The sequence below is a fragment of the Mercenaria mercenaria genome, chromosome 10 (assembly GCF_021730395.1).
Source record: "Mercenaria mercenaria strain notata chromosome 10, MADL_Memer_1, whole genome shotgun sequence".
NCBI lineage: Eukaryota > Metazoa > Mollusca > Bivalvia > Venerida > Veneridae > Mercenaria > Mercenaria mercenaria.
The window spans coordinates 46,231,647-46,303,735 of record NC_069370.1 but is presented as its reverse complement, the minus strand read 5'-3'; the positions used below and the strand labels follow the sequence as shown (position 1 = coordinate 46,303,735).

The 72,089-nt window shown below is 33.4% G+C and overlaps 1 protein-coding gene across 1 annotated transcript; it reads left to right on the top strand.

Annotated features, from left to right (window-relative positions):
- Window positions 1-11,634: 11,634 nt before the first annotated feature.
- On the top strand, window positions 11,635-50,766 carry LOC123560340 (uncharacterized). The gene is made up of 3 exons (XM_045352544.2): window positions 11,635-12,236; window positions 49,155-49,308; window positions 50,027-50,766. Exons 1-3 carry the CDS (start codon window positions 12,108-12,110, stop codon window positions 50,182-50,184), a joined length of 441 nt encoding a protein of 146 aa, XP_045208479.1. The 5' UTR covers window positions 11,635-12,107; the 3' UTR covers window positions 50,185-50,766.
- The last annotated feature ends 21,323 nt before the right edge of the window (window positions 50,767-72,089 follow it).

Genomic DNA, 72,089 nt, shown 5'->3' with positions numbered 1-72,089 from the left:
CTGCATGGATGTGCAGGCTAATCATGATCTACACTGGTCGCAAAAGCAGAATTAATCGGTTAACATGAATTTGGATCCAGAGTCCCACTTCTGTACTACACTTAAGGACTTCAAAGATATATAAAGTATATCGTTTCTACCAGGGTATTATATTACAGAACTCATAACTTTTATACTCGTCCGCTTAGCTTGATAGGGAAAGCGACGATCTTTTGACCGTGGGGTCGTGAGTTCGATCCCCGGGCGGGTCGTATGTTCTCTGTGAGTCTGACAATTTGATAAAAGACAATGTGTCTCATATAATTCGTCCAGTTAGCAGTTACTTGCGGAGTACAGCTTTATACTTGTACAGAATCCAGGAGCACTCCCGCCGTTACATAACTGAAATAGTGATGAAAAACGGCATTAAACCGAAAACTAACAAATAAATCATAACATTTATGCAAGAATTTATAAACAAACACTAATCTCAATTGGTAAACCAATTTCTTCAATCTTTGATGGAAGTATTAACAATTAGATAGTTTAATCATATTTTATTGTAATTATCACACAAGACATTATGGTAAATGTACATCAAGACAATAATATACAGATACATATGTAAATATATATACAACAGCAAACTATCATTACATCAAAACATATATAATACTACTGTACATTAAGAAATATTCGGTAACTTTGCAAATGTGCGATAATACAAAAGGGTTGGACCACAAGTTTTGCCAACATTAGAAATCGGTCCGTCCCTGGCTGTCAAATTAATGTTAGATTTAACTAAATAATTAGAAAGGGGATAGTTTTATAAAAAGTGAATAAAAGGACTGTTCATGAATAGAAAACAAATACCATGTTTCGTATTTGATCAACAATATCATCATTGAATAAATTGATAAAAACGAGTGTAACATTTTTTTTATGATTTGAAGCTTTACCCATCTTTTGTATATGCAACAAATGCATTATTTTAGCAAACTCATCTTCAGTCGAATGCCGTTATGATGTTTCAATGTAACACACCGGTATCATCTAAGCCGAACATGTATGGCATATAGCTTAAAATGATTAGGAGTAATCTCGCTAATAGGTATTATTATGTTTTTAAACTTTATTCCGATCATATTTGTAACTTGTTTATTGTTAAACTTGACAGTTTTTTTCTGTATTACGTTGACTTTCTCGCTTTGACATTGATTATGTTAACTTTAATAAAACATTAACATAATAATCATACAAGATATAATTATCATATCAAACCTGTTAACTCCTTGTATGTTTCATTAAACAATGCAGTAGGTTATGACTCAGTTAGAGGTATCACCCGCTCGCTAAGCTCAACAGGGAGAGCGCAGACGTATTGATCGCGGAGTCGTGAGTTCGTTCTCCGGACGAGGGGTATGTTCTCCTTGACGATTTGATAAAAGACCATATGTCTGAAATCGTTGTCCCCCACCTCTGATTCACGTCGGAAAATTGGCAGTTACTTGCGGAGAACAGGTTTGTACTGGTACAGAATCCAGGAACACTGGTTAGGTTAACTGCCCGCCGTTACATTACTGAAATACTGTCGAAAAACGACATAAAACACAAACAAACAAACAAAGATTATATGGCATGTTGTGGATATATAGTGTTAGTGGAAATACAAATATGATCATTGTCATATCATACAATAATGATACTGTACTTTGCATGTCCATGTGGCGATGTACAGCCGTTTTGTAAGTGTGTTAAAACATAGCCTTTCGTTTTCTACATCTATCATTCCATATTGTTTGCCGGATATTGATATCTGTCTTTACTTTAAAAAAAAAAACAAATTTCTGTTGGTCAATAGAGTGTGTCACACTGTGAGTGCTTGACCATTCGAAATTATTTAAATCTAATAAACGATATATCAGTTTTACACAAAACGTGGTTTGTATTTCATATCTGTCTAATGTCCAAGATTATTCGTTGATATGAGTTGTATTTGAAGGGCACGTATCTATAAAGGTGCATGGCAGTATAAAAATGCTATATGAATTGATCTCTCTTGAAACCCATCAAACTGATACATAAAATTGACTTTAGTCTTAACCTTTAGCCTGCTAAATTTCTAAGATGGTCTGGTCCATCATTCAGTTTGGGCAACACCATATGTTATTGAAAGGGGTGTTCAATGAAAATGTTCTGACTGAATAGCGAACTGTGCGCAAAGGCAGAATGACTTGCAGCCAGCAGGCTGCATGTTAAAGACATTAGAACTACCTAAATTTTTCTATTTGTCAGTGAATAGCATGCAAAATGTCTTAGTAGCTTCTACAGCTAAGCAGATTTTCAGTCCAGGTAAAGAAAAAAAAATGAGGTCCTTAGTGAAACTTTACAATATAAACAGAAGATTATAATATGAAATAAGGCAAAGCCTCAAAGCGAGCTCAAAGAAATCGGATTTAGCTAAAAATATAATTTATGCATCATTTATTTGTCACAAAGAAACTATTCACTAGTCACAAGAATTCAGGAGAACCTATTCACTTGAAAACGTCTACATTTAGTGTCACCATACCTGTAACAGTGAATATCATACGTTGCAAAATTTATGGAAAGCCGGTGTCACGGTGACGTCATTACCGCGTTCCCGTTTCTTTCTGCTAATTAATGGCATTTTTTCCATCTTCTGGCCGATGTTTGATCTTTTAAATGAAAATATATTTTTTTCAAACAACTGGAAATCATTCTTTCATTATTGTTGAGTGATGAATAATTTTTAGCAGTTGAATGAAGTTCTGTATTCACTCCGGAAAGAAGTATTTCCTGTGAGCACCTGTCCGCTAGGGTGTGCTTTTTAAGAACTTCCGACGAAACTTTTCAAATCCATCACCAAGTGTGAAAGTATACTTGCGTTAGTATACCGTAAAGCTCGATTCTCGAGCAGGCCCTTTGGGCCTGCTCTTCGAGCTCACTTGTAATTACAAACTGAATAGGTGGCCTTAGAAGTGTCATTGTTGTCAAATCTTGAAATTCTCATGCAAGTTACACATTTTACCATTTTACCTGTAGTCATTTACTAAGGCCTTTAAGCTTAAAATACCGATTGACAAGCTCCTAATGACATTTACCCTGTAACATGTGAATGCATCATGTCGTCTGATGCAATCCGTCTGACTGATCCAGGTACACGCAATGACAAAAGAAATCAACAATATCTGTTAAATTACAGTTGAATAAAAACGTACTACATTGGTAATAAAGCAATGCACATAAGTATCGAAGCTTTACGAATCTGTGTTGATGATCACAATTAACTTTATTAATTATTTTAGGTTGCAAACGTCATACTTCCTTTGTCGATAGCTGTATGCTGTTAAAACATTTCAGTTGAGTTCAACCTTGTCTGTTGTATATTACATGATTTTCGAAACTAAAATATGCAATTATGTGCAATTGCTTCAGTTGCATATCACAATATAAGATATATCAAGAGTTTATAAATGATTCAAACTGGTAATGGTTCCAGCGAGTGTAAAGAAAATTGATCACGAGCTTGTAAAAATTACAACGCCAAAAATAATTGTTTTCTTGAGTAATGCTTCTACCGTGAAATTCCTGTGTATTTCATGATAAACATATTCATAAATCTCGTAATGTCACATTTAAATGGATACTATACGTGACTACATGAATTTCAAACGCCATTGCCAAGCAGAGAGGAGATTATGCTTCCTGTCTAATGCTTTATGTGTTATGAAGCATTTATGTCTATTACTTTGTAACAATTTTTTAATCGGACCACGTGGGTAATATATGTTTACTGGAAGTCAGAATCAGTGATTTCGTTTAAAATGGGCAATTTTATGCATATAGGATGTTCATCGATATAATTCTTTTACGCAAAGGGACTGTTATGATAATACTTACTGAATTAACGGATAGACTGACCCCCGCCCCTATGTTCTGTCATATTTCTCTCATTAACAGAGGAAGTAACTCCAGCAGGTGGTTTCTATATTGACATCTTTGATTGCCCCATCTTGGTTTAGCCATCAAATAAAAATGTGCTATTTTAGAGGCTTAAACTTTACTTAAAATGTCTGCACTTTTTAAAAAATAACCATGCAGCCAGAGAACCAGACTAATTAAGATACCGCTAAATGTAATAATATGAAATAATATGACATCAAAACAGATGAATTTCATTAAAGCATATTGAGTGATACCTTAGTACCGCACGTTTGCTTGTGTTTTCTATACAAATGCGTCCGGCAATCTATTTATATGAAAACTGACCATGTCATCTGTTCAGTAACAGCTATTCTCGATACACAGTTTGGTGTTTGCAGAGAGAAATAGATTAAGAAGTACAGTATATATACCGGACATACCTTTGTTGCTATCTCGGCTGTCATGAAATTGTTTATCATATTGAAGGTCCAACATTAAGTAATGAACATCTGCAAACAAACATTAAATATATATGTCATTAACATAGAACAGAGCGGTCTACGTAGATTGTTTAGGTACAAAAAGACTTAAAATAGACGAATTTCTTTAAACATGATATTTAGCTTGTTGACTTAAAGTTCCATTAGGGAAACATATAATCTTGTTTAGTTCCTAGTCTTAACTTCCTTCCGCTCTTCATTACTTTAAATGATCAAAGTAGAAATCTACATCTTATACTATGGTCGGTACACGATTGAAACGACTCGTTTTCATTTTACCTCAAACAGACATAATAAATGAAAAGTTAATGTGCAACTGACTATAACGGGAATAATTAGATGCCTTTTCCTTGACTCTTTACTGAATTTCTTTTTTTTAACATAAAAAATGTCATGAATATTACTTACATCTTTCTTTAAAAGTGTAAGAATATTATTAGGAATCTTTTAATTTTTTGACATATCCTTTGACATATTGCGATGAACTTTAGTTTCTGGTATCAAAGGTCGTAAGGCAAATTAATATTTAATATCCTATAATTCTGACATTTTTTTTACCAAATTATTTCCCTTGTACACTTGGGGGATGGTCTAAAGGAGCCATTTCCTTCAATAAAATGTTACAATACCTGTCTATCAGACGAATATTTAGACATAATAACCATAACTCTGCTCTGAATAATAATAAAGCTATTCTCTTCTCGATTTTTTTCCCAGTTTTATAAATTCATTCATTCATTCATTTATTTCATATTTCAACATTTTATAACATGGTGCATAATTTACATATATAAAACAAAATAAAGCAGGTTTGGGAAAAGAAGAAAAATATGGAAGTTAAACTGCATTGAATGATAAATGATATTAACACAAATAAAACTAGCTATAAGTTCTGTAAATAAGTTATTATAAAGGGTTGCTTTAATAAGAGATTTACAATAAAATATATCATTCAAATAAATAGTTTTGATTAAAAATATTTGTATATAATTAGAAGGAAAAATAAGAAATATTAAACCATGTCACAACATTAAAATATACGGATGGCACAAAAAAAGGAAACTAATCCTTACTTCCATTGTGGTCCTTTAAATATCAAAATGTAACCGACACAAGAAACAACAACAGATACTGGTTTATTAAATGGAAGGAAAAATATAATGGAACTATTAAGCTTGGGATCATTATTATCACAGACAGAAAATGGACTATCACAAAATTATTATTATTGTCTACAGACTATCAAAGATGTAGAAAAATTGCAATTACCAAAAAAGAAAAACAAGACATTAAATCATATTGGACTATTTACAGTTCTACAGGAATAGAATTAAAACCTCAGACACTAGCGATCAAATGGGCTTTGACGGCGGACTTAAAATGAGGGATACTCCCAGCTTCTCTTAAATGCTGTGGCATTTCATTCCATAACGAGCAACCTTGATATGCAAATGACCTCTTACCAAAACCTTTAACCTTGGGCAGACAAAATCTACCGGTGTCTGCAAATGATTCATTGGAAGAATCAACCGACACTCTTAACCTAATCGGATAACTATGAATTGAACTTAGTGGAATGAAATGTTCTTTAATGTAACCTGGTGCTTTACCACTAAATATTTTAAGATACATGACACAACATGATTTGATCAACTCTTTTCGAAACGGGTAACCAATTCAGCTTGACAAAATGACCCTGATCTATATGAGCTCTTTCCACTAAACCTTACACAATGCTGATAATTTTATTTTGGGTGACCTGTAGCTTATTTCTAAGTTCCTGAGTCAAGCTGTTATACGCAACTGCATAATCAAAATGACACTGGATAAGAGATGTTGCTAATAATCTTTTAGAATGTGGATTGAGGAATTTACGTGTCCTGTAGAAAAACTTCAATCTAGCATTAACCTTCTTAATAGTTGACCTAACCATTGAATCAAAAGAAAGACTTTGATCAAGAGTGGCTCGAAGATACTTAACAAAATCCTTTGCTACAATAGGTTGACCATTACATGAAACATCTAAATTAGTTTTGGAGCCAAACAACACGGACTCTGTCTTCCCCAAAATGCAACGATAACTTATTACAAATCAACCACTGACTGAGAACATCCATTTCCGAGCTCAGCACTATTCAGTTTCTGTCCTATCCTTACCAGAGACCAAGATACCTGAATCATCTGCATAAAGGAGTAACTTATTCTTCACTGCACCAGACATATCGTTTATATAGATTAGAAATAACAAATGGCATAGAACAGAACCCTGGGGTACACCGCATGAAATAGTTGCACGAGAAGGGTGACTACCACTGACATCCACCAACTGATGTCTGTCAGACAAATATGAAGTAAACTATTGAACAGCAGCCTCTGAGAGACCTATTGCCTTCAGTTTTATCAACAGAATGCCATGATCCACTGTATCAAATGAAGGCGTATTTATACGACATTCTCTCCCTTTCTATATGTACAAAATTTTCTATTTAAGGGAATTACAATGATTCCACTGAAGGGATTTTAATACAACTTGGTACCACGATACATGTCAATAAAAACTATAAAAACAATTGAAAGTCATAATATCTGCCCGGAGTAATAATGACGTCATTTGTCTTTTAGTACTACTTTTCCATAATTTTAAGACAATAATTTTTCTAATTTAATTTTACACAATTTATTTCATGCAGGCTGCCATTTTTCATGAGTCTGCCCACTTTGATGAAACAAAACCACTACCATACAGTTAAACTTGTATTGACAGTAGCAAATATGGACGGTCGGCGGGTAAAATGACAATAAATGTATGATACTGAAAATGACTTTTATTTTTATTTCCTTTTGTCAAAAAATAGGGTCTGCGTTCCCGTAAACTAGAAAATTAAAAAATGCTGGCCTAAATTACAAGCTAGGTGCGTTTAAACTTCGGAATTTCCACTTTTTTTTTTCGTTCCTACTGATTTCGACCCAGCGCAAAAATACGCCAGGTGCGGGCGGTCAAAAAATAATTTAAAATATTTTTTTTTCGTTTCCCGTCAAATTGATGCGGGAAATACGACGAACAGGTAAACAATTTGGTGTGGCCTTATTCAAGATAGAAAGATCTTTGAATATAGGCTAACTAAAATTCGTGTTTTCTACGGTTACTTCAAAGAGTCTGTCGGTGCTTTCTCATAATTCTTGTACTATCTAATGGTTTGCTCAGATTTCAAGATGCTCTTTTAACGTCATTTTTGTCAGACCACGTACTGGTTGTTTTATACCCGAAAAACAGATAATCTTTAAATTTAAAGGAGACATCAATCAAAAGTTCTAAAATATAAACACAGGGTTGAGGAGGTTTTCTATCAAAGAAATCTGCAGTTATTGGTGATTTTACATCCAATACGTCAAAAGATTGATTGGACCGTTAGCGCGTTACAATGGCTGTTAAATAAACCCAAAGTTTGTATTATGTTTAATAAAAACAGTTACTATTGTGCATGTTACTGTGAATAACGGTACCCTAAAGTCTACGTATTTATTGAACACGTATTGATCATTTGCTTATTCGCATACGAATTCGAGTTATTGGGGTTTTTCTGTAGGGTTAAAGCATGTTTTTTCGTGTTATAACATCTGCAGAATTCTGAGGGATTGGTTGGTAACCGAGCCCGTTAGGGTGAGGGTACCAACGATTCCCGAGGGATTCTGCAGATGTTATAACACGAAAAGAACATGCGCTAACGCTATTCTAGCACAAAACGCGTAAAAACCAGGTAAATGAATATATTGTCTCTCAACGTCATTAACTTTCCATGAAATGCGCGGTAAGGTCTACGTTGTTTTTCACGTTGACGTCATTTCCATTTGAATTATCCGTTTACGCTTTGCCACGGAACTCGCATATGTAAAACGGTTTATAACAGCACGTGAGCGCGAGAATGTCTCTGTTAAAACACGTTTTCCCTCCTGTTAAAACACACCCGAAAAGTGACAATAACAGCAGTTTTATGCTAGAATGTACTGTTATAGAAGGGCGCAGCTTGGCTTTGTCCACCTAGAGTTGCGATTGTTAATTAAAACTGCATTAACGTCAGTCAAGACAAACTAATCGTAGGGTTGTACTTTTATTGCATACATTCATTTGGCTTCCCTTGACATTGTATTAATTCAGCTTCCGTCCGTAAAACCTATAAACAGATCATCGTATGCATGAGTTACAACCTAAGAACACTACTTTGCAGAGGTAGACATTCTATCGCCCAGCACAGAAGGTTTCATGTAGTTCAAATCATATACTTCACATCAGTATACTAATGTTCCTGCAGTCAAAATAGTTTAATAAAGACCAGTACATAAATGTTTCGTGTAGTCAACGTCATGTACTTCAGACTAGCATACTGATGTTTCCTGCAGTTTAAGTAGTGTTCTTCAGATCATTACACAAATGTTTCATTCGGTTCAAATTATGTTCTTCAGAGTAGCACATAATTGTGTTTTGCAGTTGAAATCATGTACATGTTCATCATTTTGGTAACAAAGGTATCATGTACTTCAGATTAGCATACAAACGAAGATTGTCATACAAACGTATCATGTACTTCAGATTAGCATACAAACGTAATGCATCATTTACTTCAAATCAGCATAAAACGTATCATGTACTTCATATAAGCATAAGGGTAAAAACGTATCATGTACTTCAGATAAGCATAAGCATAAAAAACGTATCATGTACCTCAGATAAGCATAAGCATAAAAAACGTATCATGTACCTCAGATAAGCATAAAAACGTATCATGTACTTCAGATAAGCATAAGCATAAAATATTATCATGTACTTCAGATAAGCATAATCATGAAAACGTATCAAGTACTTCAGATAAGCATAAAAACGTATCATGTACTTCAGATAAGCATACGCATAAAAAACGTATCATGTACCTCAGATAAGCATAAAAACGTATCATGTACTTCAGATAAGCATAAGCATAAAAAATTATCATGTACTTCAGATAAGCATAAGCATAAAAAACGTATCACGTACTTCAGATAAGCATAAGCATAAAAAACGTATCATGTACTTCAGATAAGCATAAAAACGTATCATGTACTTCAGATAAGCATAAGCATAAAAGTATCATGTACTTCAGATAAGCATTAGCATAACAACGCATCTTGTACTTCAGATTAGCATTCAAAAGTATCAGCATACAAACGTATTATGTACTTCATATCAACATACAAATGTATAACAAACTCCAGATCAGCGTACAAACGTTTCCTTGTGTCCAAATCAGACAACTGTGCTTGACTTCTTCGTCTGCAAATGCATTTACAAACTTCTGTACATAAAGATAGCTTTAGAAAAGGAAGCTGCCCTTTGTTCTGAGTTGCCGATGCATCAAGTGAACTTTATCTTTCACGCAAGATTGCTGAAACAAGACATTTTAAATAACTTACAAAGCGTCAAATACGTTTGCATTTGTTATCACGATGGTTTGACATGCTTCACATGACAATCATGTTATACAGGAAATCTTGTAATGTCTGTCAACAAGACAATCATATTAAACAGGAAATCTTGTAATGTCTTTCAACAAGACAATCATGTTAAACAGGAAATCTTGTAATGTCTTTCAACTTTAATTTTATTTGTCTTTTTTTTCCTGAAAAAAGTAGCATGAGTACTATATAGGCACTTGTTAATATTTATAAATTAGTTACATGTCCATACGTTCTGGGAGTATCACAAAATTTTAAGATTTACCTCCCGTAGACTGTATTTCTCTGATCTGTCTAATGCGACCGACAGCAGTATCTGAGAAAAGAACAACCGCTTTATTGCTTGTCGAAATAATTATTTTACTTTTGTTTCTTAAAGAAATGTTTCACCTAATTGAGAAATTGTTTGAGTCTCTGTTTGTATGTTCTGCATTAAGATCGTGTCATTTCTCAGTTTTCTTATATTTAGCTGTTAAGACAATATTGTAAATTGTCTTAAAAGCTGCAGGTTTTAGAGTAATATAAATTTCAGTCGAAAGGAAATCTTCAATCTTAAAACGGGTATGTGACAGGCGTTTGACAAAAATAAAATCTATAGGATTTAGACCCTTTGCGGAGCATGGAAAGCAACCAAGCAAAGTAATATGAGTCTAGGTTTATTTTTAGTCAGTTCTTGAATGGAAATGAGGACCCTAGATAATGTTATAACAACTTTGACCCAAAACTATTCATATTTATCCTGTCACTTGCAGTATTTTCGACCCGATATCAGGGTGTCGTATATCTTTCTTGATATACCGTCAGTTGATCATGTGACCAGTGATATACGGTCAGTTGATCATGTGACCTTATGATCGATATTGTTGTCATAAGAAATTTTGCAACGAAACCATCATCATTGTGTTGGAAATGTCCGAACTAAGAAAATGAATGGTCAAATAATGAGTTTTTATTCAAAAACGAAGAAGTTATTGCGGTTTTTCCGGTAATCACGTCATTATATAAGTGACGTCATTACGAATATGACGTCATTAAAGCGGTTGTCGCACACTTAATTTTGTAAAATAAATTGCCAAATATCGGAAAATGAAGTAATGATAAGATAAATAGAATAATAGGTTAGTGCCTAAGATGAAGAAAGTTTATCTGGCTCGGCTCCGGACGTTATCAGGTTCGCCTTCGGCTCACCCGATAACCTCCTCCACCTCGCCAGATAAACTTTCTCATCTACGGCACTAACCTATTATTCTCTATGTATTTGTCTGTGTGATGTATACATGTGTATACAATAAGATATGACTAAACGGAAAAAATAATGACACGTCCCCTACTACGGCTGAAATGGACTTCTTTTATACCGAATCATAGCTCGAAAGAACCAGAAAGTATTAAATACTGAGTTGACAAGCCGTGTCTCTTTCGGCATTGTAAGAGCTACTCGGCGACAAGTTAATCGTTTTTACGCTTGCGAAGTGCAGCAATCCTACGCTTTTATTGCTGTTGAAACTATCTAAGACGCTCGCGTGCATAAAATTCCTGTAGCAAGATGCTTTCAGAACTGACGTTTTAACAACGCAATCATGTCGTGACTAGAGCAAAAGAGCAATTTTGTTTGAAATGCCCGAAAAAGACAACATATTTACTGGTACCAAGAAGAAAATGGGCAAGGAATAAAATCTGCCACAGAACCCCTAATCTAATTCTTAGAAATAACAATACGCGAAGGAAAAGAGCAGCATCGTTGTCTTTTTTGGCTTGTGGCTACAATGTGAGACAGACTATCTTCCAATATATGACCAATTTCGTCGAGGAGCAATCGTTATATAGAAATTTTGATTGTCCGATTAATAGTTTCCGAAAAAACACATTTAGGGAAGAATCGGCGCGGAAATGCCTTCATTTATCGGAAATAACTGCCTTATTTAGCAGAAATCTCTACGCATTACAGAATATAGTGATTATTTAGGCAGTCAGGGGGCGCCATAAACGATCGCTTTGATAGCTGAAATTCAGACGATATTGGTAGGAACGTAATGTTTTCTTGATAAAAGATCACTCGTTGTACAGCAGAAGGAGCACGCAAATAATAAAAAAAAAATCTTTTTAAGGAGATTTAATTGGTTGTCATTAAGGGAAGTTAAGGCTATTTAAAGTAGTTTTGCGTTGCAAGGAGAAACAGTTTATTTGGAAACTATGCATCATATAATAAGTGTCCTCTTGTGCTTGATGGCCTCATGCGTTGCTTCGAAGGCCTGGTACAACCGTTATGACAATGCTGTTTACGGTGGTGGCTGGGCACCAGACCGACGAAGTTTTAAAAGGGTGAGTATATATTTTGAATAATAACTTTTGACTCTTACGAAAGCACGAATTTTCTCTACAATTATTTTTTTTTGCATTTAGATATATGTACTGTGTATATTAGGCCTTAAGAACATTCATAGACGAGGAAAATGATTATCGTTCAATGTATATCCTTAATATAATTAAAAGATAAACAAAAGTAACTGTATAAAATATCTTATTTCATTTTGTGATATTAAAATCACTTATCGGTTATTCCCTGATATGTTGCTTTAGCTAGTGTAAAAAGACAGACGACGTAAAAAGTAACCATAGTAGTCGTTCATGAATTTTGGCTACGGAACACGAAATATTTCGTATAAATTTTGTATCTTTCCTAAAACATCACGTTTCAAATGGTTAAGTATTTTATAAACTACTCTAATGGAAATACATTTTATTAAAAAAACAAACAGCACTTTTCAACCGTAGAATTGCCTATTGGATATATTTGTATGAATGACAAAATGAGTTTTATGACGAATTTGATGAAAGGCTTCATACAGATACTATCAAACCTTTCCGGTAATAATACAGAAAGTCCATTAATAATAACCAGCAGAACATGACAGTGATAATTATTTTCAAGTTTCTGACCGTTTATCCTTAATAATTTACGCACTGAAACTAAAAAGAAACATTTAAATCACTCAGTGGAAAAGCCTGAGGTAATAAACCGAATTAAAGTTCAGAGTTCCAAAATTACTGATTTTACCATTCTAAACAGCATATTTATGGTTGAATTTATGTTTGATTTAATGTCCCGGGGTGTAAATTGTTCATTTTGAAACTTTATGGCTTGTTTTATGTTGAATTTATGGTTCTATGCCTACCAACGTGTGCCGATGTAATAGAACTCAAAAGCTTTTAGGAGCTTTCCATAGCAAAAGAAAATTTACTTGTTTAATGTTGTACTGGCTTTTACAATTTAATAAACTCCTGGTGACATTTATGTCCCGAAACTGTGCGAAAACAATGTTTTATCATTTAACAAAATAGTACACATGTTTTTAAAGATTGCTTTTCCTGAAGAAAAACATTTACCATTGTAAAAGGAATGTTTACCTTTCACAATTTAATACTAGTAGTGAAACGTACTCCATACGTAATTTGTTTTAATTTGAACTTATATTTGTTATGAAAACACGTTGGTTTGTATTTTCATATTTAATGATGTCATTTAAATAATTTAAACTAGCTGAAACATTCATAATGTCATTTAATATATATTCAGAAAACGTATAAACGAAACAGCGTAAATCCGTACAGATCAATAATTAAAACCAGTCTTGAGCTTGAAAAGTAATATTTTAGTAGGTTAGTAGGGATAACGCATGTTTTATTTTTCGTATCATAATGTAGAATCCATAGGGATGGGTGGTTGTATGGTGCACTAGTTCGGTGTGTTAATAGCTCGTGAGCACGAGTATCTCACGCTTAACACACGTTTAATCTCGTGTTAAAATACTAGTTGAGAGTGATTTCAATGAACGTGCAGTAACATTTATGGCTTTTATAAATTGTACGTTTCTACGAAATCGGTTTATTCCTACCATAAGCAAAAATCGCAAATGAGTGTGAAATAAGATAAACTGAAAAATAAGCTGCATTTAAGATTTGATCCTAAACCGCATTAAATATTTAAATTGTGTCTTTCTTAGAAGACGTTCTAAGATTTATTCTATTCAAGTAAAATTTGATGAGGTTGCATGTTAATGGTTGGTGCATTTTGAATAAGATCTTAAATCGTATTAGGTATATAAACGTTAAATCTTCTTGGGATTGGTTTTAGAGTTATTCTAAACAGGATATGAAATAAAATAACGTTACGCTAATGGTTGGTTTCATTTCCACTTAGTTGCATAGACCCTGAACAATATATTTTGTAATGCTACTTTAATTTTCCATATGATATGCTGTCAGATAAACGAGGTTAGATTTCAATCTATCATTTGTTAAGAAAAAGATTTAAAGTATACCAGCAAATGAAATAGTTGGGATATATTGGAACAATGAAGACGTTTATTGCCTAGTTAATTTCTATTCATCTATTGAATACTGCGTAATATTTACCAAAAGAATGCAGTATTTACTGAGATCTTAATAGAGATCAATATCCCACCCTTCTGGTGATTGTCACATCATATCCATTATCAAATTCAACCTTTTAGAACTAAAATTCGACAGGTATGAACTACATGTAACAAGATAGAGAAAAATATGTTTAACGAAGAAAACCCCTTGTTCTAGTTTAAGACCTTATCTACAAATCAAGGAAATTAATACATATTTTCTATTTTGTCGTTTGCACTGTTGTTTTCCTTCAGATTTGTAAATTATTATTTTATATTGCTTCAAGAGCAAGAAGACTTTGCCTAGCAGAGAAAGACCCCCGGGAAAACCATTTCCACCAAGACTTGTATTGATAGCATATATATCTCATTTATTATGTGATAGAAATATTCAATGTTTATTATTAACTGTATCAGAAGTGTTACTAAATTAAGTTTCAACTTTTCGAGTAATAAGCTCTGATTTCTGCAAAATAAGAAAACATATGGGAAAAAACAAGTAACTCTTTTAACTAAGTACTATTGATTTCAGATTATAAGCATTTAATAGTTTGTCAATGATATCTGTTGCAGGAAAGAAGTGACTGATAATTGTAATTCCACGAGGGATAATTACTGTAATAAGTGTCTTTACTGTCTGCAGATAAACGACCACACTCTGTAAGGCATGACCTTTCCTCCGCCATTCTCTTTCCCATTGACATTACTTGAATTAATTAAGTTTGCTAAGAGCATAAGACGTTGTGCAAATGGCATAGTTCGTATACATTCACGGAGCAGGCTATTACGCCTCACTAACGAAGCGCATTTACTCTAGTGACGAGATGGAGTATATATAATTTGTCCTTAAGGTTGCCAGTTTTGTAAATTTGTCTTACACTTTCGAGAGTAAACGGTAACCGAGAGTAAAAGAGCAGCTATTCAAAGTTCTTGTCTCAGACTGCAACAGGATTATTTTTTCTTTGTCTTAAATCTGATTACCCAAATCACGATACAATATTTATGCATAACAAATTGAATAAATATATAACGAAGGAAACATGGTCGGTAACATTAAATTTTCCAGTTGTTTGCACAGACCCTGGACAATATATTTCGAACTGCTTATTATTTTTTTCAAATTATTTGCCAGTTTGCTTTCAAGCCATTTTTGTTATAGAAAACGATTCAAAATTATACTGGTTTATGAAACATTTGAGATAGTTTTGGACAATTAAGGACGCCGTTTATTACATACTTATGGGCAACTCACCCATTGAATTTTATGTAATCTTCACCAAAAGAACGCCAATATTTATCTAAATAATAGTCGAAGTCAATATTGCACTCTTCTGCTGAATAGCGAGATCGAATTCAACATTTTAGAACCAAGATTTGACAGACATGTAGTACTATATGTAAATAAGTTACATGTACACTGTCTCTTGTGAAGATAAACCTTAGATCTACTTTACGACCATATCTACAAACACTAGACAGTCGTGGGGTATTTGAAAACAAAGATTTCACTGCTTGGCAAAGTTCTCTCGTAGCAATATAAAATAATAATTCTCTATCTGTAGGAAAACAACAATCCAAACGATAAAATCAACAATATATATTACTTTTCTTTTACTCTTCAACGGTTCTTTTTTCGGAACTTTGCCTAGCAGTGAAATCTTTGTTTTCAAATACCCCACGACTGTCTAGTGTTTGTATCGGTAGCATGTATTTCTCATTTGTTTTGTAAAACAAGATATTCAAAGTTAATTCTTAATTGTATTTGAAATACTACAAACAATCAAATTCAAATTTTTCGAGTAATAAGCTCAAATTTCTGCAAAATAAGAAAAACAAAATATAAAAAAAAATCTAAATAAACACTAACTCCGTGAACTAAATTGATTTCAGATAAGCATTTATTATTTTGTCAATGGTATCTGTTGGAAGGAAAAAGAAACTGATAATTGTCATTCAATGAGGAATAATTGCTGTAATAGGTGTTGTTAGTGTCTGTAGCTAAATGGTCAAAATCTCTGTAAGGTATGACCTTTCCTCCGCCATCCTCTTTCCTATTGATTACTTGTATAATTATAAGTTTAGTAAGAGCATAAGACTTTGTTAAAATGGCATAGTTCGTCTACATTCACGGAGCAGGCTATTCCACCTCACTAACGAAGCGCATTTATTTCTCTATTGATGAGGTGGAATATATGTAATTTGTCCTAAAGTTTGTCAGTCAGATACTTGAAATTTTGTAGATTTTCGAGAGTATACGAGAGTAAAAAGTGCAGTTATTCAAATTTCTTGAGTTGCATTTCAACAGGGTTATTTTGCCTTTGTCCTAAATCTGATTACTCAAATTAAGATATTTATACATAAACATTTAGTAGAAATAAGTTTCGGTATTTTGAAAATACTGCATTACGTTTTTCAATGATTGATAAAAAGAACACATATTTGCAGAAATCTTAATGGAAATATAAGCCTGTCTTTTTAAATTAACTGCTTTTTGTTTAAGGTTTTTGGTAGCTTATCAGAGAACTATTCGGGAAATAGCAACCACTGAAATAAAGCTAAAACAAAGTAGTGTTCACTTCAAATCAAAACAGATTTGATTTTTGTATATATATTTCATGTTTACTTTTCAAATTTTCATTCCTATAATTCGACCATCTTAGAATATAATGATCGTTAGTTACATAGAAACAATTATTACACTGGCAACACATATTCAGCTTATTGGTGTCAACAGTTCCATACCAGGTTTTGTTTTGCGGTTAAAAAATGAAATTACTGATATTACAGAGCATATTACCAACATTGTTTTCTGCTAGTAAGAGTAATAGAGTAAAGTGGATGATATATTTTTAAACCAAGCTCTATTTCTTAGAAAGCATATGCTCGATTTACTTCCAAATGATCAGGATAATTACAAATAATTGAGCCGCGCCATGAGAAAACCAGCATAATGCGTTTGCGACCAGCATGGATCCAGACCAGCCTGCGCATCCGCGCAGTCTGGTCGGGATCCATGCTGTTTGCTAACTGTTTCTCTAATTGCTATAGGTTTTGAAAGCGAACAGCATGGATCCTGTCCAGACTGTGCCGATGCGCAGGCTGGTCTGGATCCATGCTGGTCGCAAACGCACTATGTTAGTTTTCTCATGGCGCGGCTCATATGTATTTTGTTTAAAGATAGTGACAATGACGAGACGTAAAATCGACGATGCATTTAATTTCTTGTAGAGTGGTGAGAAAAGTGTCATCTGTATAAACAAAAACAGAATTTCAGAAGTTATTAAGGATAATTATACTGTCAATTGAGGACAGTTTCAATGTTTGAATTCACTTCAATTCATCATAAATTTCGTAAATAAGTTTTCAATAAATCAATAATCATTTCAGAGTGGCTGAGTTTCTTGAATGTGGCTTTTCCTTTTTCTGAGCCCTTGTTCTGTGTTCTTAAAATCTAGGTTTCCAGAAATTATAGGAAAAATTACTATTTTAGATCAGCATTTTGTAATTTTCATAATTCAATGTTCCCATGTATGTTGATGAAAACAGCATTGTTTATTATCTTTATACCACGGTCTGCAACGTAAATGTTCATACTCTATACCATTTATTGAATTTATATTTTATGCATACATCAGACTATAATATATATATATATATATATATATATAGTGGACTTGCTGTGGCATGTGCGTGTTCGTTTGTACTGCTAGGCGCTTTGCCGTAATTGGTCTGGTATATTGTGGTGGTGATTTAGTTCGTATTAATTAATTCTCTCTACTATATATATATATATAAAAGAAAAACATCCAATGGGTTTCCTCTATCTGTATTTCTGTCCACCTACCGGTTTCATATCATAATCATCAGGGCAGACATATAAAAAATGTGTAGTTGCTACGCAACGTCACATGTGTACACATGTGTACGCAACGTTATTTTATGACGTCATCAATATTTGTTTAGTTTTGGCTGAAATATATCAAAAAAGTAACGTTCCTTAGACAACCTAGCTGAAACATTATTATTATGAAATTTATAAAAAGGAAAAATTAAATACTGTGGGTCAGTTTTAGAGCATAGATCTAAATGTTCACTAACAGGCAATTGTCCTGTTGATGGGTCTCTTATTTGCTGATCATGAACTGTCCTTCTGTTTCTTAATTTGTCACCTGTTTGACCAATATAAAACTCTTTGCATCCATTGCAAATCAAAACATACAGAACATTTTGAACAGTACAATTCATGTTTTCTTTTACATGAAAAATTGTATTTTTTAATTTTAAAGTAGAACCTTCTACAATGTGTTTACATAACCCACAACGTGGCTCATTACATTTTTTAACCGAAGGTGGGGTGACATTTTCATTAAATTCTGATTTAACAAGAATACGTTTAAGGCTGGGTAATTGTCTTTTGCACTTAATTAATTTGGTATTATCTATTATTTTTTTCATGGTGGAATCAGAATTTAAATTTTCTATGTTATTTTTTATTATTCCAAATAATTCTCTATTTTTAGGATTATATATATATATATACTTGAAGGTCAGAAAACGTGTACCAGCATGTTAGTCTACTAAGTAAAGTAGCGCAGTTTCTCCACTTATTGATAACATCTTTAATTTACCTTTAAAGAGTTACTTCATGTCTTAAGGTCTTAAGAGAGATATGCATAAAACCTATTTAAGTACATTTATACTGAAACATGCTTTACGTGAAAAGTTTCCATGTAATTGATATTTTTATTTGACATGTTTACTCGAATTAGACCAAAATAACGATAATTATTAGAAAGTTATTGTGTTCAAATATATTAGCGGCATTTTATCAATATCCTATAGAAAAGAAAATGATAATTTTATCGCTATCCTATTGAGAAAATCGACAATTAATTAGTTATCAGGTATAGTATCTTGAGAAGGACGTCATCTGTATAAACAGAAATAGGCCTTCGCAAACTATTATTACCAATGTTTGGTATTTATAATTGTTTGAAGTGTTCTATTGATCATTACGTTATAAGCGTTCAATAAATTAAAAAAGAACAAGTCGTTTTTGCCAATATCTATGTGTACAGCACTCAAATGAAATGTCAAACAGGGTATAGGTAAGATTAGAAATTTTGAAAATACTAGCAATATCTGGCTATCTATCTGCTTTTCCTCAGTTTTAATCAATTCTAGGCAGATATATACGTAATATTCATACTTCTGTAACAAGCGACCAAAGCCGGTGCTCTACTATCCATTCTTCTAGTCTTTTAAATATTATTGCAACAAGTTAAACTTCTAGTGTTCAGTATTTGTTCGGTTCTTTTTCGCTGTTATACTATCACATTTTTAATATTTTTGAGGACTTTGTAGGAGCAAATTTCTCATACATCAAATTGTGTCACAATATAAGAACCCTTGACTATATTCAAATCAAACCATTACCTTCCCATCGTTCGGGCTTTAGTTTATCCCGTGTTTACTTTAATTTGAAAAAAATCTCAACAAGTAACAAAATTTGTGGTGTTTTTTTTTTATTATCACAGAAGCGTTGTTTGTGTCATACGGCGGCCGTAAAATGTATCACCGTAGTGAACTATTTAATTTTTCTGCTTGAACAGTTCGGCTTGAATGGTTCCAATGCCCCGGCTTAAATAGCTTTGGATATTGTTTATGGTGCCTGCTTTTTTATTTTATCATCTGGCACTTTCTTTGATACACAGGCTATATAACCTCATACCCACTCTCTTAATTCCAATTTGTTTAATTTGTCCATTGTTTCTTCATCCTGGACAAGCCAATTATTGAAACTGGGGACCACACGTCGCTTTTTAAGGTTCCTTGTGCAATGCGGTATGAATGCATCTGCTGCTGTTTTTGTTTACAACAACATATCAAGCAGCGGCTGTTCAGTTGTGATGCCTCACGGATTAGCTAGTGTGTCTAACATTACATTCGATGATATCCGTACGGAATGGTACTTTCTCAGCCGCATTGATTTTACTTGACCAATTATATCTTTTGCCTGAACATTTATCTGCATTTGAAGAACACTCGTCTGCCTTCGAGGAATAAGTTCTGTAGCTTACTAATGAACTGTAGTTTCCATTCTGACTGATTAAATTTTCTGTAGACAAACACTTCATACAATGTAAAAGTCGGAATGTCGTTGCTTTTCGTTATTTCATTTGGTAGTTTAGGTGATATCCAGGCTTCATAAGCTTAGGTCTTCTTTTGTTTAGTGCTGCCCATGGTTTTCTCGTTTAGGGCAAGCCCATTAGCTTAAATGGGGACCGTACGCCATTGTACTATGCATATCATTGAAGGTTCCATATACACTCCCGTATGAACACGCCTGTGGATGTCTTAAAATTTTATTTTGGTACTTGTAACATCTGCAAATGTTGAGTTCTGCTCAACCCGGGCCTAAAGGGCATGGGTGGAAACTTTTCCACAACAGTTGATGAACAGGTTCCCACAATATTTTCATTCTTGCCGTGTGTGGGCTTCTGTGGATTTTCCACTTTTTTTCTGTTCTTTTTTTAATCTAACATTTTTAAAAAATAGGTTAGAGACCAAAAAACTCTAATGTTCTTATGTTCATAATTTGACCAAACTTCAAGTTTAAGGAAAGATTAATTATAGTCAAAGTCTGGAGTCCAGTCCCTTTAAGTGTAGCTACACATTTATTTCTTGTGATTAATGTATATATGTAAATATAAATGTATATCTGATATTTAAAGTGGTTGTTTATGTTCCGGAGTCCTTAATGTCCGACTGCTTGGCTTCATGCTTAACTGTTTATGGGTATATAATTCATTACGTTATTCACACGGCCATCTATGTGTTTTGTACATGCCTTTATCTGGCTGGGATTACTTGGATATATCAAGAGCCCTACATTGTTTACCCTTCTTCCTGTATCCACGAACCTTTATATAGCAATTTCCATGTCGTATGTTTCTATCCATATAAAAATACTTACTCCAAAAATTCTTCGAAATTTTTAAAATAAGATGGAGTTGTCCCATTCATAATGTAAATTCTTAGTAGAGAGGAAAGTAGTATATTCGTCGCCTTCTTTACAGAGCCATGACGGCGCTGTGCCCCCAGTACAGAGAAAACAGCAACTGATAAATTGTAATTCCATGCGGGAAAATGATGTAATAAGTCATTAGCGTCTGCTGTTAAACGGCCATTATCTCTGTAAAGCCTGATTTTTTTCTCCAGCCTCCGCTATCCCATTGATTTTATTTCAATAATTATAAGTTTGATACGAACATAAGACTTTGCTTGAAGGGCATAGTTTACGTCAACAGAGTAGGCTGTTCCTCTCACTAATGACGCGCGTGTTCAACTGATTTATCATATACCTTACTATAGATAGTAACTAAACTGTACAGGACATACTTATGTTATCCATGCCAATAACTGGAAGCGTGTAAACTAATTGGTTATTGACACGCTGCGTGACGTTCCATTTACCGGAAGTAACGTATAGGCATGTAATAAACAATTCAATGAACGGAAATGAATTTCCTTCAGTGATTATTGTCATTCCTAAACGTCCTCGTGCCAGTAAAGGTTTAGTCGAGCCAATAACCTCCTATGACACGCCATCCAACTTTCCTAACCCTAACGAATATTGGTACTTCTACACAGGTATCTGCTCTAGCCTGAAACAATAGACGTAGGGGCACATGTAGTCTTACAAAAACTTAAAAGCCGCCACATAAAATCATTCTGGTTGTGTGAACAAAACAATAAAAACCGAAAAAGTGTCATTGATAAATCGCCTTTTCTTTATTTCATAAAGCTTTATGTAATATTGCTTGCGTACCTACAGTGCTTATATACGACAGTGATCTGGAAAATCCAGTTCTAGAAGTGAGGCAACTGGACGTTAGGGATGTTACATATTCAATTTCTTAAATGAACAGACTTCGTCAGGCCCATTTTTAATTGCTTGACAAAGTTCTATTTCTCCAAAGTATCATTGGAGTTTAGTTATATTGAAGCAGATAGTATACAGTGTTTCGCTCATCTTTTAACGTAATGTACCAAAGCATTAATTAAGTTTCTCTGAAAAGTCAGAAAAGTATAACATATTGTTCTTTCTTAGCCTTCTAATTGTGACAAGGCATCATTCAATTGTTCCAAGTTTTTCTTTTACTTGACATCATTTAAATGATATCGGACATTTATATATATGTTTTTTAATGCAAAGGAAGGTCAAATGATATTTTTTGCCTCCAAAATGTACAAAGTAATGTTAATGATATCCACTTCCACATCCACATTGAATGCCCTAGAAGTATTTTCTTTTGGTCTTATAATTCAATTGAACGTATTAATGCTATCCCGTCAAGAAAATTTCTTTTAAGCAATATTTAAAATAATATTACTATCCACAACGAACACAACGTATTCAGATTTATAATTACACTGGACTGCGAGGAGATGATTCAAAATTATATCACATCAAATTATATATTTACAGTTTGTAAATTCTCAGATTTGTCCAGAAATGATCTGTTTTCTTTTTCATTTCTAGCAGTTAATCTAATTACATTTTATTGATTTTCACGAAAAGTTACATATATCAGATTGCGAAATCTTAATGAAATTCCCGGTGGAATAACGTGGCCTAGGACGATTTATTTGAAACTTATTTGAAAAGGTCGCTTTGACAGTGTATTTATATAAACTATTCAAAATATCAAAACCAAAGTGCTGATGAAACCAACCAGTTTGATGAAAAACGCCAGCAAAATTGTATTAGTACACTGTCTTGTACAGTGTGTTTGTTGTCTTGTACAGTGTGTTTATTTCTTTCACAAAAACACTTATCAACTCTGAGTAGATGCTGTACATTTTGTTTGTAGTTTTTGTCACGCCAGGTTATTTTAAGAGTCAAAATGTGAGTTACCTTTATACTTATAATCGGCATTATGCAATCTAATTATTATTTACCAGCGTATTTATTGTTCGTTACAGAAGTTGTCATGTTAGTATCTAACTCAGCAGTACTTTCTTTCTTAACAATTTGAATTCTCATAACCGTTTTGCTTTCTTATGTCTAGATTCGATAAATAACAATATACTCGGAACTTGATAAAATAGCAAATGCTGTATAACTTTAACAAATCGTTTCGGTCATTTTTGAACACAAATTAACATTAAGAAAGCCATATCCTGTGCCGTTTTATATGATTTTTAGATAGAAATTAATAATAGTTAATAAAGTCTGAATATAATAGGAGATCTCTTGGAAGCAATAGACCCCAAGCAAAATAATAGAAGATTCGGTTTGACTGTATGTGTCCAGGAGAGGTAATGAAAAGTGGTGCAACACCCTCATGCCCTCTAGCTCGAAGATAAAGATTTTTTTTCACATGTCTGATGTCGTTAAAGTGAAATTTAGCTAGCCATTGCACAAACTTGGTATAACTTGTGTAATTGCATTTTGACGTTTACGCCGTTTTAAGCATTGGAAGACTTTGTCTATAATAGATAAAGAAATATAATTTTCGAAGTTTAAGCAGGAAAAGCTAACATGTGATAACAATAATACTAGTATTACATGTGCATCTTTTCACATAATTATGACAGTTTGTATATGTTATAAAGCTCGAAGATATAATCACAACGAATCTATTTTGCTAGACTGGGACCTTTGAGCTAATTGAGTGATGACTTATTTGTCATACAACAAGGCGTATTTAATTGCGTATTATTCATGTACACTTTGCATTTTAGTTTACTAAAAAACAAAGACAAATATCAAACAGGGAATGCCACGCACCAAAAACGCAGCTTCCTCAAAACAAAACCCACAGCACACACACACATACACGTGCACACACACAAAGCCAACACACGAGGACAAAACGAACAAACAAAGGAACACACACACATACACGCGCACACACACAAAGCCTACACAAGAGGATAAAACGAACAAACAAAGGAACACAGTGGGGCACCGCCTTGGAACGGTCAGTGGCAAAAACACCACTGGGGAGTTTAAACCGGTTTATGGTGTGCACCCAACCTCACTCTTACCCCCACCATGTTCCAAAGACACGGGACAGTGTAAATAAAAGTAATCCCCTCCAGGTAAGACTTTTTATATACCTATGGACGCATACAAACTCTCATCCGTGGCGAAAAATTTTGCCAACGGTACATTTTCTTACAATATGTGGACGTGCTCTCTCATTCGCATTTACTCTAATTTCAGTATGCGTCTTGCACCAGTAAGTAATCCATAAATACTCAGTTAATCATACTCAGTAAGAAATGCATATGAATAATTCAGGACTTGTTATTCAGCGATGTCCGTAGTGCATTGTTGTCGACCTTTTCTCGATTTGAAAGCTATCGTCATTATATGTAATGAATGTCCTAGTAGGGCAGTGAACAAGAAACTTTGTTGACGGCCGCTAAATGTTAATGAATATAACGGTCAGAGGAAGATGAAGTTACTAGTTACCATCGTAATTGCAAAACGCCAGATACGTTTTCATGATTTTGCATTATAGGGACGTATGGAAATTGTGAAATCAAGCCAGCCATTGCATAAGTTTGGTATAACTTGTGTAAATGCATTTTGACGTTGATGCCGTTTTAAACATTGGATGACGCTATCTATGATAAACAAAGAAAGTATACAGTAAAGTTCGGTGTTTCAGCAAGAAAAGCTAACAAGCGTTAAACAAATATTACGTTTTTACCTTTCCGCATAATTATAATTTATGCGTGTTCCTAAGCTTGAAGATATCAAACGGTTTAATCCCAACCTATTCATTAAACGTTATTTAGATTAACCAACAGATGCTTGTTCATGACTTTGCATCAGAGATGCCCTGTGAAATATGCGTTCGAGTCTAAAAGAGGTAAAAGAAAAATTACATGGCAGGACAAATCAGTATGCATTTCAACTAAACTACATTTATCCTAATGCTAATTGTGACATTGTTAATAGAAATACAACTTAAACATTTACGATAAAAGTTTTACTGATAAAGATATAATCTTTGAAGTGGTTACTTAGACACTGATGTTTTAGTTGATAAAAGTGATCATGTTGATTTAGGTTTAGGTTTCACGATGCACCAACACAGTACATGTTTCTTCTGGCATCTGTCATGTCAAAAAATGGTTACATAGAGCGCTAGCTCATTTAGAAATAAAATAAGCGGTAGGACATCAAAACCTTTAAACCTGCTGAAATCAAAAAATACAGCAGACCCAGTAAGTAGCCTTTTATGATGATGAGTTCCAAATGTTTCATACAAAATTTGTACCAGAAACACGTAGGACGGTAGCAATGATTCAATCAAAGAAATCCGTAAGGATATATATGTAATTAATTCACCTTGTTGGTATTTTGTAATACACATCCTTTTATACATTTTATCGATTACATGAATTAAATGAATCCCATATTTGGAATAAAAAGTTTCTTAAAATGGTCTAAAATATATTTCCACACACATGCTATATTTTGATACTAGCTACGTCAAACGTAGTACAAAGTAGGCGCGACTGTTTCAGAAGTATTTAACCACGCTGTTTGAATTCGGGGCTTGGCTTCAGACGTATTATTGACACATTTGATTACACCGTAGGAAAACAATAAATAACAAAACTGAAATAACACCTGCAAGCAATACATATATAAGTCCAACATCTTACTTGCTAAGATCATGATGCATGCTATGAATCATTCTAAAACATTTTGCATTTCAAGTTCCCCAGGATATCATAAGTGTGAAATCTAAAGTGTGAAAGTAAAGTGACAATGGAGTGTATTTTAATATAATTACATTTAATAAGAGATAAAGAAATGAGCTAAGTTTATGAATTAATTATGACTTTACATTTATTGATGTTGTATTATATGTTTGACAGCGGTAACGTCCATTGGGGCCTTTTGTCAATGGAATAGCTATTAACAAGACAAAAAAAAAAAAAAAAAAAAAAAAAAAAAAAAAAAAAAAAAAAAGCTGAAGATCACTGAATGTTAATAAAGACTATACGCTATTATGAGATGTAACTAACATTTTCATACAGTATTTGACTATTCTCAAACCCCGCCTTCATTAGCCTTTCTAGTTGTTCAAACAGCATTTCACATCATGAAAATAATTTATTAAAATTAAAGAAATACGTCAATAGATACTGATATTAACAAAAGCAGTATTAGAATAGATCAGAGACTTGGCCAACAATAATCTGATTAAGTAAGACCGCCTGGTTATATGTTAAATGAGAGACATAGGTCTGATGATGCTATACTTGCCGGGACGTTATGGCTAAAAAAGCTTAACATGAATCGACTGGACCGCTAACAGTCAGTTTGTTTTATTTTTGTTGGGTTTAACGTCGCACCGACACAATTATAGGTCATATGGCGACTTTCCAGCTTTGATTGTGGAGGAAGACTCCATGTGCCCCTCCGTGCATTATTTCACCACGGGCGGATACCTCGGTAGAACCACCGACCTTCCGTAAGCCAGCTGGATGACATTCTCACATGAAGAATTCAACGCTCTGAGTGAGGCTTGAACCCACACATCAGTGAGGGACAAATGATTCAAATTCCTTAACCACTCGGCCACAGAGGCCCCCGCTAACTACTTTAAGCATGGCATTTACCGGTTAAAAATTCCCTTATAAAATATAGAAACATAGACCTAATTGTAACGTGTTTATTCAAACATACGTTGACCCCATGGAATGCCGATTCTTGGCGGGAAATCATGCGAATGTTGGACTTACGAAATAACTATGGGACTATATGGCTGTATTAGATGTAATTGTTCAAACGGTTTCCATTCTGTGAGTTTTGAACTGGATAAAATGAAACATTCACAAATTGTGCGATATAAAACAAAATGATTTTATTATCATATTATACTATACCCGAGAAGCCAATATTATGACAATTGAGTAGAGTAAGTATTTCAAATAATAGCAAAATGATGTTTTAAAAAGTTAATGTGTTCCAGCATATATAAATATATGTAAGATACAAATTATTGTTTTCAATTAACCTCTCTTGACAGTTATCCCAATTCGTGCTGAAAAATTTTGTGTATTGTGTATGTGTGTCCTACAAAGTATGAACATGAGCTGTCTGATGCTATACCGTTGGACTATTTTTGAATCTTTTACATAATACTAGCTTACACACAAAAACTTTGCCTGAAAAGGGACACTGTAAGTCGGATATACGGAACCTGGATCAGAATGTTCATGGCGAAGTCATTTGAAGATTTTGAAAGCATTCAGTTTAAAAGTTCAAAAAACCTGCTAACTTGCGAAATATTTCCCAAACATTCTAGATGACAAAGGGACATTACTTTTGTCAAAATGTAAGCCAGAGATATAAAACATGTCATAATTATATTGTCATCTCATAGTGAAATGGACTTGTGTTTGAAAACAGCTTGTGAGGTAGTTTTAAATATGGGCATGATGTTGAGAAAATGTAAGTCATTGTTCAGAAAGAACTTTCCGGAAACCTAGTTACAAATAATATAACACGTACACAAAATTTCTGTGTTAAAAAGGGCCATTATCGTGATAAAATATAAGACAGTGTTATTTGATTTGGCCTGTTAGGCTATTTTTGACACAGTAAACATGTCTGAAGTTTCAAAACATTCGATCTGTTAGTGTTTGAGAAACCTGTTTAAAAGCAAAACTGTAATCTAAGAGTCTAAGTTAAAAGTGGCAAAGTTTAAACCAAGAGTGCAAGATTGTCACAAAATACGCCCGTCTAAATATTCAGTAACGTATCATAAAGGTAATAATGTTGATGTTGTATGCCTTGTTAACCCCACAAAAGAGTAAGAAGGTATCAAGTTATATATGAGGTTCCATGTTGGATGAAATTGACAATCGGATCAAAACTGTTTGAATGGACAAGGCTAATTTCGCAGATTATGAGTAATTAAAGGGCCATAATCCGAGAGTGACAGGTGTGATTTGGCTTGTTATCAAACTTGGCCGGGATATTATGCCACAAACATTGTCACCAAGTTTGGTGAAGATCGGATGAAAACTGTTCGACTTAGGGAGCGGACAAGGCTAAATTCGCATTTTTTTCGAGTAATTCAAGAGCCATAATCCAAGAGCGCCTGGGGCGATTCGACTGGTTATCGAACTTGGTCAAGATATTATGCCCACAAACATTGTCAGCAAGTTTGGTGAAGATCGGATGAAAACTGTTCGACTTAGGGAGCGGACAAGGCTAAATTCGCATTTTTTTTCGAGTAATTCAAGAGCCATAATCCAACAGCGACTGGGGCGATTTGACTGGTTATCGAACTTGGTCAAGATATTATGCCCGCAACCATTGTCAGCAAGTTTGGTGAAGATCGGATGAAAACTGTTCGACTTAGGGAGCGGACAAGGCTAAATTCGCATTTTTTTTCGAGTAATTCAAGAGCCATAATCCAAGAGCGCCTGGGGCGATTTGACTGGTTATCGAACTTGGTCAAGATATTATGCTCACAAACATTGTCAGCAAGTTTGGTGAAGATCGGATGAAAACTGTTCGACTTAGAGAGCGGACATGCTTTTGGACGCCGACCGCCGCCCGCCTACCAAGGGTGTTCACATAATACGCCCGCTCTTTCAGAGACGGGCGTATAAAAATGAAAGCTAGAGTTGAATAATTTATCATTTGAGGTCATCTAATAAAAGTTTTTGGCATCGTAGCGATTTTATTTTGTGTTTCTTTTTACCTTGATAAAAAGCGTTTTTGGTTGTAACTGAGAAATAAACGAAATTGCTTTTATGGCTTGTCTTAGTTAAAACCATGATGAAACATCTGAGTATTAATAACTTTTACATCACTAACAGATGTATCTGTAAGCTTATTGCAGATATAATGGTTTTTAATTGTTCAATATTTATGAACTTAACAATACAGATATTGTAACATTGAAAAATGTCGCATTTAAAAACAAGTGTTATAGTACAAAACTATTTGACGGGGACTATCGTGACTTAAAGAAGAGAAATAAATAAAAACAAATAAGAGATAAGCCTTTTCAAAAAGAAAATTACTCGAGGCTAAGATACAAGACAGTGAAATGTAATATACAAAGAAATAGACTGTGCAAGATGAAGGTTACATTCAAGATACTGCACAGAAATAGAAATCATTAAAAAACGAAATATCGTATACGTAAAAGTTTCCTTTACATTATACATAACTACATATTTTATCCCGCTGCATGAGTTCCTGCGGAAAGCTAGTATATATTTTTTATTAAGGATTTATATTTGTATAAAGTATTAGTTGTTTACTAGGGGCACGAGGATATATTGAAATCTGTCTGTAATAAGAATCATGGAATACAAACTCACCCACAGCCGGAATATATTTTCAGACCATTTACGTCAGACTTGATACATTTTTAGCTTCAGTACATGTAATATGTTTCCATATAAAACTGACACACCCAAATTGATTGGTCAAAAATAGATGTCTATAAGAATACCTCAAGATATCCAGGATATAAATATACTTAAAGTAATGACAGTTATATTTATACATTACATACCTAATAGAGGAAAAGGATAGTTTAACATTTATCCGGTTTAGTCACAATGCATGAAATGCAGCACTTTTCAACATTTTGTTATGCAATTTTACCGGGATATTACTTTTCTTAAGTGTTAAAAGTTAAAGTTAATTAAGTGACAATGGGTTTTATTTTAATGAGTATTTTCATGGTGTTACATATGATTGTCTGCAATAATGATAACAGATGCACATTTCGAGGACGACCCGAGCAAAACTTGACAAACAGAAAACATATACGATGGAATAGAACAGTAAGTGATAGTTCAGGTCATAAACGAAAACAAATGTGTTATTGTTTTAGAAATGTTGTCTTGACCGATTTAACCATTACCCTGGTAAATTTCTGTAATGAACTTGTCCATCTGTACAAGCTGATCTTGGTCTGCACTGGACGCAAAGGCAGAATCACTTGTCGCCAGCAGGCTAAAGGTTAAGCAAAACAAACAAATAAATGCTAACGATGTAGCAACTTCAGAACCACATCGATCTGAATAATTTAATTATAATTGACGAACAGTCTTTAAAATTAAATGTGCCATGATAGTACAGGTCTTTATCTATTTGAACAAAGACACTGCATATGTATACAAAGTTTAGAATAATTTTCTATATTTTGTAAGCCCTTCTAAAATAACATTGTTTTTTTTGTCAATAATTTCAAAATTTTGTTACACGTTTTAGAACAATGTTAAAGAGAAGTGTTATCGTACCTTGTATCTAAATGGACCAGTTTTATCATAACATTATCAATTTTATTAGAATATGCTCTTGAAACACATAACATGACCAAGCTAAATCGTTGCAGTTTAGATTTGACTGGGTCTGTTCATCTTAGTCAAAGAAATGTGCAACCCCCCGCGATTTGATTATAAAAAAAAATCGTATATTTCATTATCATTAAAGTTAAAAAATACAGAATTATAAAGATAATACACACCATTCACGAAGCCGATATTGTGTGAATATGTCAGAACGCCGTGTGTCTACACGCAGTTTTTTGTTAATCAATAAATGTTTTAGTAGAAATTGACTTGTATAATAATTTTGAATATATGAACTATTCAAGACTTGATTGTAGCAAGTTAAGCATGATTATAAAAGATCCAATTTTCCACGATACAATTTATTTTACGGAAACGGACCAATATGCACTCGTTGTGATAATTTTGCAGTGTCGAATGAATATTTTTAGCAAAGTTTAAGAAAAATGGTCATTGGGCATAAAAAATACACAGTTCTTAATTTTCATTTTTAGCATAATCAATTTAGAGATTACATGACTTATCAATAATGTTACAAAATAGCTTTTGAAATGAGGGGGATGAAACATATCACTCGCTTCTATAAGCTGTTAGCACTGAAAAAGTGCTCGTTTCGTACAGAATAAGTTAAAAATTAAACAATTTCGGGTTTTGTGAGTGATCACTCCAAAATTATTTCTAAGACTGTCATTATCTCTAACATTACATGGAAGTAGAAAATGGTCTACTTCAAATGGTAAAGCCAAGCAAATACTTATACAACTGATTCCAACGTTTCTTAAGTAAGTTATCCATTTGTAATATGAAATAAGGCACTGCCTCAATCGGGAATCGATCCGACTTCAGCATGAAAAGAACTGTCTAATGACAGCACGGTACGCCACATTTTTTAATTCAATAGTAAGTATCTCATTCGGTATATCGATCCCGATTTTCGCGATTCCCTATCCATTTAAAGGTAGATTTTGGAATAAAAACAACACTGCCCCTATCATATTGTATTACAAGTAATTTCCGCCTAATAGGCGCACCCTCCGGAGTGATATATTTATTTATATGAACTGTGCTCTCTAGGTGCTTTTATTTACAAGCGTACACAATATCCATATATGTACTGATGTGCAAGATGTTGAGGTTCGGACAAGTTATGTAGACGCTTATCAGGCACAAGGAAAAAGCGTATTCTTACAAAATATCCGAAGTCAGACGCTCTGTGCACGTGCCTGAAATACCCAGCCATACAAGAAATTTATCGCCAGAGCTCTCCATTCTCTTAGAACGTGTTGAACTTTGGGAATTACGTTTCTCGTCAATAACGATAAATCAGACAAACTAATATCATTGGATAATGAACTTAGTCAAATATCTATTCCACAATTTGTCAAACGTTTTTATCAAGGATACTCAAGAATTGGTTGTTGATTCAATAACTTAGAGTGCTCAGGCGTAATATATAATAGCCTACCCTAAGTGCGTCGAGATTTCATCATTCGATGGCAGAAGGAAAAGAGGTCAACAATCAGCAGTTTGAAAGGGTACTGAATGTCTGTGAATTAAACACAGTACATGACTATTGTTAATAAAATCTGGAAAGTAGATCCCTCGGAAGCACCGAAAACAATGCAAACAGTGAAAATTGCAGACTCGGGGTAAGATCACCCTTTAATGTACAGCACACCAAATTACATTACTTTTCATTGCCTACAACACGAGCATTTTATGCTGTTTCTGTATACATCTAGGATTTCAACGTTCATTCATTCGCCACTTTAAAGGCCTAGATTTTGGCAGTGGGCAAAGGGATTTTTGTCTTCACCAGCACAGTTGGGGGCTAATGACCATCACAGTATGGCTCCAATAAACAAGGGTCATTGTTTACTGGGGAGTCAGTCTACCTTACAAGTGTATCTATTAGTGAGAAGAGGAAATGATGTAATTTGTTTTAAATTAATGAATAATTGATAACTTTTAAAGTTATACTAGTTTTTTTGGCATTTCTATGTAAAGAAAAATATTTCTTGATCAAACACAATAATAAAATAATCAGAAACTTATTTTCACAATAATGAAATAATGAGAAACTTTCTTAAAGAAACATGCAAGTTTTTATTTTTTCATATTCTGTCTGGAGAATTGTGATATTTCTGAAAAGTGACATTCATTCATCTAAAGCTTGCATAATACTGTTAATAACATTTGTCTAAATTGAAAACAGATTGTGAATTTCAAAGTTACAAAGCAAAGCATGAAAAAGTCCCTTTTGGCAACATACTGAAAATGAAAATTGAGTATAAATGGAACACAATATTTTTTTATTCAAATAATGTTGATTACATGAATACATGAAAATCAATTTCCAAATCGAAAAATATTGTTTGTTTGCACAAAGAATTCAGGAAGTTTTCACTATACTTGTGTTTTATTATCATTATTATTTTCAATATTATTATTATTTCAATTTTATTACTGTATCTTTTATCATCCTATATGTAATATAATAATAATAATAATGATAATAATATACTAATGATAATATAATAATAATAATGATAATGATGATAATAATAATAATAATTATGATTATGATCATTTCTATTATTATTATCATTATTATAACATTAAAGTAATAGTTATTATCATCTACATAATATCAAAATAATAATTATTATTATTATCATTCCACATTTACTGAAGAAAAATAATTTCTTTCAACTCCACTGCACTCATCTTCATGGTCTAATTGGGGTCCCTGCTGTGCTAATTGCCCTTTAATCAGTTGCTATTACATAATCGCTGATAAGCAGCAGATAAGATGGAAGTTGTATATTGGATTTGGGGGGGACACTTATATAGTAGTGAATCTAGGCCTTTAAGCACTTCATTGTTGTCTAATAACTCTTCATTTTTTTATTACGATATATTAAGTGATGACACGTTTCTTCCTGTTGCCACTTGACAAGAAGGGGGTAATGTATGACATTGAATATTGCATGACAAAGTCAAAATTTGAAGGGTATTTCTGTACGGCATGGCTATGTGCAATGTATTTAACTGCCAAATATTTGGATCATTATCGTTAAGAATTTTTCGTTAAAGTAGGTCTCCGCGATAATTAGATCTAATCCTTGATCTGGTAGCACCGTAAATTACAAAATCACGAAAAATTAACTATGAACAGCAAATTAGAGAATAAAGGTATGAAATCGGTTATATCACACTTTCTTTTATATATAATGTATGTTACGCATTATTTATCTCTTCTCTGCTTGGATTTCTTTAGCTCGCCGGTGGTTAAGATTGTTGACTAGATCACTTTCGATGTTGGTTTGAAACCTCGTTAGAATTATTCATGTGAGGAGCTCATGCAGCTGGCTTACGGAAGGTTTGTGGTTCTAGGCAGGTGCCCGCTTGTGATGATACAATGCCCGGAGAGGCACGTTGGGTCTTCTTCCACCATCAAAAGCAAGACAAAATGCCATATAACCTGAGTTGTGACGATTTGATTCTAAACTCAGCAAAACAAAAACAAAAAACTTAATGTGATCAATAAATTAAAAAAGCTATAGCTATGATAAAATGACCTAATCAAGCTAATCAAGTAATCGTGTTATGAAGTTGTATGGTGCATATACTCGCCTGAATGGTATTTCATTCCGTGACTAATTAGAAACTTTCTATGTTCTCGTTTTTCTTCTTTTTTCTCTCTAACGTCTTTTGTTCCGTTTAGTTTCCAATCAATAACAATAACTAGAGAATGCTTGGCCTCACAGTTGCCAAAGGACACTTTGCCCTACTGTCATTGAATTTTATAGAATGATTGCCTATGGTCAAAGGGTAAATTCTATTATCTTGGGGATCAATAGGTCAAAGGTCAAATCATCAGTGACCTTGAGAGTTTAAACGCTTTGTACTCAATAATCAAAGAAGGATTTGGTCTGTAGTCGTCAAACTACCTGGGATAATTGATGCTTGTCAGTAGATGACCCGTTTTTTTTATGGGCTAGTAGGTCAAAAGCCAAGGTCACATGAATTCCAAGAATGAAACAATTTCGCTGAATAACTACAGAACACTTGCCTCTAATACCATTTAATTTCATAGAATTATTGTTTGTGGTCAGTAGATGACCCAGTATGTATGGAGATAAATAGTTTGAATGTATTTGTAAAAGGTCACAGTAACCTGTAGCGTGAAAATAGTTTCTTTTCAGTTATTGAACAAAGAAAGGATCTATGAATGCTTGTCTTTGTGAGATGACATTTTGTATAGTCAGTAGATTAACCCTGCTCGTTTTGAGGGTAATAAGTCAACTGTCAAGGTTACAGCGTACAAACATACATACACAGTAGCCTCCGACTGGCCATCATTGGAGGCAAATGTATTTTCTTAAAATCAGTTTTTGGTAATAAGCCCTGTTTTCTTTATTACCATCGACACAAAGGTTTTGAATGTTCCAATGGTTTTGAATGAAATGCACATATCAGTTGATGTTTATGATAATGTTTTAAAATAAGTGTGTTGAAGTATTTTTGAAATCTATATCCGAAAGAAAGTTCCTATGTCAATTCTTGCAAAATCATTCAGGTATGCTGTTCTCAGAGGCAAGCAAGTTTTTATTCAGCACATTCAATGCAATATAGAATATAAGATATTTGGTAATTGGGTATATCAACTTGAATATACATAGGGACTAACTATAAATATCTTTCAAAAACGGAAATACAATTTAAGTAAGTGATTTGTTTTGCCCATTAAAATTTGCAGGAAATCCCCTAGTAAACATTAATATAGAGAATATTAGGTTAGTGTAATTTAATGCTTTTTTATCGGGCGAGTTGGAGAAAAGCGTTAGCCGAGCCATGTGACCTTTTCAGTGACAACACGGATGAATTTAAGTACAGAAAGGCACTAACGTAATATTCTTTTTTCCCAGCAACCTATATAATCTGACGAGAACAGTATATTTTAGTATCTTAATTAATAAAAGTTGTTTTTTGATGCAACGATGACGCATTCAAATTTGTTGTAAATGCCTTCACCCCTTGCCTGATACATTTGCATATGAATTTCTTTTAACAAGCTATATAGAATATAAATACATACGTTACAGTTCTGTGTAATATAAATCTAAGATGTAAACCTGAATTTCGTATACAAAAGAAACAGAGACGCTGGCCGAGATAAAAAAAAGCAACCTGACGCAGCGCTAGCGTCATAAAACAACCGCGCCGCACCCCTCCCTCTCTCTCTACCTTCAGTTAGATCATACTTAGTAGATAAAACTAGTTTTGATCTTGAAGTAAAATAATCTGCGTTTTTCGTAGATACTTAAATGTTGATCAGAAAATGGAACTTGCGCATAGAACGGGAATGTTTGATGAAAATGATTTTTAAAAACTTTTGACACATTTTAAGTATCCCTTTTTCAGTCAAACATAGTCTTTATGCCAAAATTTAGATTTAAACTATTTCGGAGTTTATCTCGTGTGTGAAACATTTTTCTTTGATGAGACGCTGACGGTTTTACTTTCATAAAAGGTAAATTGTGAGGAAACACAAAAAAACCCTAATAAGGTATTTTTTCGACAATAAAACATGTTCTAGCTACTGATTCAGAATAGAATATATGAGCCGCACCATGAGAAAACCAATATAGTGGGTTTGCGACCAGCATGGATCCAGACCAGCCTGCGCATCCGCGCAGCCTGGTCAGGATCCATGCTGTTCGCTATTAAAGCCTATTGGAATTGGATAAACTGTTAGCGAACAGCATGGATCCTGGCCAGACTGCGCGGATGCGCAGGCTGGTCTGGATCCATGCTGGTCGCAAACCCACTATGTTGGTTTTCCCATGGCACGGTTCATATTTCTCCGATCAACGGACTTAGCTTGGATCAGATCTGCATCAGTCACATGCAAAAAGGGTCATAGTATATTCCCTGTCATTCAATTTTTGATGTTTCAGATACCGGAATTAAGGATCAATAAATCATATAAAATATTGGCCATATTAATATGATGTACCTCTTAAACTCATCTAATACAATTGCTGAAGCAAGAGTTTTTTTTCTGCAAAAACTATATATGCGTTTCAGTGTGATCCTTATTTAGCCAACATAGGGGTATGCGTAAAGGTATGAGACAAATCGCTATGTAGTTAAATTTGGAGACGGATCTGTAGATATAATATACAGGCAAATACAATGAACTTTACTTTTAATAGATCTAAAGTTAATTGTGTCGGTGGTAAAAAATCCAAGTCTCTCGCAAAAGATGTATACGTATTGGTAAACGAACAAAAAAGTAATCCATTTATTTAAATAAGCATATAGTTTTTATGCTTGATATTCTACACTATAACTGAATGTTAAGAAACATATAGCTAATATAACACACAACACTGTTGTCGCTCTGTTGTTTATAATAATGACTGTGTTAAACAAAACTCATATGTTCTTTTACATAGGAAAGTATACTATCTTGGTCGCTTTAACAATAAAAGTTCTGTCAAAAAAACGAATACTAAAGTTTGATTCATAAGTTTTCATTATAGATCTCTAGCCTGTGTTAGTAGGTAGTATTTCTACGAATGTGGGTTATTGTTTGCATTCTTATGACACTACGCAATCGCAATCTTTAATTGATCTCCTTCCAAAGGATATTTCATCTATATTACGGTCGCCAAATTAGATTATGTCACTCATAATACTACCTTACAAAATTGCAATTTCCGATTACCTAAATATATGTCAGATGAGAAACTGGCAGTCAGCCAAAACTGTTAGTGTAACTGTTCTCTGAAAGAATTGATGCTTTCATTTGGATATAGACTTACTTATAAGAATTTTGACAAATTTTCATCCTTCTCTAATTGAACGCATTGAAATGAGGCTGACTATGGATACTTTCGGTAATAGTTGTGGCTTTATCTTAGAAAAATATAATCAATGGACCAGTCTAATCGAAAATGAAGAATCATATGAACTTGTAAAACAATCGAAAAAATATGTTAATTATATAAAAATCATATATAATATAATAAAATATTAAGAAATGAAATATAAGCGTAGTTCCACTATACTTGTTTTTCACTTTAACAATGGTCACTCTGGAAGTTCATGTTGCTGTTATAGAAAAATGTTTACAGGTTGTAATTTTACATACTTTTAACAATACTTATACTAATGTTACTATATATAGTAACGAAAATGGTACTATTTGGCGAGCAATTATGAAGTTTTTGCCGTCACAGGCCTAGAATTATTTTTTTCATAGCAGAATAGCCCCTGAACTTTTTAACGTGCCTTTAAGAACTATAAGTAATTTTAAAATTGCCGCCATATTAAATAACATCGGCATCGGTGATTTGGGGTTGTTGTCAAAAATTTTCTGAAAATATAATTACACTAATTAACAGGAAAACAATTTTCTACCGTAATTGCATCCCTCAGTCATGTAGAAGTAACGTGCGTGCTAAGTTTTGCAACAAATGATCTAAACTAAAGAATATTGTCAACAACTTGTTTCAGTGTTTATGCACAGAACATATCTATATCATGATGACGTAGTTTGCATTACGTCACTTATTAACAAACCGGTTCCATGACAAAATCAATCCGATAGAATACAGTCGGAGTTTGTTGCTTTCTAATATATCAAGGCATTGGTATTAAAGACATTAATACTACTGATATTAATTGCCCGGCGCGATTACGGAAAAAAGTTCTCAAAATGAATTTAATGTCCTTCGGGCCTGTTGTCCTCATGCCAATATGTATCTCTTCGGGTAATTATTCCGTATCAAATATTACTTTCTAAATAATCTACCTCAGACAGAGCGTAAACAAATTACTTGCACCAATACTTTATATATTTATACATAGCGCAAGATTTCCAACCACACATCTAAATGTTAAGATCAGGCGAGTTTTGGGAATTAAAATTACCAGGAAACAAACATATATCAGACTTACTTCTAATCCTAGTTTTAATTAATCAGAGATAGATCTATTTCATCATTTGTCAAAAACTCGCAGACTATCAAAATTGCATTCAAGAAATCTCTGGGTTTGGATAATACATCTAGGATAAAGTAATGCTGTAAGCCAAAAACTGTATGAATAGTCAAGTAAAGGTATAAAATGGAAACTTAAAAGAAACAATGCCATGAACAATGTATAGAATGTGATGTCACGCTTGAATGCATGCCTTTTTGTAAGTACTATATCTGTCCAACTGTCAGTATATACATTCTTTCTTCCTGATCCATAAATTGGCAAATTCCATCTCAGTTTTGTCTTAACGGAGCAGTTACTTTTCATAAGATTACTGAGTGACGTCTACATAGTTTATCTTCCGATCTTCAAGATTAAGGTCAAGCGTAATCACAAGACAACATTGCTCTTTATTACTAGGACGATATCTTTATTACTCTTACATGGATGTTAAAATTATTTATCTATCTGTTAACTGATATGTGCAGAGCGCAGATCCATTATTATCCTTCAAGGTTAAGATCACAAGGGGTCAAACATTCCATCTCTAATACCAGTATCAGCAGGGGTGAAACATGTATGAACTATCTTGCTTTGGCCATGTTTTGTTGCCTGATTTGTGATTTTGTTTTACCTTGACAGACACGTGTGTCACTGCATTGTAATACATGGAATGTAGTTTCCTCCTCCTGTGGTCAAAGTAAAGCAGAGCAGAAAAGCCTTAGATTCAATATAAAGCACTTTTCTAGCTGATAATCAATTTCTGTTGTTCGATGCATATTATTTCTATTTCTGACCAAGCTACTGTTTTCTACATTGTGACACATAGTTCCATATATTGCCTGAAGGGCATGGAAAGGCGAGGAATTCTAATAGTTATTTACTATATATGCTGGTTCTTAAACATATAAATATTTCGTAGACAATCATTCTAAATTTGATTCCATATAAACCTGTTCTAAAGACCACCTTTGAACAGTGATAACATGTCTCTCAAGACCAAATGTTTCATTTCCCATTAAATACATATAGAGTATTTTGACCTGTGAATTTTAAACCACCTGCAGATCTAGATCAGATTTTAGCTCTCCAAACTGTCGTCTTTTATTGACAGATTTGACTGTATCTAAATAATTGCGTTATCCCTTTTTTATGTATAACTCAACAATTGGCCAAGTATTTTCTGCTAACTAATATTTAGTTTCCTTGCTTAATCTATAAATGGATTATGTCCATTCGACCTTTGACTCTCTTCCAATATTTGACGTCTCAATATTGACCTAAAGGTCGCAGACGAAGCAATAAAACCTTTCTATTGAAAGTATCTGCAGTCTATATCCCACATGCAAACGCACAAGTAGTATTTAACATGTTTGTTCTTTGACATTTTTATTGTTTTTCGGCGACGCCGTCTAAATTCGTTTTCGTTACCTATGCCACGTGACTTCAGTTTGCAAATGAAACTACTTGATAACGCATTATAGATAATTTATCAAAATGGAAGATTTATGTTACACTCTGCCTGATTGGACGAGAGTGTCAATTTCTTTCACTCTGTTGATTGTGCTACGCTGAGTGAAATGTAGACAAAGCGTTTATCCTAAACGACGCTGTTCACAGTTTTAAAGCTAACTTTGGCTCAGTATATTTAGCAAGAATATTGATATATCACAAAATGATAAGTAAGCTTAATAAATTTATATGATAAAAACCTGTTCAAATACCAACATATATCAAGTTAAAGAAAGAGATGAATACAGTCTGCGTATCACATGAATAAGGGTGTGATAAGAGTCTTTTATGTAGAGAAGTGCTTTTTAAAATTTCCTTGTTACAATTGTCGTCTGTATATGAAAAGGTTTCTTGCTTTTGTGACTTATTCAGATTGCATATTAAAATGAGTACTTGTTTGCTTTGATACATTTGTTATAAATTATTTAACTGATTTATTATATATGAATATTTTTCTTTAGTATGGTATGCAAATATTGAACTCAGTTGAAATCTGTTTTATTATATATATGCTATATAATGACTGAATCTCATTACACTGAAATGAAGGTACGCTGCAAACAGTTTATCTATCATTCTATGTGATATGACTAGGGTCAAACTTTGCTTATGAAACAGAAATATTGAAATAATTACAATTGTATGTTTTGCTTGACCTTCACTTTTTTATAGGTGTGACGTCATTGTCCAAAGATTCATGAATAGCGAATATGCATTTGTTAAAGCTGATCAGTTGGCCTATTTTAGAAAGAAATAAAAATAATAAATAAAAAATCCTTTAATTGATTTTTTCTCATGTATTCTAATCAAACTTGATTTGTAGCATCTTTATTAGGTCCGCAGCCAACTTTGTTCAGCTGGGACATTTAACCCCTTTTAGGGGCTGCTAGAGCTAAAACTACAGAAATGCCTTTATACAGCGTCTCAAGAACAGCTTGGTGGATCTTTGTAATACTTGGTCTGGAGCATCATTATAAGGTCCTCTTCCAGATTTATTTATATAGGAACTTGGGCCCTATTAGGGACCACTATAGCTAAAAGTAGATATGCCTTTCTTCGCATTAACCACTAAAATGTAATGGATTTTTATCAAACTCGGTGTGTAACATTATCGTAAGATCTCCTGCTATTTTGTTACAAATGGGGATAGGGACCAATTTAGCTAAAATATAAACACGTTTAATGACCTCTTCTCATGAACCGCTTCATGAATCTTCATCAAACTACTGCTGTAATTATTCGTCTAAGAATAAACGAAACAAAACTGCAACCCTACGAAACCTTTGCGAAAAATTAAAAGAGAACCATTTAAATTGTTAAAGTGCGGTGTTTAGTTTTGCAATTTGAAAAATGTTAGATGAAAGATGAATGTTAGATGAAAAATTCGTAAACTTCTTTCCTTATTAGAATTCGCCGACCATCATTTTTAAAGATATTTCTTGTTAGTACATATAGCGGTTCATTATGTTAAATTAAGCAAACTACCAACATCATAATTGACTATTCTTTTATCTTAAACGATTTATTGTCCAATCATTATAAAACACTTCTGTAAATATACGCCACTTGACTAAAAATAAACAATTCGATTAATCAAAGACTTTTTCCCACTCTTTTTCAAGAAAAGGCATTTATTTCATCACTGATTGTTAGATTGTTGTTTCATAATCATTTTGCAGTAATGATAAGTTATAAGTGGAATGTAACAAGTAGAAAAGTCTACATTAGAAAATTAATTTGTAAAATAAATTGCAGGAGGATCAGAGCTTTTTAATGTAATAGTTTGTTTATAGTGTCAAAGTATACGTTCATTTAGCAGTGAAAATGTTTCTCTTTCAGTAAAAAATATCTCATAGGTAACGTGTTAAAACCAACTTTACGTGATGGTTTGTGAATAATTTTACAAATGTAACACATATATTAACCATGAAGTTCAACATCGTGCTACATTTCCTTCGTTAAGTGACTGTTCGTGATGTGGTGCACTTTCAGTACGTTAGACGGAATTATATTTCTGCTCACGACTGATTAGAAACTTTTTCGTGTCCTTTGATGTTATCCGTATAACGTTATTTTTTCACTATATTTTACACTTTTATACTATATTCGTAGCATTCATCACTAAAATGTGTTAACGTATTTAAGTATAACTGCTATTTAACAGGAAGTAAATATACTCTACGATATTTTATCTAATGCTAGCTGTTCCGAAAACTGTTGGTAATATATAAAACAGACTTACTATTTTGTGTTATCTTACTGACAATTCTTACTTAATATTAGACCTTTACCTTTCAATAAAAGAAATACATTTGTACGATAATATTTGTAAGAAGATCCTTTGGAAGCATAGCGCCCAATCAGGCAAAATAATAAAACAGACTCGTTTGGCCTACAGCAAGTTTGGAACATTCGACATTATAACTACCATGGCCCCATGTGGTTCTGGGACGATCTGTGTATGAAAAGAACTGGAACCACTGCCTTACCCGTGCATGATCGTAAGAGGCGACTAAAAGGGGCTTAACACTTGCTTTTGCCGTAACTCTGTGATTCCAGTAGGTATGCAAATTTTGATTCCATACCTCATGTTTTTATTTCGATGTAAATGAGATGTGAAACCAAAATTTGTAGTCCTGTTCGGCACCATATAACCTATACTGTGTCGGTGCGCCGTAAAACCCAAATAAATAAATAAATAAATAACATGATTCTTTTTGAACATATTATAATATTCCTTCAATAGGGAATAAATAAGTATAAGAACACGGCTACTAAACGCTAGCGCCACCACCAATTTGTGATGATAGGGAAAAGAGATATCGACATTTCCGTAGTGCAGCTATCGCCCGTTTCTACTTGTAAACACGCGAGTAAAATTTATATCTTATCTTATATTTTTGTTGATAGAACCTTTTCCGAAAATCGGAGAATGTAATTCCGTGTAACAACACTTTTACTACAGGTTGGCTGTAATTTCATTAAAATAGTATGCAAATTGTGGTGTCAGAAGCTTTTCTCCCGAATCTGACAGTGGCATATTTTCATATTGGCCAGTATTCGAACACAATATCGATGAATAGACACACTGTAAGAACATACCTGCGCATGCAAATGGTGTAGAAATGAATTACACGTATTCCCATACACCAAAGAATTACGAAAAACACAGTGAAACAGTTAAAACACGACTATTTTTGAAAGTGGTGGCGCTATCTCTCAAGTGGCGCAATACAGTAGTGGTGGCGCTGTTGTACATGATTAGTGGCTAATATTCAATTTTAATATATGAAATGTCTGTCTGCAAGCCACGGAAAATTCTACAATAATCGATGTTATCAACCTATCCCACACTATACCCAAATTACGTTACTCAACAAAATACATGTTGTAACCTTTACATGATCGCAAAATAATCTACATGTATATGGATTCAGATAAATATATATAAGCTCTATGGATAAATTAAGAAATAAAAAGTTCAAAAACGTGGCTTATCGTAGAATAACCTGTGTTTTGAGTAAGCATATATCTCTTTGAGTAAGCATATATCTGCTTATGCGTAAGCATATATCTCGAAGGCCGTAGGCCTGAGTGATATATTGTTTCGCGAAAAAACTTTGCAAGTCGCGTTAGAATCATATTTTATCGATTGGTATTGAAAATGTACTGTACTCACTTTTCAGAAAGAATTGTAAAAGTAAAGTCTTTTGTTTACAATGACATGCAAACGACTTATAAAAACAAAGGGAAGTAACTTTCAGAATCTTTATATAAAAATAAATTCTATCTTCAAATTATTTCCTGGACACAAATCTTTGTTTGAAGTAAAGGTATTTTTCTTGACCTGAATTTAAAGTATACTTACGTTTGTATTTAAGTACACTATTTTAAGATTAGAAATAATTCTACATTAACATTTTAAACAAACGAAAATATTTACTTTGACTACAAGAGTCCGAAGGGTCTGTGAGTATTTTTTTATTGGATAGAGAATGTTTCATAAAGGTAAATAAACTATGAACGTGTTTTTCTTTCTTTAATAACATAATTCCTTGCAGGAAAATTATCAATTAGAAAAAAATGGTGTTTATTTTGTTCCGGATGCATCAGCAGTTCGTATTATTGAATGCCATAACAGCGCCACCACTACTGTATAGCGCCATCACTAGAGTTATAGCGCCACCACTTTTAAAATCCTGGTATATTTCTTCTAACCCGAGATTCTATTATTCATTATGTGTGCGTATATAATTATTTATCATTTCTACACTATTTGCATGCGCAGATATGTTCTTACAGTGTGTCTTTTCATCGGAATGGTGTTCGAATACTGGCCGATATGAAAATGTGCCACTGTCGGATTCGGGAGAAAAGCTCCTGACACCACAATTCGCATATTATTTTAATGAAATTACAGCCAACCTGTAGTAAAAGTGTTTTTACACGGAACTACATTCTCCTATTCTCGAAAAAAGTTCTATCAATAAAAATATAAGATAAAATATAAATTTTACTCACGTGTTTACATGTAGAAACGGGCGATAGCTGTACCACGGAAATGTTGGTAGCTCTTTTCCTTATCACCACAATTTGGTGGTGGCGCTAGCGTTTAGTAGCCGTGAAGAAGGCTATTACCGACAAACAGGACCTGTGCACCAGAACACTATTTAAACTGCTTGCAAAATGCTGGATAAAATGCAGTGATTAAGCTTTCAGCTCATTTATACTACTTGCGTCTACTTCTCTGTTTTCAGACAAGATACAATGAGCTTTGGGAATTAAATTTACCTCATTAAACATAACACAGACACGATAATTTCCGTTATAATGAAGTAGGCATTGATTTCCGACGTTTGCCAAACTCTTCTATCAAAATTTAGTTTGAGATCTGATTAACAGAGACCTATCGTTGAACAAAATTCTTCTATTAAGTACTTTCACATTATGGTGACAAGTAGAAAGGCCTTAGTTTTTGTAAAAAAAATAAATACATTTAAACGAATAAATAAGAATAACGTAAAGTCACATGAGATGGAGAGCACTGAAAAATTCGTGACGTCTTAACAACAAAATCCTCTTTAACAGAGTACTAATGTTCAAAAATAGCATAATTAAAAATAGAAAGTGTGAATGTAAACTGTTAAATGTAATTCATAAAATACATGTAGTATGACTAAGTATTAAAGATCCACCACAACCTAGTGACCTACTTTTTTCTCCCAAAGGAAGTACGTGAAAATCATTCTGACAATACAGAAATATTGTAAGATGACAGGCGGACAATTTAGGCCCTCCCTTGATTAATGTGATTTCACAACTGCAAATGTATTCAGCATTTCTCTTTAGTAAAAGACCTCTAAAACAAATGTAATTCAACGCATACATTACGTCATTATATCATGTAAGTATCCATATAAACGTTGTTATTGTGTTTTCCATGTTTGGAAAATGGCCATTCCTACTCTACTGAATATTTGTCCTTGTTTTCATGATAAACAATAGATGAAAATGAAGTATTGACCGACACGGATGTGTTTTAAGTTTTTGATCTGTGGAAACAGTCATAGCATATAGTTGTGACAAACACTATCTCGTTATTCGATAGAATGCAGACTGTTTCTGTTTTAATCTACAAGATTAAAACAATCAAAAGCAATGAAACGAAGTTATTTTAGGTCCACTGTTTCATGACCAAATTTGTCCATCAGTTCTCGTTTTCCTATCAAACAAAGGGCTTTTTGAATGTTTGTAATATGCTAGATTTGCGCGTATATATTCGAAGCTTGTGAGACGATGTTACAAGATGCCAGAGAAATGTATAAATTACGTGTATAAATCTCTATCTTTGGTTTGGACAAAGTGAAACACTAAGACTAGTAGTAATACATTTTTATTTCATCGCACTTTCAACAACATTGAGAAAGTTGTGATACAGGAAAATATTTAGTGTTTATTTATTAAGTATGAGTATCAAATCCAGCTATAACAGTTAGTGAAAACATTTATTTAATTTTCAATGGCATAAGGGTTGAGCTCTGGAAATTAAATTTTATCTAGGGTTAGTTTTGCAGGCAATGTTACGACAAGCAGTTTTTTGATAATGACAAATGGGCGTAAGAAGTTTAAAATATTTACGAGAGAAGACAGAAACTATGGAACACCACGAAACAAAATCATAGAACAAATGTCATTTTAATAGGATAAATGGATCAAAATATTGGAGAATTTAGAAACATCATCTCGGATGCTTATTATAAAACAAAAATGATCTGCTGTCTGTTACACACACACACACACACACACACACACACACACACACACACACACACAAATTGTTGAATCGTAAGTTCAATACTTCTGCAATATCGTTCCGCATATTTTTGTTCTAAATCCAACTTATGGGCAAATTTGTCTTTACAAAGGGTGCTTTTAATGTCCAACTAGCCTATTTATGATTGGTTTAGTAAAACATAGTATAAATTTAGCCATGTCAGTTGAAGATTAAAAAATATATATTTTGATATTGTAGAGTTCCAAATGATACACTGTTTAGACAAATATGAAATTAAACCTGTGCCATTTGTCTTACTTTGTACTTTGCCTCTGTTTCTATTGCAGAAAAAGAATCTGAATTTCTAATTGAGACTTCTAACAGACGCCGTTTACATAAATTAATTTCTGATTTAAAGACCTTTGAAAATAGTCTTTAATTTGTCTAAGAATGTTTTTGCGTACATATTAAATATCAGTGTCAATATGTACACATTCTTGCATATACCGCTCTAGAGTTCCGTTTTGAGAGGCTGCATTTCTCGAAAAGTATTGTTACACATAGTCTTTGTACTTGTGATTTAGTTTTAAAGTTAATTCTTTTGAATGAATGATATACTTTACAAAATATTACTCAATGACATTGTCATGATTCAGGGCCTTTTGGATAAAAAATATTGAAAATGTGCAAGTTTTTGAGACACATTTCTATGTCATTATTAGAACCGCAGTTGTTTCAGTCGGTTTTTGTTTGAATATGTACTAATATGAACTGTTTGAATAAAAACATCCGTACACCAACACATTTTGGACAGTTAAGGTCTTAAAGTAGTAAATGATATACATATCTACACCAAATTTTAGTTTGTACTGTTAATCAGTACTAGTAACTTGTTATCAGTAAATCATTTAACATCATCTAATAAACAAACTCACTTTCTTTGTACGGCTCCACTCTACATCTAAAAATAAATAGATTAATCAGTAATGTGAAACACACGTCTTTGTATGGAACTGAACACATACCCCCACTGATATCTGTCTTGCAAATTTTGCGCTGTAAACTCGAATTCAATATCGCAATAAAGTGGCAACCCTATCACAGATGAGAAATAAAATAGTAAGGGAATAATTCTTTAATGCTACATTTGTCATTTCTTCATGCCTCTGTGACAATTTAATGGCTTGACAGAACGTAAAGACAGTCAGTTACTTACTGGTTTTAGAAGGCGATTTATCAAATTCTTATGGCAAACACATCTGAAGATACCATCCAATTAAGACAAGATAAACAATTCTTTGCAAGTCGCATTCAGTGTGTTACGTACCCAATGTGTTTGATGTTTAAAGGCACACAATGCCTTTGTTCATAATGTAGCTGCCGAAATTTGTTATGTTCATTAAATGTGTCCAGTTTTCTCCAAATGTTAGCTAAATAATTGAAATTTTATTAACTATAAAAAAAACTATTTAATCCTCTTTATATATCTTTTGATTACCTCCCTTTATGGGTCTAACAGTATAAGTTCATTTACAGTATTGACGTGCGTGCTTTTCTATCCATGTAATTATGCATAACGTCTAAATGGTCCCTTTGACATATATTAAAAGCTTCAAGCAAATATAGTTATAAAAGCAAATACAATGTATAGTTATAATTTATCTCCCGAGAATATGATTATTTAAAACGAAGACTGATACAGAAATTACATTTTTTGAATAGTGTAGATGTTGATTTATTATGGGTTTTAAATACATACCGACGAAGAAGCTTATCGGGCAAAAAGTGATGTGCTAATTGTCAAGAAAATGTTTTACATGTTTGCATTGTTATGCACATTACATGCATTTTCATATTCATTGACGTACATTACTCGTACACCTTTACTATCTAATATTTAACTTTGTCATCTCCTGACGAGTAAAATTTATTGCGATTAAATTATGTTTGCCCGACTTCATAAATGTTTAATATGACACCAAAAATAATTAAGTTGTTTGCCAGGGCAATATATTCGAACTACAGTAAGTATGTAGATTTTGCTTGTGTTATCTCGCTGGAAAGGGTCAAATGTTATATAATGTCTCTGTTTATGGTTTTGGACATACGGTAATAATACTAGCAGATGGCATAATATAATATCAAAACTTTATGTACTTGTCAATTCCAAATATTTCATTAAAAACACACACACAAAAACGTGGACAGTGTATGATGATTGCAGTGTTACAACAACACGTACTAAGTAAGGTAGTGTCTGACTTTCTGATTTTATAGCTACAAAAGTCTTTGAAAAATCAGTTTTTGTTCTTTAATTAAAGCAGTCATTAAAGTCCCATAAGGCTTTTAATTTCATGTTAAACAGGAAAAGCAATTCCAGACAGAGAATATTTATAATTAAATGCTTGCAAAAATTATTTTCAATTTCACACATGAAGCCATAAAGCGAGGTGATCAAAGCAATAGGTAAAATCGCACTTTCCCACAGTGTAATGAAATGTTCAAATCTATAATATAAGAAAACAACTATCAAAAATAGGATTTAAAATGAAAATAATATATTTTACTTTCACAACAAAAATGTCTTAGTCACACTTTCAAGCAAAGGCATTATAGGAATATATAACAGAAACTTGAAATAGAAAAAAGAATGGTGACATTATGTAATATTTTTTTCTTTCATTTCAGTGTACAGAGACTGGAGGAGGTTGTATAAAGAACCACCAATGTTGTAGCAACCTCTGTATCATAGATAACACATCCAAATTTGGGTTTGGCCTTTGCAAATCGAATATCTTAGATGCATACCTGCCTAACTCAGAGTTTGGCTACAAGAAAAAAAGTATGACATTGTTTAAGTGAATATTCTTGTAATATGTATACCTTATGTTTTTACTTATAAGAGGTTCTAAACATTTTTGCATTTTATGGCCTTTTAAAATTGGGACGAGGTCGTGAATACATAAAATGATATCATAGCATTACACAATAATGTTGATTTTTTTTTATAGGTTATGAATAACTTATCTTTCTAGATTGACAATTACTTTCGTAAGTGTACTCCATGTAAGATATTACTAAAAAAATAACAAAAGCAACAACAACAACAACAACAACAAAAACAGAGTCGAGGAGGTGTTAGAGGTTTCGGTTAGTAAGTAAGTACTTTTAACTGTCCATTGGGCAAGCTTTTGTCAGTTTAAATCTACTTTAGTTTGTTGCTAATAACGTTCACATGTGGTACCAATGGTTATTATTTTCGTGATTGTTTTCGTATTACCTGTTTTAAAATTTTATCTGTGTTTGGTCATGTTTACTGTTCTGTGTTGTTTTGTAGCAATTTGCGTCCAGCTTGTTTCTTTGGATTGTAGCTTTGATGGTCTGCTTGGGAAGAAAAAAATCTATTTATATAATAAATGTTCAACAGTTTAGTTTTACAGATGGATATTAATTAACTTTATCACGTCAGTTCTGCTTTTTTCAGAATCAAGTTTGGTATCAAATCTGTCGATGCATGTATGCTCAATGCCATATGTAACATTTAACTGTTTATTTTTCAGATCAAGAGTGTATTGACAGTATCGAATGTGCCGACCAATGCTGCAGACCCACACGTATGGGACGTTATGGGAAGAAACTGACTTGTGGAAAACCCGAGGAAAATACTGCTTGTATTGGTCGTGTATTTAGCAAAAACGATATCTTCAACGGATACTAAATAATCTTTTAAAATACATTTTAAAGTTTTCTCGTTGTGCGAATATTTCTACTACTAGTAATACTTTCCAGTTGTTTGATACGAAAGTTGGCAAGTCACCTAATTGCGAATCTGGTAAAAATGAAAAATGTCTTGACGTTTGTTTCTCGGGCAAACATTGTTTATTCTACTGTTCTACTTACTGTGTAAGTAAAATGTGTTTCGAACTTTCATTCAAACTTCAAACATTAACATTTTAATATTACGAGTGTATCAGAAAAATGGACTACATTGTTTTCTAAATGACAATTGAATGTTTTAAAACTTAATGCTCAGTTATTAAAAAACATGTACGGACTTACATGCATTGCATAGTTGAAAAATTTCATACTTCCTTGAAGAACATTACTGATATTTAGAAACAACGTTAATGCCAAATTACTTTTACAATACTTTAAATTATTTTCGACTTTTAATGAAAGGGATATCAATTTAAAAATAGATACATATATAATTCTTCAGTTGAATGTTTAATCTTCATTTTTGGTCATATGTATTCATAACTCAATGTATAAATTGATATGGAATAAATATAACACAGAACTACAGCTTTATAGTCTTACTCACATTAGCTATTCAGTCATATCTGTAATTCGTCGTTACAAAATGGTGTTCCGCGACTAAGTGACAGGTCATTTAGTATTGATCCAAGTGTAATTGTATTTCAGTTAACCTTACCACTGCACTTGGTGATGTGCAAGCGCTGTCTTGTCCTGACAACCTCTCTACATACATCAGCAAACAGGACAAATAACTCCAAACACATAGTCATTGTCATAGTTCGCCTTGCCCCCAATATTCATATAACAGTTTAATCAAAGCCACAGAACTTCCAATTATAAGAAACGGAAACCAAATGTTTTAGACGGCACGAACCCACAGTGAATTAGTATCTATTTAATCCATATATAATTATTATTAACGATTTCAAAAGTCATGTACTTATGTTTACAACAACAACATGAACAAAACAACAACAACAATAACAATAATAATAGAAATAATAAAAATAACAATAATAATAACAATACTAATAAATAATACAATCTCAGTCAAGATCTTTCAGAAATATCCTTTGAATTACAAAGATAATATATAAATATAAACGGAAAAATTAATAAGTTTATCTTGTTTTCAAAACATATCACACAGCTTAACTCAATTTTTGATATTTAAGATAATCATATCCGTACTGTGAATCACAACTGAAAAAGTCCATTTAAAACAGCTTGAAGCATTTGCTTTTCGACGGACATTATTTGTATTACAAGCAGCAGTTATACTTATTGAGATTTTGCCTTATTCAATATGATTTGCGCATACATTTTTACCTATAAAGACCTCTGCACATGGATGCTGGTGGTACTTCATCAGGCGATTGCAATATACATATTGTACTCAGGAAGGAAATGATGGAGTAGCAGCGATTGCGCATCATACTGTTAAAATTGAAGAAATTACAATTAATGCTGACGAAGCCTTAGTTGTTTTAATTTTTCCTTTATCAAAGAAATATTTGCCTGTATGTTTACATTTAATTTGAATTGATTCGCAAATGCTTCATCTGAAATCAACTGGCTTCGGGCGAATGGAAAGCATAACCAGAACGTTAGATCCGCTGTGTTTCGTTTATGTGTATTTGCTCTATTCTCATTTAAATTATTTCAAAAATATCAAAAACAATAAACCTCATACAATGTACATGATGCCTACTTATTTGAAGTAACTACAAGTATGTTTGATTATACAATATTCTTAGGAAAGAAAGCATTATAGTTTCCTTGTTGTTGATACATTGCAATTATTTCATTTCAAGGCAGAAAATCTAAATGATTGTTCCCGCCTGCTAAGATAATTAGAAAACGTTTTAAATGGCAGTGGGATATTCTTCGATAAATGGACCGTAAATCAAATGTACGTTCAGATAACACTGCGACGTCAAATTATCTGCTGCAATCTAGGAAAAACAATTATCTGATATAACCATTGATTTTTTGTTGGACATAATTCAGTTTTTCATTCGCTTAGACATATTCTTAAAAATCAAGACAGAATTTAATTAGCACCCTCCTAAATTTGTATCTACATATGTGATTTTTTTACGCGTATAGAAATGTGTTTTAATTTGTTGACGTTGCCGTCACACCGATAGAATTATAGGTCAAGCTTTTTATGGTAAAGGAAGACCAAAGGTGTTGCTCCTGGCATTTTTCAGGCTTTTGCCTTCTATGAGTCAGCTGTATGACTTCTTTAAATACAAGAATTTCAAGGCATCGAATTCACAACGGCAAGGGGCAAGTGATTCACAACCTGTCAGCGACACTAAGCCACAGAACCTTTCTTACTTGTAAAATATCTCTGGAAACAACAAGCAATATTGTCAAGACTGATGTAATGCGTAAGATTTACGTCCATTCTTTTGGATATCTAGAAAATGGCTTCGTTTGTCAGCAAAAGCAATATAAAGTAAAGAGTGACAGTGCATTTAATATGCCAGTGTAGTAACAAAGATAAAACGTAAGGGTAGATTTCCCGAAAGCACAGAGCACCCCAACACACAGCAAAACACGTATGTAGTCGGTAAAATAAACATGTAGAAAAGCTGTCAAAAGTGTTAGTAACGCAAAAGAAATTACATCAAGAAAATACAAAATAACTCTTTCTTTTACGATACACAATAACATTTCAACTTAATAGATATTTTGTCATTATCGTATGCATATCATTTACCATTTCACATTTGCATTTTTACTGTTAGGTATACGAAGAATATCAAAAAAAAAAAAAAAAACAAAAAAAAAAAAACACCATGAAATACAAGACTTACCTGTTCCAATGAATTAAACATACATGTAATTATTCACGTAGAAACTTCAAATGGGTGGTCTAGTGGATAAGGTGTTGGCCGCTCAATCCAGGGGTCGTGGGATCGAGCCTCATTGTGGCCACGACCATGACTTCTCATATGACACCAGTACTGGTTTTTCCAGGAAGCGGACTCGAGAGTCGTACCAATAAGCTTGAAGCTTTCATCACAATCGAGCTAAAACAAATTAGTATAAACTAAACTAAATGGGTTGAATATAACGCATACTTTTTCAATAAGAGACTTTAAATCTTCGGAAATATGTTATGAACAGTGACGGGTTAAATTGAAACAGCAACGTCTACCCTGACACCGGTTTCAATATACAGCTGACCGTTGATGATAGCAATATTGTAGAAACAAAACACGGAATAAAAATTTGAAAAAGGCTAGCAGGGCACTTTCATGTTTTTTTGTCAACATGAAAACAAAAAGTCGTACATGTACCAGAAAACATTCGTTTCGGATTCTATTGGGGATTTCCTAAGAGAAATAAAGCTTGAATGTGGCGGGACAGCGACAGTAAAAGTAATCCCGCTGCCCTAAAAAGTCCTTATATTTTGGACTACCGTGTTCCCAAAGGACCAGAAAATATAAAAATAAAATCTATGAGAAGATAGAATGCAACGAAGCAAAATAATAACAGATTCGGTTTCCGTCTTCATCCACGAAGATTATACATAGAAGCGGATGAGAAGTACAAACGGTAAAACTACCGTAGGAATTTCTGAATATGCTATAAATATTTTACGTCTATATAGTCATATAGCACGTTATACTTGGCAAAGGTTTTCGATAAAATTAACTCGCTTATACGAGATACTTGCCTCTGCTTCTCTTTTTATCGACAAGATGCGATGAGATTTAGGAATAAGATCGACTGCCGTAAAACATAAATCAGACAAGATAATTCCCGTTCAAATGAAGTATGCATTGATTTCCAGCGTTTGCCAAACTCTTCTATCAATCTTCTGTGGGAGAACAGTTTAGCAGGGAGTAATTATTGTAAACAAATTTCAAAACATATACTTGCATATTAAAATGCGTTAGCTCTGATAACAAAAAACCGATAGTGTGCATAGCCGAACAGGAACGCCGTAAAATCGCGAAAAAAAAATGTGAAACATCTTAAAAAGACCTAGTAACGATCGTTCACAAATTATTACTGTTTGAAATAATAAAAACAAATGAAAGAAAATGTTAGAATGTCAAGATTCTCTCTTTTACATCAAACATATTTATCATTTTACCAGTGCACTGATAACATAATAATTTCCATCATTCATCCATTGCAAAAAAAGTGTGATGATGAGAGGTTGGTACGTGAAGGTACGTACGTGAATGCCGTCATATAGAAAACACGCACACGCAGTATGAGATTGAATGGTTGAAAAACCTGTAAGCTTCAATGAAACTTTAGATGACTGGATAAAAATGTACTGTTTAAAATCATGGTATTCGTGGCAAAATCAAGCATTACAACTTTTTTCTGTGTCTACAAGTGCCTATTTTGAAATAGTTGGTATCAGTAAGCATTTTGCCTCCAAGTGTCGTTCAACTAAGGGGATGGGTGTTTGAAGAAAAAGTGTAAAACATTTGATCGGTTATACCTATACAAAACGTGAGGTATTTTTTATGTTTGAAAATCTAGTTATATGAAAAAATGCACCATGTGGGTCATCGATTTATTTAGGAAAACTTTAGGTAAGTCAAAGAAACTCTTCAAAATTACAAGGTCTTCAGCGGAATTGTCTGATATTACAGTATTTGAATAAAGCACGAACATATTCATGTAAAGATACTCGTACAAGTATAAAACTCAACTATTCTCATAACTCGACTTTAATCACATGTGCACAGATTAGCAATGGTTATTTCCATTGCCTAGGCAAAACAGTGGAGTTCATTACATGAGATGTGTTCAAATGAATATAATGCTTGATGTACACCATAGTATAACGCATACATAATAGTTTCAGTCCTTGTGGGTTATTCCTGTGAAATGCAGCGATATAGTTATAAAATATGCCATAAGAAACTACAAAGCGATCGTATTAGGAAGATGTCTCTTATTCGGCATTATTATGTACATGGAATATTAAACATAATGATCTCAGCAAAGGAAAGGTTATGCAAGTACTGTAACATCATCCGCATCTATATACAAAAGTGTGAATTACTTAATATTTGATCCTCACTAGTCAAAATTCATCTTATAGACTATAACTATACCTTTATCTCTTTAGGAATAGCCTTGACGTACAGTTCAAACATTGACAATACATTTTAGGGTTTGAGAAAACGAGATAGTTTTTCATTGCCATTTAAAGTTATCAAAACGTCCTCATTTAAACAACTCGTCGATTAATTATTTCGCCCTGTGTTATTTTCTAAGAAAATTTCACTTTATCTGTCATGTCAATAATTATCTAAGATAGCTGTAGCTGGTTCGAATTTATACACCAGTGTTCTGAATTTATAACCGCAAATAGCATGTTCCAAAACGGGAACTGACAACAGTCAATTAAAGATTCAGAGATATGCTGTCTGTCAAATATATTAAACAAGAGGGTCATATATCGCTCACCTGAGAAATGTTGCTTGCTTGAACAAATTTCTTTGCTAAAGCTTTAAAAAAAAATATGAGAGTGGGTCAAGGTAAAGATTATGCAAGATTACTTTTAAAATCTGTAAAAAAATATTACAGGTGGTCCAGATCTGTTTGCTGCAGCTTAAAAAACAAAAAAGTAGGTTAGTTGGTCACATTCATGGTCACTGAAAGTCAGTTTAAAGATCAGCATGCAAAACTATACATGTCATGTAAATTTCAAAGCTGTATCTTAAAAAGCAAGAACGTAGGTCAGTTTGTCATATTCAAGGTCACTGACAATTAGTTTTCAGATCAATATGCAAAAATGTACATGTCATCCAAATTTCAATGCTGTATCTTAAAAAAAACAAGAAAGTAGGTCAGTAGGTCAAATTCATGGTCACTGAAAGTCAGTATAAAAATCGGTGTGCAAAAATGTTCATGTCATCCAAATGTAAAACCTGCATCTTGAAAAACAAGAAAGTAGGTCAGTATATCACATTGATGGTCACTGAAAAGCAGTTTAAAGATCAGGGTACAAAACTGTACATGTCATCTAAATTTCAAAGCTGTATCTTAAACAAGAGGGCCAAGATGGCCCTAGGTCGCTCACCTGAGAAGCACACCATAACAGTGTAAACATGTTTGACCTAGTGATTTAATGGAGACAAACATTCTGACCAATTTTCATTAAGATTGGACCAAAAATGTGGCATTTTGAGTGTAAACAATCATTTTCTTTAATTTGACCTACTGACCTAGTTTTTAGCCCCACATGACCAAGATTCGTGTTTTCCAAGAATCCATAAAAACAAACATTCTGACAAAGTTTCGGGAAGATTGGACTAAAATGTGGCCTCTAGAATGTATACAAGCTTTTCCTTTGATTTGACCTAGTGACCTAGTTTTTGGCCCCATGTGATTCAGATTCTAGATCATCCAAGGCTTTGTGATAAAAACATTCTGACCAAGTTTTATGAAGATAGAATAAAACTATGGTCCTTAGAGTGTAAACAAGCTTTTTCTTTGATTTGACCTGGTGACTTGGTTTTTTACCCCACGAGATCCAAATAAAAATTCGTCCGAGATTTCATGCAGACAAACATTCTGACAAAGTTTCATGCACTTCAACTGAAAATGCAGTCCCTATTGCATCCACAAGGTTTTCCTTTAATTTTAACAGGTGACCTAGTTTTTGAACCCCTATGACCCAGATTTGATACTGAGCTAAAGATAAACAGTTTGACCAAATTTCATGAAGATATGGTCATAAACGTGGCCTCGAGAGAGAGTTATCAAGCTTCTCCTTTGATTTGACCGGATGACCTAGTTTTTGACCCCACAAGACCCAGAGGTCATCAAGACAAACATTCTGACCAATTTTCATGAGTTTCAAACTTAAACTGTGGACTCTAGAGTGTTGACAAGATTTTCGTTTGATCTGGCCTACTGACCTAGTTTTTGACCCCACATATATCTGTTTCAAACTTGACCTAGAGGTCATCAAGACAAACGTTCTGACAAAGTTTTGAAAAGATTGAGTCAAAACTACGGCATTGAGAGAGTTCACAAGCTTTTCCTTTGATTTGACCATGTGACCTAGTTCTTGACCCTTCATTACCCAGATTCGAACTTGACCTAGAAGTCATCAAGACAAATATTGTAATCAATTCTCATTAGTTTCAAAATTAAATTATGGTCTCTAGAGAGTTAACAATACTTTCCTTTGATCTGGCCTACTGACCTAGTTTTTGACTCCACATGACCCAGTTTCGAACGCCTGTTCTTTCTTCCATGGAAGTCTAACATCCATTTTTAAACAGTTCCTTGCTGATAAAAGGCATATCTTGCACAGTGCAAAGAGAAGAATAATGTGATGTTACACTGACCTGTTTACATTTATACATGCATCATATATCCGTCCGAAAATGAACCCCAAGGTTGTTGATCAAACTGGTAGTGATAATGAACACAAAACAACAGTGAAAACGACCCTAAATACGCATTTGAGGTATTGATGCGAATGAATGAAACTTTCAGGACGTTCGTCCAAACAGATGATTATCTCTAACAGAGTGAAGGATCATTTCAAGCATGAATTGCTTACATATCCCAAATAGTCTTAAAAGGAACATTTATACATGTCTTCACCAAATTAAGTGCAGATTGAAATACATGCAGATAAAGTTTGTTTATTTTTATTAGTGTGTAAATATAAAAGTGAGACGGTAGCCAAATCATTCAGTTATAAGTGTAACATAGATAGAATAGCTGTAGAAAAGTGCGGTTGACCGGGCAGCTATTTTGAAGTTGATGACGTCAGTAACACGTTCTCAAATATTCCTTTCAATTGTTGATGTACTATAGTACTCAAAAGTTTTTAATCACTGGATAAAATAGTGCATTTAGTAAATGTGCATAAAACGTGTGATAAGAAGTTAATTTCATCTGCCAATTTATTCCTTCCTATGAAAGCAACAAAGTCGTTAGCTGCCTTTTTGTAAATTTTCAATATATTCTTCATAATCCTGTTGTCTGGCCGCTTTTAAAATTTCTTTTGCAACACTGAACTAACTTCTCGGTTAGTATAAATATTGACGGCTTGTCCCGAATAGTATTGACTAATCTTTTTCGGTGTTTTGTTTCTTCTTCATTCCATCATTAGTTCAAAGGCATATACGGTTTCTTTAAAAATATTACAGGCACTATTAAACATATGTTCTACAAACACAATCACTGTTTCAACTATGTTGAACTGCCATATATGTCTTGTAGCAGATCCAAAAAGGGAAATAAGCTGGACCTCAAACTCTTACCATACTGATAAACGGTTCGGTTCAGGTAATGCTACCGAATTTTCCATAGAATTTCCTTATAAGAAATTACCTTTTCCCATGTATACACAAACTTGATAAATGACTATTGAAATGTAATTCTTTCAATAAGATAACATGTCAGAAACCAAAAAATAGTAACAATATATATCATTATAATAGGCTTAACTTTTTCATGTACTAAAAGTTTGTCTTCTAACACACCTACCCCTTGTGTCGAATGCCATATTGTGGTGAAATGCCGTTTGACATTGGGAAGTATAGTCATGCATCCAGCCAGATACTTGTAAAATATTCCATGTTTCACATGTTTCACAAAAGCATTATACTGCTTGATTTTGACCACAAATTGTATTATTGCAAACGTTACCTTTTCAATGAATCTTACGAGATAACTTAAACCTTTTTTTACCAAAAAAATACCGAGCTGCTATTCCGGCATAAGATAAGCGATATCAAATTCACAAATTCATGTTATAACAATACTAGTTAGCCAGCAGTGTCAACGTGTTCTAATATAAATATAATATAAAATAAGTGTTAACATACAGTTTTTTCATATTACTCTTACTTTTGGAACAAATATGGACAAATGTTTAACAAATCAGATACATGTATCATACTTACTCTTCAAAGATAGAATTCTTTTTCGTTATTTGTGTATTACAGAGTCATCATTTTCCTTTCATATCAAACTACTGCGATATACAATACATAATTGCAATGTCAGAATCTCATTTGTTCATTAATAAAATCTGTAAAAAGATCCCTTGGAAGCATAGAATGCAACCGAAAATGAATAAGGCTACTTTCTGCTCGTGATTGTATTTCTTGGTGTTTTGAATGTCCACCTGTTGTATTTCTTGGCGATATGAAAGTCAGCAAATACTTTTCTTTGAATTATGTGAATCCTTTCTATCTCTTCTTTAACTGTAATAGAATATTTTTCATCTTGCTAAATAATCAAAAAAGAAATGAACAGAATTAATGAAATGTGAAAATTTTGAAAAATATGAAAAATTGCAACTTTGAAAACTGTCAAACAATCCACACAGCCTTGTTTCCGAGAAAACACCTTATTTTTATATATCAATATTACTTAGTAATGACTGTCTAATATCTAATATATATTGTGCAAATATTTCAATTTCATATATATACTTGACGCCACAGCTAACTAAACACTGAAGAAATATTTTGATATCTCAAGAGGCATTGATATAGAACGTTGAAATTGTCTCTGATGATACCTATTGTCAATTTGTAACGCACTTATACCTGTGTAAAGTACACAAAACATATGGAAATGTATATAAAAAATACTGACACCGCCAATAAAATACTGCCGTTTTTACTCATCCCCAAGATCTCCTGTAAAATATACAAGTGTTTTTCAATAGTTCATACAAAAATAATAAGTTAGACATCGCGGTAAGCATTTTGCTGGTAACTGTGTTGTGGAATGAGACCGTTTCCGTGGAAGTGGAGTTTTGTTTGCTATGGCAGATGAATCAATCCACACACAGCATCCGGCAATCGTAATGAATAGTAATCTAAATGCTGCACTCTATCAGCAACCAGCGTTCATGCCTATACAATATGCGTCTTATGCACGATGGTGCCGCAAGGCATACAACCTGATGATTATAGCAACATAACATTCCTGTACAGCAATGGTTCGCTATGTTACAGACCCAAGAATACCAAGCAGGTGTGGGACAAATTTGATAGGCGGTGTTAGGTGTACGAAGGCTTCCCAATCCACCACAGTTTCAAAAGGTACTCCTGAACGAGCTAGATCAGATTTGGCTCCCCTATTTGAAGAATCGAACCAGTTATATGCGTATCCAGTGTCTCGGTGTCATTGGAGCCAACAGCGAGCATACCCGGCATTAACTGAATACATTTATTGCTACATCTAAGCATTGTCAAAAGAGGTTTGTGAAAAAAGAATAAAGGACGGGCAGATTTGGTGCGCTATAAGTGGTCAGTCTCATTTTGTATCTGTTGTGAAAAATCTGATGCACAACAGATTTATCGACTCCTGTTAGATAATCTAAACCAAATCAAAGAAGTAACCTGAACTATTTTCATATTCTTGTCATACTTACAAATGAATAACAGTCATTAGTTTAATTCAGAAAGTCTGATAATTAGCATTATTTTAGAGAAAGGAGGTATCGACTGCACGAAACTTACAAATTAGGTAGCTTATTCCACATATCTATTCCAAGTCATTTATATGACCTATCAAGTAAGTTCTGATTTAAAATTTGTAACATGTTGCACTATAAACAAATTATTAATATATGATGTTCTTGTTTTAAAAAAAAACAACAACAACAAACTTTGTCCCGTCTTTTTTCATTTTCATAGGTAATGAAAGAAAAGAAACAATGACTGAACTCAGTAGTTGTGTCATTTTCAATTACACTCACAGCTTTAAAAAGCCACTGTTGTTGAAAATTGAACAATTCATTTAGATATTGAAGATTTTATCTTTATATTTTTATTTTCTATCTAAATGTTTCAATTGCATTTATTATATATTCCAGAACTATGTTAAAGGTTAAAGCACCATAGAGGTGGAAAAGATAAGCTGATATGAAACATTCAAATCAGCAGAAATTTCCCGAAACATTATGACACTTACGAAAAACATTTTATATTTAACATTTGGTGTTAGGCATAACATCTAACTAGAAATATTTAATTCGTAAAATATGTATTTGGTAACATTTTATGTTATAAGAGATCCTGCAATTTAAATGTTAATACATGTTAGTTTTAGAAAAGAGTGATTTAGCATAACGTGCTTATGAATAACAATCAAATGGACGAAAAACTTGAGTGTGACAATATCAGAATTAGAAAAAAAGTATATATCAATGTCAAAGATTCAGTTAAAAATATTAAGAAGTGATATATACATCTTACAATAATATTCCTAATTTTAAGTGTTTTAATGTTTACATTTGTTTCAAGAAGAATTAAGCAAAAACGCTTCGCACAAGTTTCCTTTAATGTCCAACAGACCTACATTTGTACAACTGCGTAACGTGTTCTTATACCCCTATAATTGCAGAGTTTGGCTATTCTCAGTGAGCTGGTACTTAAACGAGCAAAGAACTCAATCGAGTGAATTAATATATCTTAAAAGTCAATTGACGCAATTTATTTTGTTAACAAATTCATCTTGAAGGTTGGTTTAAGATGTTTATTTTCCAATATAATATGAAATTAGGTACTACCTCAAAGAACAACAGTGTACTATAAAATGTTTATGCTTAAAAAGTGTTGTTATCGCAATGACAATGTCTCGGAATGTCTGTTTTTGGAAGTTTATATTTTATCAACAAACTTTTTTGCATTAGTGATGATAAAATATATTCCTGAATGCAATTTCCTTTTGTCACGAATCTTAAAAATGCTTAAACTTGACCAGTGAAAACTTATAATAATATAATTATACTATTATACCAATATTCTAAACAAAACGCAGTACGGTGGACATGTACTATAGCACCAAGATGAGAATGGTCCGAGAGCTCACGGACTTTTATTGCAACAATTGAGGCCAAAAGAAGTTTATACATTTTTGGAAACAATATTTCATATCCTCCATGAAAACCCATTTCTTAAGTGTGAAAGCCGTGCCTATCTATATTTTGTTCACTTATGTTTGTGATAGTGGAGGTAAAATTCACTTGTAAAAATATTAGGGGGTAGGATAAAGTTAACGTCTGCCAGTTTTTTCGCTGTTTCATTACAGTAACAATTGGATTGTCAGTAAATGTGTATATGTCAAACAATGACAGCAATAAGAAATTTATCAAAATGGAATGATGGGCAAACTTGATATTCAAGGTCAAAGGTCAAATTTATTTGAAAGTCGCAAATTTTGGCATATTTGAAACTTATTTTTATTTTCAGAAAATAGTTTGTAATCATAAACCACTCATCTTTATCTATGTAATGTGTATATATAAGTAAAATTCAGAAATGCAAATATCATTGCAAAAGGTCAAGGTCAGCCCTGATGATTGACGGTCAAAAGTCATTTTCATGCACAAATGTTAAAACTGTTACCATTAACTTTTGTAATCTGTTTAATACGTCTTCACATTATTAGTCACTGAAGGTAATTCATTTTAATGTTTGTATGTCAGGCAAAGTCAGCATTGAAAATGTAACACCAAAACTACCAAGAGTAAAGTTAATATCAGAGGTCAAAGGTCAAATTTGTGTAAAATAAATGCATTAATAGCTTCCTTTTTGAAAAATAACAGATACCTTTTTACATCATTAGCAATTGCTCGTGATTTAGTTTGATGTATATATGTCCCACAATGTCAGCAATAAAATATAGTCTAGAATGAGTCAAGTTGAATGTGATATTAAGGGTCAAAGGTCATTTTCAAGTAAAAGGATGAAAAAATAGCTCTTTAACTTTTCTCTTTGTTGATATGACCTTGTCGATATTAGTCAATGATATCTGTTCATTTTATTGTATAAATGTTTGGCAATGTCTGGTTTGCACATACAATTTCGAAACATTCAAGGTTAACCATAAAATCAAAGGTCAAAGGTTAGAAGAGTGGATATACAATAATATCGCCTGTTTTTAATGATTATTATTGTTTAAAAGTATTTGTTTTGTCATGTTAGCAACACATCTATGTTCATGTTACTGTATATTTGTCAGACGAAGTCATGAAAGAGAAAATAAGTCAAGGTCAAACCTGGTTTAAAGGTCAGGGGTCATTATTACATAAAAGATCACAGTAGTAGTAATCTAACTCATTACTATGTTCAAAAATAGTTTGTTGTTACAATTCACTGTTAGCAATTTATTTGATGTATACATGTCAAGCAAGGGCAGCAATTTAGGTCTTAAGTCTTGAATGAGTCAAATTCAAATGTGATATTAATGGACAAAGGTCATTTCCAAGTGAAAGAATGAGTAGATAATACTTTACCTTTTCTCTTTGTTGATAACATCTTGTTGATATTAGTCAATGGCATCAGTTCAGTTTAATATATAAATGTTAGGCAATGTCTGGTATGCACACACAATTTCAAAACATTCAAGGTCAACCATAATATCAAAAATCAAATGTCAAAACAGTATGTAAAATGTTGCAATATTATCACCTATTTGTAATAATTATTATTGTGTAACAGTATTTGTTTTGTAATTTTAATAACTGATCGTTGTTCATTTTACTGTATATTTATCAGGCGATGTTATCGAAGAGAAAGTATGTCAAAGTCAACCCTTGTATTGAAGGTTAGGAGTCATTTTTGTATAAAAAGCACAAAATGTAGCATACTTACTCATTATTTTGTTCAAATATAACTCGTTATTATTCATTGTTACCAATTTACTTTGATGTATACATGTTTAGCAAGGTCAGCAATTTAGTTCTTATCCGAATAAGTCAGAAGCAAGCCTATCATTTAAGGTCAAAGTTAAATTTGTTTAAAAAATTCGCAAAAAGCACCATTTTTGCATTGACTTTTCGTTATTGCTTTAGGGTATTTTTGTCACTAGTAAAACTAATTATTTATCTTAAAATATCTAAAACAGACAATATTGAAATGATAATGAAAAATTGTTCCAGGTGAAACCAAAGGTCATTTTCATGTAAAAATTCAAAATACAGCATTTTTTTCTTCGTTAAAATTTTACATGTCATTTCTTTCATTGAAAATAGTTTTTCTTATGTATAATTGTATGGCAATATCAGCAATGCAGATCTAATTCCAAAAACAGTGACTGGTAAAGCTTAGATCAAAGGTTAAAGGTCAATTTTGTGTGAAAGATCGCAAAAGTAGCATTTTTGCAATACCTTTCATTGTTTATAAACGTTTTGTCATGATGATATCATCAGACATGAGTCCATAGACCAGCCCTGATGTTAATGGCTAAATGTCATTTTCGGGTAAAAATTTAAAAGTTAGCACTGTAATTTTATTTCTTTGTTAATAAGATATATTGTCGTTATAACTTGATGTTAATTCATTTTCATGTTGACATTTACTTGCTTCCTTACTTACTGCATTTCAGCTTCTTATGGCTGTTTCATATTTTAAGGTCAGATGTGGCAATGACTTGTACCGTATTCTGCAGGTCGCTGGCCTCTCCCCAAAGCTTGGTCTCAAATGAAATGTCTGTGAACCAAACATTCTGGCGTGCTTCTTCCAAATAGGAGCAGGTCTGCAGGATGATGAATGGTGTTTGTTTGTTCCTCTAATCCGCACAGTTAATTAGCTGTCTTTGCAGCACCAAGCTTGTTCATGTGTTTTCTCAGGCCACAGTGTCCAGTGCACACCTGGAGGATAGTTGTTTGGATGTGCCTGATTAGCTTGTGTAGACTGTGATGAGGGGGCAGGTAGCCTCCATTTATGTTCTTCCGGTCTGATGCAAAGCTGTTCTTCAGTAGAGTCTGAGCATCTCATGTATGAAGTTGGAGGTTGAGGCTGTATTTGCATTGCTGCTTCCTTTGCAAGTTTGTCTGCAGCTTCATGCCCGGCTATGCTACATTTATGCTCTCAGACAGGAGATGTATGTTTTTAGCAGCGGTCTCGTTAATATGTCTGATTGACCTGTTGAGAGAGCCTGAAGAAGAGTTGACTCAGATTCTGTTAGGAAAACAATATTCTGTCCCTTTTCTCCTCGCTCATACAATTGGAGTATGGCCAATGTGAGGGCTTGCATCTCGGCTCTGAAGTTGGAGCATCTCTTGCCGACTGAATAAGAGGGAGTGAGAGTGGAGCTGTCTTGATATTTGATGAAGGCACCACTCCCAGCATTCTGAAATACTTTTTCCACTAATCCATAGGTATATGCTTGGATGCAAGAGTGTGCTGGATGCCTGATGTTGTTTTTCCACCTCCAATCTGGTCTTCGAAGCACAATGTCTAGGACCCCATTGATCGGGTACAAGCGGCTCTGCTTCTGCGTCCATTGCTATTGCTTTCGATTTTTGTAGTTCTTTGACAATATGATTGAGACTCTGTCGTTTCAGTCTGTTCTTGGTTTTGCTCTCGAGTTTTGAGTAGATTGGATGTGATGGTAGTCTCTTTGCCTTCTCTGCCTGCACAAGGGCTTTTGTACTCTCGCCTTGTCTCAAATGGCTCGAGGTTAATGTCTTTTCCATTTCTTTATTAGAGTTGTTTTCATTGGTAAGAGAATTATCCTCAGGCCTGAATTTCGAACCTGGTTTTGTTTATCTTTACTGGTTAAGGAAGCTGTTACCCATGAGGTGGACGCGTACTCTGTAGTTGGTCGAACGGTGTCTGTGTACGCTTGCCGTAGTATCTTTCCATTGGCTTCCCAACTTGTTCCAGCCAGTTCTTTATACTGTGAGTTCCTTGAAGACCCTCACATTTGACCTTTAATGTCAGGTTAGGCCTTGACTAATTTTTCATAATTAAGAAAGAATGATATCATCTGTTATATATACCTTTAAACAAATAATGATTCGTCACTAGTTTTGACAAAAATACCCTACAAATGAAGAAAAATCATTGTACAAATGCTGTGTTTGCTTATTTTCACACAGATTTGACCCTTGACCTTTGATGATAGGTTTGGCTTTGACTTAAGACCTACATTGCTGCCCTTGCTTGACATGTATACATTAAAATAAATTGCTAACAGTGAATTGTAACAATAAGCTAATTTTGAACATAGTAATGAGTTAGATTACAACTACTCTGATCTTTTATGCAAAAATTACCCCTGACCTTTTAATTAGGTTTGACCTTGACTTATTTTCTCTTTCATGTTATCGTCTGACAAATATATGTAGTAAAACGAATATAGATATGTTGCTAACATTACAAAACAGATACCTTAAACAATAATAATTATTAAAAGCAGGTGATATTATTGCAACATTTTTCTCACTCTTTTGACCTTTGACCTTTGATATTATGTTTTACCTTAAATGTTTTGAAATTGTATGTACATACCAGACATTTCCTAACATTTAAACATAAAAATGAACAGATATCATTGACTAATATCGACAAGGTATTATCAACAAAGAGAAATGGCAAAGAGCTATTTTTCCATTCCTTTATTTAAAATGAACTTTGGCCCTTAATATCACATCTGAACTTGACCCATTCCAGACTATATTTTATTACTGACATTGTGGGACATATATACATTAAATTAACTAACGAGTGATTACTAATATTTAGAAAGGTATCTGTTAATTTTCAAAAAGGAAGCTATTTATGCATTTTCCCCCCAAATGTGACCTTTGACCTCTGATATTAGCTTTACCCTTTGCGGTATTTGGGTTACATTATCACTGCTGACTTTGCCTGACATACAAACATTAAATGAATTAATTTCAGCTACAAATGATGTGAAGACGTATTAAACAGATTACAAAAGTTAATGGTAACTGTTTTAACATTTGTGCATGAAAATGACTTTTGACCGTCAATCATCAGGGCTGACCTTGACCTTTTGTAATGATATTTGCATTTCTGAGTTTTACTTATATATACACATTACATAGATAAAGATGAGTGGTTTATGATAACAAACTATTTTCTGAGAATAAAAATAAGTTTCAAATATGTCAAATTTTGTGACTTTCAAATAAATTTGACCTTTGACCTTGAATATCAAGTTTGCCCATTATTCCATTTTGATAAATTTCTAATTGCTGTCATTGTTTGACATATACACATTTACTGACAATCCAATTGTTACTGTAATTAAACAGTGAAGAAACTGGCAGACGTTAACTTAACCCTACCCCCTAATATTTTACAAGTGATTTTTAACTCCCCTATCACAAACATAAGTGAACAAAATATAGATAGGCACGGCTTTAACATTTAAGAAATGGGTTTTCATGGAGGATATGAAATATTGTTTCCAAAAATGTATAAACTTCTTTTGGCCTCAATTGTTGCAATAAAAGTCCGTGAGCTCTCGGACCAGAAGAACAAATATAGCTGAATAATCTTTATCAATCGTGTTTATTATAATACTTAAAAAATTATTGTATTGGCATTTTTATGTACGTTATGTTCAACGAAACTTATCACAAATGATAAAAGCTTCAGGTTTTAAAAGCTCATCATGTGAAATTGTCAACACCTAAAAGAATCGGATTAGGTCTAATTTAAATTTTATGGTAAATACCTATTACTTTTCGGGTGAATGTTTTGAAATGAAGACTGAATGTAAGTATGTCATGTTCCTTGATATACTTTTTTAATCCAAGTGTAAATTCCAGTGGTTGTAAAAAACACGGAACTTCCGTAATTCGTGTTTCAAGGACACTACCTGTATACATTTGTTAAATTCAAAAGAGACTTTTAAAAGGTCATTGGCCATACTTTTACTTATTGGTCGGATTTCACGAATACATCTGTTTTATTTACCGATTTTTTACGCAAATTTGGACCCAAATGTGAACGCAAAAGTAACAGTCAGTACATTGTTATCATACCACAAGAACCTAATTAATGCATTACAAGATTTGCAAAATGCATATACCTGTATAAAAGAATTAAAACACGTCACAAAAAAGGAGAAATAGTTGCCTTTGTCGGGAATCGAATCCCCGAACGCTTGAGTGCGACGGTGAATTCTGATTTCTAAAACATTAAAAGACCTTTATATAAATAAATTCAGTTAAGGCCGTGAAATGTGATTTGTTTCGGCATATTACATGGACGTTATAAGTTATTTAACGCAGCTGTATTTTATTTAAACACATTTCACTTAACGTTTAAGCGTTGTCTTCAGTAGGCTTAGTACAACGAACCCCTGCTAGAAATACTGCAATATTGTTACAACTGATGATGTTGTTCCCATGCTCTGGATTTAACATTTTGATGAAGAAATTCCATACTCAGAGCAAACATTTACCTAGTGTAATTTTCGGCAGTGACTCACTGCCTTCTTCAGCACTGACTGACCGGTTATGGTAGGTCACGTGACGTAGGAAGGTCACGTGATCGGAGGAGAGGTCCGTAGACGGGGGGAAGCTCCAGGCCCTCGTCTCGGTTGAGCGATGGTCTCCGCTGTTTTATCTCTATAACCTCTTTGACTTTGCGTTTGATAAGTCCACTTTCACTTGTCAGAATCTTAGTGTTTTCAGATTTGATTTCCCCGATGTAATCTTCTTTCCAGTTTTCACATTTCACATGGTATATAATTCCACATTTTTTCAGTTTATCGGTTGGATCTTTCACCCGAGTGACCTGACTCCTTATCGAGTTGTATGGTTTGTGGAACATGTTCACTCCGTGGTTCTTAAACACCCTCGCCAGAACTTCCGAAGTTCCACGAATATAGGGCATACCCACGTTTACTCTTCTTTCGTTTGTCGCACTATTTTGAGTCTTGTCCTGTTGAGATTTCTTGTTGGGAAGCTGAAAAATCCACTCAGGGTATCCATTCGCACTTAGCGCTGTTTTAACGTGTTCAATTTCCTTCTTCTTGTCTGATTCGTTAGTCACAAGTGTGTTGGCCCTGTGTAACAAGGTTCTTACCACTGACCTTTTGTATTCCAAGTGGTGGTTTGAATTGAAATTAAGGTATTAGTCAGTTTGTGCCGGCTTTCTGTAAACTGTTACTCTTGTTGAGCCATCGTCTTCTACATGAATACAAATATCTAAAAATGGTATCTTCCCATCCTCTTCTTGTTCTGAAGTGAACTTTATGTGCGGGTCTATGGAGTTCAGATGTTCTGTGAACTGGTCAATGTCATACTCATGTATCTTTGCCATGGTATCACCAACATATCTTACCCACAGTGATGGGGGGTTCTTGGCTCGGTCTAGTGCCTGGCGTTCAAATGTACAGATTAGCAACTATAGGGGAGACTTGAGACCCCATGGCCGCTCCCTGTTTCTGTTGTTGTTGGTAGTACTTGCCTTGGTATACAAAGTACGTACTTGTAAGACAAAGTTCTAAAAGTTCACTGACCTGATCAATATTGAGTTCGCATCTGTCATTCAAGTTCTTATCTTTCTCTAGTCTCATTCTAATGACTCCGAGAGCCTTTTCTACATGTATACTGGTAAAAAGTGCAGAAACGTCATATGATATTAATTTCTGTCCCGGTGGTACCTCTAGTCCCTGAATTTTCTGCACAAAATGAACACTATTGATAATGTGGTGCTGTGTTTTACCTGCCAATGGACGGATTACTGACGCTTCTTCCCCCCGTCTACGGACCTCTCCTCCGATCACGTGACCTTCCTACGTCACGTGACCTACCATAACCGGTCAGGCAGTGCTGAAGAAGGCAGTGAGACACTTCCGAAATTACACTAGGTAAATGTTTGCTCTGAGTATGGAATTTCTTCATCAAAATGCAATATTGTTGTGTTCCCAAGGGTACAAATATAGAATTTTCATAAATATTTCTGTCTAGACAAACATAATCTAAAACGTGCGTCGTTTATCTTACTTTGTAGAAAGGAATGTGATTTTTGTTTTCAAAACCTTCAAACAGACTTTGTTTATTGATTTCTTAGACCTTTCAAAATAGTCTTTACTTTATAAATGTTATATACATATCAATAATGTACATAACTTGACATACACTTTTAAGGAGTTTCGTTTTTCGAGAGAGAGAGAGAGGTTGCGTTGACTGAATGTGGTTATCGCCAAGTGACCTTTGGATCATTTTAGGCAAAAATTCTACTTAATGAAACATTTTGTCCCAGTCATGATTGCGATTTTGCTTGCCTGTAATTGAATATTTGTACACCAATGAAATGTATTCCTACCTATACTTTTACCATATGTACTCAGTCCAAAGTAATCTCATTTTGTCCGTGGCGGAAAGTTTACTACTTTGGAACAAGCATTAGAACTAAAGCAAGACGTTACAACACATCATTATTATATCATGTGATTTAGTAATTGATATATGTAATGATGCTCTTAAATAAAATGCAAATAATCAAAGTTTTAGAATGAAATTTGTTGTTTTCTTTTCATTTTCAAATTTTATAGCTCCAGCGGCATCACTACTTCATCAGCTCTCGTATTGCCAGTAAATGCAAAGGGTAAGATGCACTGTTTCCATCCAACGGCAATAATGTGTGCATTTGCATCAAAAATATTTCCCTAGAAAGGAAGTTCACAGACCAGTTCAAAGATTTCTTTACAGTGGAACATGGCGATTATATAACTGTATCGTGTTTCAGTGTGTGTCTTAAAAGTCAAAATTCAATGCCTTTTGTTAAGACTAATTGAACAATGAGTAAATGTTTAGTTTTGCTCTATTCGTTAGTTTTGTCCTGTTCAATATATTTAGTTTTGTTTTAATATGTGATGTTGAATAATTTGATAACAAATACCCGTGTCACAAAAGAATCGTTTCTGTCAAATATTAGCTTTATTTGGTATAAAATTGCATTAGCTAAATATCTATTGAATTTTATTTGTACCAATAATTCGTTTAAACCATATCTAATTAACAGATTTACTTTGAAATACAAATTTGCTTTGTATGGCTGGACTCTTCTCCAAACAGTGAAGTGAAGCATGTGCCCTTTATCAAGAATACACTTTCGACGTAGGTATACCGTCATTGATAGTTGTCTTAAAAATAGCAAGCAATCTGGTCATAAATTAGCAATGCAGTCAAATTATATCAATAAAATAGTACAAAACTCCACCATTTATTGCTACATTTGTCAGTTATTTATTACATGAAATCGTTGCCTGCATGACAATTCAATGCCTTGGCAAGACATACAAATAGGTTACTTTCTTGTTACGTTACAAAAATTGCCGTTCCGTACAAATTTATATAATAAAACTCATAAAGCTACATTAAATATAGCTGCAACAAATTTACCTTCAGTTAAATTTTGTTTGTTATTTCACATTTCACTTTAAGAAAATGATAAAGTATACACACATATTAAAGAGCAATAAGGGACTAATAATATGAAAAAATTCATCATCGGCACCATCTGGTCTAGCAGCGTATTTTTTTTTCTCGAGATGGGTATAGAGAGGTATGCGTTTGTGTGGAAGTTTTTTGTAATGAAGGAAAATGAGATAAAAGATTGTGTTTGGTGAAGTAACACTCAGTTTTAATATTAGCTGTTATAAAATAACATTTTAATTTTAATATCATTCGGCGGAAATAAGATGTAACTGATATAATGTTTTCAGGAGATATATGAGCCTTAATTTTCTTGTTATTTTATGTCAGTTTAAGGTAGTGGACCCGTATTGATAATCATAGTAGGTTTTTTTTCGATATCTTTTGACCATTACAGAAAACAGGTTTTACATGTTAACCAGAGAATGCCGAAATACTGTATCGGATAGAAAGTTTCGGCCGTCATATGAACACAGTTATGTGTCACAACACTCTCAGTACTCTATGATGTAATAGTTTAAATACTGAATAAGATTTAACAGGACCATACAGGTTTATAAAAATGAATTAGCTGTATCTCATAAAAGATATTATGATATGAGAATCATTTCTGTCAAACTGTTAACGACATATGAAAGAGAAAACTATTTCTTATCACTTACACTTCTGTGCACTAGTATTCTGTG

Excerpts from the sequence above, each read along its gene's own strand:
- LOC123560340 (XM_045352544.2), top strand. The coding sequence starts at position 12,108 with ATGCATCATATAATAAGTGTCCTCTTGTGCTTGATGGCCTCATGCGTT. Across the intron at positions 12,237-49,154 it reads ACCGACGAAGTTTTAAAAGG|TGTACAGAGACTGGAGGAGG; the intron begins GTGAGTATATAT and ends CTTTCATTTCAG. Across the intron at positions 49,309-50,026 it reads GTTTGGCTACAAGAAAAAAA|ATCAAGAGTGTATTGACAGT; the intron begins GTATGACATTGT and ends TTTATTTTTCAG.